We start from the raw sequence: 72,089 nt of genomic DNA, 5'->3' as shown, positions 1-72,089 counted from the left end.
GAAAACAAATCAAGTCTCTAAGTCCCACAGTGAGAAGTCTTTGGTTTGCTGCTAGAGGCAGGAGTAAAAGGGCCATACTTAGACTCTGCGTAGAGGACGGTGTAACTGAAAGGAATTTGTTGAAAGTCCAGATCTGTCCAGGTGCTCTTGGCCCTGCCTTTGCATCCATCCTACTTCAGGTTAGACAACATTAAATCCCAGGAGCTTCCAAGTTTTTATGGTCAAATGTATTCATGAACCACAGTGCAATGGAAATAAGTTTGTATCTTGAATAAACAGATAAAAGACTAGAGATTTAATTTGTACTCTGCTTTCTGTGAGAAATAGCCATAACTGTACTCTTCTATGTGCAGAAGATAGTCTGATTAAACAAATAATTATGGGGACTAAGAGCCTAGCATTGAAGTCACAGCCTGCCTCTAGATCTAATCTGAGTTTCCAACTCTCTGTCCGTGTTCTTAGGATAAGATGTAAACAAGGATCGGCGATGACTGAGCAATGGTGAGTTTCTCTCCTTAAAGGTCTTCAGGTCACGTGACTTTGGAGTATTTTCAGTATTTTATCTGAATCCTCTGTAGTTGATTAGTAGGTCTTATTGCCGATTGAGTTCCCCCACTCATGCTCTCCCCTTCCCTCCCCCCAATTTAAATGTCCTCATGAATGTTATTTTCTGCATATTTAAGGGTATCAGTAGTGTTCATCAGAGGAAGGCTAGAGGGAGAGAGCACGGCTTGGGGACAAGGCACTGAGCAGGGAGCAAGGTGCATGGGCAGCTGTGCGATGTTGGATGAGCCATTTAACTTTCCTGAACGCAGTGTGCTACTCTCATTAGAGGTTCCTTTGACAATAAAATCCTATTGTGACCCTTAGACAGAAAAATCAAATAATGCCTAATGCTTTCAGCACATACGACAGAACTACATTAGTGTTTATGAATGTAAGCTATGTGTAGTAGCATCAACATGATATAAATAGAACAATTAGTGTATCTTGGAGGTATTAAAAGAGGTAATGCACCCTTTTTCATCCTCTTCCCTTTCTGTTTCAGTTCATAGCTTTGCTGTTCCTAGGAATTCTAAGGATAATGCTATTTAATATTAGCAAGAATTGGACATAATCGGGTATTTTGTGGTGTAGTTGTCTTTAGTAGTTTACAAGAAAGGCTGTCCCCAGCGACATGCTTATGCTGTTGCATTCTTGTCTTAGCCTAGGGCTTTTCTTCACCTCGACTCTTTCTTCTCCCCAGAGTCCTCTGTCAGCAGCAATGAATGCTTAAGTAGGCTCTGTCAGGAAAACTCTTGGTGACCCTGGAAACGGTATTTAACCTTTCCATGGATCAGCATCGAAATTGCAAAGCAAAATTGACAGGAGCTGCCTCTTTCACAAGTCTGTGACTTATGACTAAGAAAAGGGATTGTACGACACTGAAAATCCTCAATACTGCAGACAGGTCGAGTAACGTTAATAATTCACCAGCTCATGCCTGGCAGCCATCACCAGACCCGTAAAGCCAGTTGCATTGTGGTTGTCCAGGTCATTTCCTACTGGAAATGGAAAAAACTCAAATGACAGAAACTTTCACCAATATTGGATGATTGCTAACAGGAAAACTGTGGATTTTTTAAAGTGCTTGTGAGGCATATCAGTGCTGTAATGCTGTTTCTCCTGTAGTTAAGCCAAGGCCATGAGCTGTTAGTGTGGCTCCTTTCATCAGCACTAAGTTCACAAAAGTCTCTTATAACAAGGGTTTTTTTTTTTTTTCTTTTTTAAGAAGGAGAAGAAAACAGATTTGGCATAAGCTGTATGACAGCCACAATGAGGCTTTCTTATATATGAAAGACATTGACAATCAGCCTCACGGGGTTTATGTAATTTGAGAATATAGCTTTAAAAATCATATTACAGGCGGCAGTACTTAAGATTAATACAAAGGCCATTTACCTTTTTATTACATGTTTTATTAGCACTTAGCGGCTTGATTTATGAAAGAAAAGAATTGAATATAGTGTGTCAAAAGAGAAAGACTGCTCTATAAAATTAACCTTATAAGAAGGTGACACTGCACTCCTCAGTTTTAGGAGAGAAAGTCATGGAAGTTTTCTGCACAATGTAGCTGTGAGTTCTCTGGGAAGTGATCTCCCAAGAAGAGCTAAAGAAGAATTAAGAGATGACTTCCCTTGGGAAGTAGAAATTGTGGGAAGACCAATGGAACATGTTTATTATGGGATGTGGGGGGGGGACAGTCCAGACAGAGGGAATGGCATCTGCAGATCCCTCAGGTGAGAGAGAGGTTGGCATCTTCTGGGAGCAGGTAGAAGAACAGTGTAGCTGGGGTGTCATCAACATGGTGGGGCATGACAAAGTGAAGTTTAACAGATATACAGTTAAAACTCTTTATTAAAAAGTATAGTTTGTGAAACAAAACCTTAGTTTACTTATTGATGGGTCAAAGGTTATTGTGTGTATAATAAAATTCTGGACATAAATTTTAACATGGTGATTCCATTTCTAGAGATTCTAAGGACATAATCAAATATATATAAAAGAGGATTATATCTAAGGGTGTTTATTATAGTTTTGCTAACTTTTATTTTTTTTAATCACACTCAGTTTCCATGGTTTTATTCTTTAGACAGCTTTCTATACGATTGGTTGTATTTTTGTTATTCCTTACTTTTTTCTGTACTAATTTAGAAGTTTTTAATTGTATTTCTACTTTATGTTACCTTAAAATTTTATGTGCCTTCTTAAATTCTAAAGTTAAACAATACATTTATATGCTCCTGTGAACCAACGTCAGGTCCTTGCAAATCCCTAACTCTGAAATCTCCCATTTTCTTGGTCTTTGTCCCATATTTTAATCCCCTTGTTTTAAAATCATTTCTGTTCTAGGTTCTAAATAATTAATTCACTATTAGCTGTGCCTGCTCCTCTACTATTTGACATTTTTACTCTTTTAATGTGAAATAATTTCAAACCTAGAGAAAACTTGTGAGAATGGAATGAACTTTTTTTTGGACATATTTTAAAGTGGCCGATGTGATGCCCTATCACTTCCAATTACTTCGGTGTATAATTCTTACAAACAAGGACATTCCCCTATATAATCACAAACAACATCAAAATCAAGAAATTAACATTGATACTTTACTACCGCCTACTCAGATTCCTTTCAGGTTTTCTCAGTTGTCTCAGTAATGCCCTTGATAATAACATAACTTAGCACAGAATTAGGCATTGTGTGTAGTTGTCTTGTTTCTTTAGTCCCCTTCGGTGAACCGTTCCTCAGTCTTCCTTGACTTTCATGTTGAAACTTTTGAAGATTACAGGTTAGTTATTTTGTAGAATGTCCCTCAGTTTTCATATCATTGTTATTTCCTCATGGTAAAGTTCCAGTTATGTAATTCGATAGGAATATCCAGAAGTGATGCCTTATTCTTCTCATTGCTCCTATCAGGTGGTGCATGGTTTTGATTTGTCCCATTATTGGTGATCATAACTGTGATTAAAGTGATAACTGTCAGAATTCTCCACTGTAAAGGTACTCTTTATCCCTTTGTAATTGATGAGGATTTTGTGAAGAAGTTCTTTGCAACTATGCATCCCACTTCTTAAACTTTCACCGAGCAGCTTTAGCATTCATTGATGTGTCTTGGCTGAATTAATGATTACTCTGACGGTTGCCAAATTGTGATTTTCTGATTTCTTTACTCTATCTCCATTTATTCACTGGCACTTGACTCCAAGAAAAAGTTTTTTTCCCTCCATGTTTAGGTATTGATTTATTTATTTATATCATTATGGACTCATGCATTTCTGTCTTGATGCTCAAATTGTCCAAAAATTGGCTAGGAATCCCTTTACACTGGTGTCTGTGTCTTTGATTTTTTTAGCCATGTTTCTTTGAGCATTTTCCTACTTTTTGGCCTGAAGATGTTCCAGGCTCACCTTATACTTTCCTTGTCCCAGCTCAGGAAGCAGCCTTTCTCCAAGGAGCCCTGTGGTTCCTTTTAGTGGAGAGTGGTTATTTAGAAACTGAGATCTGAGTGTTAGGTGTACTCATTGCTGTTATGCCCAGATCACTCTCCCATTCTCTATCTCTCCTTCTATATGTATCTATTTAGATACATACACACACACACACACATATATATATATATGCTTCTGTCTTTACTTCCCAAATTATGTATATTGACACTATTGACACCTATAAGTTCCATTAATACCTTCAATTCCAGTCCACTTTATTCTTCCTCTTTCCACATTTGCTACTCCTCTCTCTAACAGTAAGGAAATCAACTTCCTTTAACTTCATTGTATTTATTTATTGCCTTTGTCTACCTGTATGTGTCCCGTTTATCATTGCATCTGTGCCCCCCACTCATTGACCTTGCACAGACACCCATCATGGTCAGCTCCATTCAGTTACTTTTGAATTGAAACACTTAAATTAAAAAAAATTGCATTGATCATACATTTTTATTTATAGAATTTCTTTTTTAAAAACACATTTATATCTAATCCTCTCTTCTTGACATTGATTGTCTGTTCTTTTCTCTATTTCTTTGATCATTTGACACTTACTTTCATATTTATTTGCAAGTTTCTTTTGGACTGCTCTGTTATCTTCAGTCTTAGGGTTCAAACGATTCCATTAGTTGCATCTACTCACTCTGCTTCAGCCTAGCTCACTTCTGTGTAGGACTTAACAATTTTTCACTGTGAGCAGTTCTTTGATAGGGGTTGTTTACCACAGCTGTCCCAGTGTCCTGGGTTATGGAATTGTCTCTGTGGAGTCATTCCTGTGGAATGATTTCGTATTTGCCTCTTCCAAGGATTTATGAGTTTTACTGGTTTGGACAAACTGTTCTATTAGTTTCTTATGTTGGGATTTCCATACCCAGGGGATATGACCCTCTTGCCTATGGCACAGGCTTGGTGCTCTGCTTTCCTGCAGGTGGTTCTTTTTCAACCTTATTCCTCAAAACGTGACCAGCTTCTTCATAGCTTTCCAAGGCTGGGAAGCAGAGTTTGTAGAATAGAGTGCACAGGCCTCTCGTCTCCCAGTTGTGTGCAGAGTTTAGTTCTGACTCTCATGGCTGTGACTTCATGGCTGTGACTTCTCCTCTCCTATTTGCTGACTCGGTTAAATTGCAGCCTCCAGCCCCTATGGCCTGTCTGACTCTAATACCCCTGGTGAGTGATTTCATCTCCTACTCATCTTTAAGGCTTTTAGTTTTCTCTTACTTGGCCATGTATTAAAATAGTTTTTTATTTTGATTTTTTTGGTTGTACATTGGTGCACATTTTAATGTTTTGATCAAGGAAGTATGTAAAATACTGTAAAATATTGACTTAAATGTTTAACTACTGCTGGAAATAAATTATAATGTAGTTGTAAGATGGAGTAATATGTAACTATTACAAATAATGTGATTGAAATGCAATTAAGTGGTTAGAAAATGCTTAATATTAGGTTAAGAAGCATAATATAAATTTATAGAATGTTTATTATGTAAAAAATATGTGTAAGAAAAATGTCTATAAGAATATACTAGACTGGAATGTTAGGAGTAACTGTCTCTGGTTTGAGGGATTAGTCTTGAGTTAATTTTATTTTTTTGTAGAGATACAGAAAAGTAACTTTGACAAACATTCCTAAACCATAGAATTCCTCAAATAATAAAAATAACAATACATCTTGACTGGTCACGCCTTAAAGGTAAAAACAGTTTCTAGGAGGTTTAACTCTAAGATTTTCCCTACATTTGGGATTGAATAAAAAGTTTTGAAAGTGAGTAAGGCACTTTGATTTCAAACCATTGTGAGCGTTCTCAAAGGGATTTTATTACTTGAGTTTGAATTGAATATTAATAAGAAACAATTTTCATATGATTATCGAAGTTACATTTAAATAAAAATTTGTAACTTAGCCAAGCTTTGTTTTCCTTAGAGTACAAGTATCAAATTTTGAATTTTAAACTCACTAAAATAAGAAATACTACTAACTATTAGTCTGTGGAAAAGCATATATATTTGTATTCAAGCTGATTTTTATAGTTACCAATAAAAATTATGCATTTCAAAATCATCTGTGTAATCAAAGTCTGAATATCTGTGTCCAGTTGGTTGTTTCATTTTAGAGTACACTGAAGGGAATTCAATTTTGAATTGTATAGTTTTAATAAAAATAACAAAACAAAACAAAAACAAAATATTTATTTATTTTCCTGTGGTATCCCAGAAGCAGACTTTAATAAAGGGGGTTGTTTCAGACACTTTACTATCCTTTGAGCATTTAATGTATTTCTTTGCTTGTTTAACTCTTGCCATTTATCTTGCTTGGAAATGCTTACAACTGTAACTCATATTGCTAATTATTATGTTCTTTTGAATCAAATACATCTCCGTGATCATTTGTGACTGTTACTCAAATGGCTTTTTTTCTCTTCTGTTTCAAGTCATCCTTCTCATCAACATTCTCTGTCTGTATTCGTTACTGTTGTTTCATAGTCTCTTTTAGAGCTTTCCCCTTCTTTTCATACATAGACAATGATACTGTTTTTACACACTGGGGTAGACAGCCAAGGCTGCTTGCTCCAGGAGCCCGAAGGCTGACAGAGCATTATGTCAGATCACCTGTTTTCCGTTAGCACACCTGTACCCTTAGCAGGTCCTGCCAGTTGGGAAGCCTTGGTTTGTTCCATGTTGTCTCCGTTTCATTAGGACTTTGTCTATGTCTCCAAGTGCTTCAGCCATTTTACATTTATTAAAACTTTAAAACTTTTGAATAAGTGAACCAATACATATCATGTATCAAACTATTTGATTAAGTAATCAAACTGTCAAATACCATAGCTTTTAAAAATGATCACCACCTATGTGTCACCAGTCCTCAACAACATTTATAAGTAAGTGGGTGTGGCTGTCCTGGAATTACTGGGTTCCTTGTGGGTGAGTTGCCTTGAGTGATTAAGGGGAAAATATTGGCAGCTGAATCTTGAGATCTTGAGGAAATTTTCTTAAACTTTTGTAAACATGCACACGTATTAGATGTTGGTTTTTTTGCTCTCCTCCTCTCGCCTCCCTCCTGTCTTCTCCTCTCCCCTCTCTCCCCTTCCCTTCCTTTCCTTTTTCTCTTTTGAACTTTAGTGTTGGAACAATTTAAATTTATGAAGAATTTATCACTTTTTGAAAAGTTTTATCTTACAATATAGGAGTTATTTATTTATTCGATAAGGAAAGACCTGTGCCCAGGAACAATTCCCAGGAGAAAGTAATTTCAAAACCATAGTATTTCAGAAAGAGTTGCTACCTTCTAATCTGGAATTTGTGTGAAATAAAGAAAAATGGCCCTTTTAAGTGGAGACAGGAACACTTAGTAAGCAGTTTACTTTGTGCTACATACTACCTCATCTTTTCTAATATAAATTAACTGTTAACATTATTACATAAAATAACTTAAGTTATATACAAATGACATTTTCCATTTTTACCTTTGCTGCCAACAAGCCACAAATGGAACTGATATCCAAGCACAATTATAATCTCCCTTTAGTTTTCCAAATGTAATGGTCACTCTCCTTCCTTTATATGGTTATTTATTTTTTATCTTGAGATGTTCCAGTGCATCTATATTTTTATTAAATGCTCCTTCAGATCCTTTTTTTGAGTAAGCAAACCTGAATAAATAAAATGAGAATTGGGATAGATGATCTTGAATGTACCTTTGGACTGGGAATATTTTATTACTTTATGGTGAGAGCATAAAAAGTTACTGGATATTCAAAATTCTCTCTTCTCATCTTTCAGGTTGAGGGTAACTTGCCCAGTTCCTTGTATCTTAATAAAAATACCCATCAAATTTGCCCTTTTGTGAGATAATTCCTCTTTGAGCTAGAGAATGCCTAATTTAAGGTTTTGGCTCTTCACAACCATTTCACGAACTCCCATGATCTGTGGGAGCATTTTTCTCTAAGGGAAAAATATAATAATTTATAACAAATAATCCTAGATACAATTTGATAAAGGAAAAAAATCTTAGATGAGATCTTTGTTCCGTGGAATGTCTGTGTTCCATCTTGAAAAGATGTGCAAACTCCAGTTGTGAAATAAGATCTTGGGAAATAAATTCTTTTTGGGTAAAAGGAAGAAATTGTAGAACAGTGGAGAGAACAATAGACTGAGGCTCAAGAGTATAGTGTGGGTTGTTTTTGAAGAGCATAGACTTTGAAGATAGAAAGACATGGCTCAAATCCTGAATTGCCAGTTCATTGGCGACCTAACTACGCGTGTATTCCATTACTGTTGACTCAGATTTTTATCTGTGAAAAGAAGAAAATGGTCCTGTTGGGTTGTTCTGAGACATCAGGTATCTAGTTCAGTGCCTGGCACCTGATAGACTCCCTGTAAATAGTAGCTGCTTTTATCAGCATCAGAAAGCCCTGGTTTAAGTTCTGGTTTTGCTGCTGTGTGATCTTGGGCAAATGGTTTTGCTTCCCTGATCAAGTTTGTAATTCTTGGCCATACCTCCCTGAGAAGAATGTTGTGAGATGAATGCTGAGAATCATGGTGCTGTTGTGCGCATCCATCTCGAGTAGGGTAAAGAGCACCAGAGGTAAAGCTTGGCTGTCTAGATTTTAATCTGAGCCCTGACACCAGCCATTTGACTTTGGACAAGTTACGTTATTTCTTGGGTCTTAGTTTTCACATTTATGTTATGAGGATAACTGCAGAACCTACCCCATCGGATTGTTGTAAGAGTTGTATAATTTAATGCATGAAAGTGGCTGGCACATTATACTTTTGGTATATATTAAGTATTAGTGACACTTGAGTCACTTTCAGAGGAATTATTAATGCTGATACTGCAATGTATTACAAAGCAGTGTGGTATAAAAGAGCAAGCATGAGCTTCGGCATTAAGACAGACTAAGGTTCAAATTTTTACTCTATTTCTCAGTCTTTTAGAGAGCCTGATAATGACAGTACTATTATTTACCTCTTATGGCAGTTGTGAGGGTTAAGTGACCTCTTGCCTTCTTATTACAGTGGTAAGAAACTCAGTAGAGGGTAATTCCATTTTCCTGATACTGGAAAAGTGCAGTGGGGATAGTAACTCAGCTAGGAAATCATGACAGAAGCTGTTTGTAATCCATGATTCATCTTTAAGCTCTTTAAGACCACCCAGGTATGGACATTTTATTCTTTTACTTTCTCAAGTTGAGGAACCAGGAAGATGCTTCCTTTTGACTTTCCCCTCTCTCTCTTTTGCTTGAAATGGACAACTATCATGACTATTACTAACACTTACTAAGGGCTGACATCTACCAAGTACTTTGCCACATATTACTTCACTTTATCCTTCCAATAACCCTGAGGTTGAACAGTATCCCTATCCATAGATGACTAAACTAAGGCTCAGAGAGATGAAGTGACTTGCTTTAAGATTACATGACTCATAGGCAATTGAACAAAGGCTTAAATGGCCCAATTCACTCCACCTTAAAGTCTTCCCTGAGAACCAAATGTGAACCTTTCACTGTACCTCCTGGGGGCCTGTATCCATCTGTTGAACCTGCCAGGATAGAAAAATGGAACTCTTGGCATCCACTCTAGCTTGAAATAGGCAAACTTGCCCTCTAAACTTGGAATCTGAGTGGGGCAGGGCAAGCTGACTCCTTGTCAGGCAAGAGTGCTTTAGCTAAGACAGCAGGTTTGCAGAGGCAGACCCTTAATCTGGTGGCAGGTTTTTACCTTGACCCGCTTAAAAACTGTTTCCATGTGGTTTTGGAACAGACAGAACCAGTGGCAAAAGTGGTCTCCACAGTGGCTGCGTGTTTCAAGGTAACCACTGGCAGATGAGATAGTAGTAGAGGATGTAAATTCCTGGTTTATGTAGGCAGATGCCTTGGGTTTCCCTCCAGGACAATTCTGTTAGGTTCTATCACAGTACACTTTTATACTATTTTCACATGCGAAGCCTACATTTTGTGCATGCGTATTGGGTAATTGAGTGTTTATCTGCTCAATTTGCATTACAAGCATACTGACATTTTTATGTGTAACAGACGTGACTGTCGTACTCTAGAAGACTGATACGATTTCAGAATATGGCTTTATGATAATACCGCAAATGGTAAGCCCTTTTGGTTGTGTGCAGAGTTTTGCAAATACTCAATTAACGGCAAAGGAAAGAAATGTAACCTTCAGTGACTTATTATTGGTTGAGACATCTTCCACAGAAATATTACAGTAGAATAATTGGTGGTTCATTGTATGTTTTATGATCTCTAGGTTCTTGAATGCAGGTTTGTGATATTTTGTAACTGAAAGTTTGTATTTCTTAATTTTCCTCACCTCTTTCTCGTATCCCCTCACCCACCTCGCCTCTGGCAACCACCTGTTTGTTTTCTGTATGGACTCTGTTCTGTTTATGTTTGTTCATTTGTTTCGGTTTTTAGATTCCACATACAGGTGAAACCATTCAATATTTATCTTTCTCTGTCTGACTTATTTTACTTAACATAATACCCTTTAGGTCCATCCGTGTTGTTGAAAATGTCAAGATCAAGATTTCATTCTTTTTTTTTTAATCGGCTGAGTAATATTTCACTTATGTATGTATATATTTACTCTGTCTTCTTTATCCACTATCAATTGATAGGCACTGAGGTTGCTTCCATATCTTGGCTATTATAAGTAATTTTGCAATGAACATAGGTCTGTATATATCTTTTCAAATCAGTATTTTTGTTTTCTTTGGGTAAATACCAGGAGTGGAATTTCTGGATCACATGGTAATTCTATTCTTAATTTGAACAGAATCTCCATACTGTTGTTCATAGGGGGGCTGCACCAATTTACATTCCCACCACCAGTGCATGAGAATTCCCTTTTCTCCACCTCCGTGCCAACACTTGTTATTTATTGTCTTTTGATAATAGCCATTCCCACAGCTGTGAGATGATATTTTATTGTGGTTTTGATTTGCGTTTCCCTGTTGATTAGTGATGTTGAGCATCTTTTCATGTGCCTGTTGGCCATCTGTATGTCTTATTTGGAAGAACGTCTACTCAGGTCCTATGCCATTTTTAATTGTTTTTTTTTTTTTTGGATATGTGAGTTCTTTGTTTATTTTGGATATTAACCCCTTATCAGATGTATATTTTCTAAATATCTTCTCTTCAGTAGGCAACCTTTTGGTTTTGTTTATTCTTTCCTTTGTTGTGCAAAAGCTTTTTAGTTTGATGTAGTCCTATTGGTTTATTTTTGCTTTTGTTGCCCTTGCCTGAGGAGACAGATCCAAAAAAATATTGCTAAGCTTGACATGAAAAAGCATACTGCCTGTGTTTTCTTCTAGGAGTTTTATGGTTTCAGGTCTTTTACTTATGTCTTTAATTCATTTTGAGTTTATTTTTTGTATGTAGTGTGAGAAAGTAGTTTAGTTTGATTCTTCTGCCTGTAGCTGTCCAGGTTTCCTAACACCCTTCACTGAAGGCGCTCTTTCCCCCCCATTGTATATTCTGGCATCCTGGGTCGTGATTAGACATGTAAGTATGCCACATGTCTTGGAGTAGCTTAGGTTTTCTGGACCTGTGTTGGCCTGCTGGTAGGCAGAGCTGAGTCCCAGGCTTTCTGGCTTCAGGGCTCTGGAGGTCTTGGGGTTGGTATAAACCCACAAGTGGGCAGGGCCTGGACCCACTCTGGTGGTTGATACTGGGTTCCTGGGCTAGTGCCAGCTCACTGGTGGCCACGTCCATGCCCCAGCACTAATAAGCTAAAGGGAGGATTCCAAAATTGTGCTCTCCAGCAGCAGTGTCCTCTTTATAGTATGAGCTTTCCAAAATGCCTGCTGCTTGAGTCTGTGTCCCCATAGTGAGTCCTGGTTGCCTCCTGCCCTTCTGGGAGGCTCTCCAAGATCAGCAGGTGAGTCTGATCCAGGTTCCTTTCAACTTAACGCTTCTTCCCTGGGTCCTAGAGTTTGTGAGATTTCGTGTATGTCTTTTGAGAGTGGAGTCTCTATTTCCCACGGCCCTTTGGCTCTCCTGAAACTAAGCCCCACGGGTTTCACAAAGCCAAACATTATGGGGGCTCATCTTCCTGGTGCAGGGCCCCTGGACTGGGTAGCCTAATATGGGTGCTTGGACCCCTTGCTTCTTGGGAAATTCTCTACAATTGTAATTATTCTCCCATTTGTAGATTGCCTACCTGGCAGTATGAGTCTTAACCTTACCATGTCTCTGCCCCCTCTGCCCATCACATGGTTTCTTCATTATATCTTTCGTTGTAGAAGGTTTTTTTCTGCCATTCTTTAGGTTGTTCTCATTGATAGTTGCTCTGTAATAATTGTGATTTTGATGTGCCTGTGGGAGGAGGTGAACTTAGGTTCTTCCTACTCCATCATCTTGGCCATTCCCTCTGAATACCACACATTGAAACTTTCTATCAAGACTGCTTTAAAATCATTGCCAGATAATTCTAATACCTTTGTCATCTCAGTGTTGGCAACTATTGTGTTTTCTTTCATCCAGTTTCAAATTTTTTTTTGTTCTTTGTATGATGAGTGATTTTTTATTGGAATCTAGACATTTTGCACTTTTCGAGACCTTGGATCTTATTTAAGCTGTCTGCTTTATCTAGCTTTCTCTGATGCTACTGTGACAGGGGAAGGGATTGTGCCATGTCATTGCTACCAGATGGAGTTAGCCTCTTTTCATGCCATTCAGCCTCCTTTAATGCCTGAGTAGGGAGACACTGTCTTACTGCTAGGCAGAGGTGGGAGTTCTGGCGTAAGCCAGAACTGAGGCCACGGTGGGGGTGGCCTTGCTAGTGAGATTTCTGACCTTCTACTAGGCCTCCTCGGATACTGCTGCAGTGGGGAGGAGGAGGGGTGCTCCTTTCTGCTGCGAGGGGATGGAATTTCACTGGATGGAATTCCAGTGGTCTTCAGTGACATTGTGGAAGAAGCTTTTTCCTGGCCAGTGGAGATGAAAGTCCCAGCTTACTACTTGACCTCTCTGAGTCCACCCTTGCAGGGGCATTGGGGCACCTCATTACAGCCTCATGAGGGTAGAAATCTAGACTCCACACTTGGCCTTTGCTGGTGTGAGTAGGAGTGAGGCCACAATTTTTTTCTGCAGTATTTGTCTACAGTGAAGACGTTATTATGTAAAAGTATTCTGTCTTTTTAGGCTTCCCCTTTTCTGTCCTTTGGCTAGAGAGAGCAGGCTTTTTGGGGGGCTTATTTTTGTTGGTGACCATTGGTGTTTCTGCATTGCCATATTATTTAACTCCAAGTCTGGTATATATGAAGCAGAAAGAAAACCCAGGAGCTTACCATTGTGTCTGTTCTGGGGCCTTGAGGTCCCTAGCTAGTCTGCCATCTTCTCTCCACCATTCAGAGTCTTTTTGTTTTTATTGTATATACAGTGTTTAGGGTTTTAGTTGTGCTTAGTGGAAGGAATAGGGGAAAGTACCTCTATTCTATCTTCCCAGAAGTGGAAATCCCCAGGGGCTATATTTTTATTATTCCTTTGGTACCTCTAACTGTTCAAAATGCATGTACAAAACACCAAGCACTTTTTAGGAAACAATGTTTTTAGGAAATTATATTTGATCTCTTGTTAGGCACTTAGGTGCATTCATCCATTTATTTGACAGATACTTTTCTAGGTGTGGAAGACACTATGAGCTTCCTAACTGGTCTCTCTTGTCCACCTGTGCCTCCCCTCAACATTTATTCTCCACATGGTAGCCAGAATGAGCCTTTATAAGAGTAAAGGAAATCACGAACTCTTCTCTCTAAAATGTTCCAGTGATTTCCTACCATAGTTTAGAATAAATCCTCAATGTTTCCTATGAATAATTCAAGTAAGGAAAAATTCCAGTGTGAGGAGCACTGGCGTTCTGGACCTAGCCCTGACTCTGCCACCACATAAGGCTGTGACTTTGAGAAACTATCTAATTTCTCTGAGCAGCTCTTCTCTGACTTAAAAATAAGTGAGTTTGGTGAGCATCCTAAACTTACCGCTATTTCTAGTATTCTGTGAAGAGACTTGAAAACTTATGTACTGTCTATGGGATTTTTCATATTTGTGTAAAAGTGTAAATTTTGTTTTTGAATGAATCCGGATAAGTGCAAATCTTGTCTCTGAATCGATTTCCTTAGCCTATCCAGGAGGTCAGTTTTATTTCTCGCAGACTGTTTATATTGTTCATTACATTAACGATGTTTTAACAATAACCTGTGTAATCATTGCAAAATCTGTACATCCTCCCCACTTTGCATTTGCCTTTCCCTCTGCTGATAATGCTTTTCCCCCAGATATTACTGTGACTGACTTCTCATCACCTGGCTGACTTTGCTCAAGGTCACCATCACAATGAGGTCTTCTTTGGTGCTACCCTATTTTCAACTGAATTCCTGTCCCCTTTCCTGAACCTGGCAATCACTGTCCTTTTCCCTGCTTTGTTTTTCTCCTAAACACTTACCACTTTTATATTCTATATTTTATTTTTTTTAATTATATTCTGTTTATTTTGTATATCTATCCCATTCATTATAATCTTCCTCTTCTAGAATTTAATTTCTATGATTATAGAGGTTATTTTTTAAAAAAATATTTCTTAAGTTTTGTATATCCAACAATTTTAAGAGTGCCAAGTGCTCAAAAATGTTTGCTGAACGAATGTTAAATTCACGTCTAGTTGTGAATCTAATTTTACTTTGTCATTGACGGTAACAGAGAAGAATGGATCAAATCTTTAGATCTTTCTTTTCATCAGCCTTCAGCTTCTTTTATGTCTAGAGTCCCCCAGCGCATTGAACTGGGCTCCTTAAGGTGCATTTCATTTAACCTCAGTAACAAATTAATTCAAGGAATCAGATTCCAGCAGCACTTGGAACACAGGAGAACAACATTTAGGCAAAAGGCGTAATATTATAACTGTCTACTGAACCTACCAAGATTTTATATGTTGGAATATGAGCTCATGCAAAATGAAAGCACTGATTCATGCAGCACATAGTATTGTTATCAAGACCAGCTCATTTATGTGGCTATTGCAGCCCTAGACTACTTTGCCAAAAGCTGATGCTGAGCTGTGGCTGGAGATGCGGGTGGGTGTGCAGTCTTTCTCAAAGTGTATTCCATACATGCATTTTTATGGATCCAAACACCTTCGCTGGTGTCCTGTCTGCTCATTTGCTCATTTCTCTCAGACATAAATTACTGATCTGTGAGCCAAGGATGGCTCAGAGGGACAGCTGGAACTATTATCTTCTTAATTTGCTTTGAAGAGAAATTAATCCTTATTGTTGATAATTATAAAATGCCAACTAGAAAGGAACTTTTTTTTTTAAAAAATGAAGATATAAATATTCAGGTTTTCATCATGGCCACTAACTTTGAGTCTGGTGAACATCTAGCTTAAGGGTGTAAGAAAAAAGGCTGCTTTAAAAAATAAGTCTTAATTTATTTCATGCCGATTTTTCTGATGAGCTTAACATTCTTACTTAATAGGGCCTAGCCAAATCCTGGGTCTTACTGTGAGACATGTGTAGAAAAAATGAAGAACCTGAAACTTGAAGGCGAATCTCCAGTTGTTTTGGTGCCTGCGCCTTTGGCTTCCTTTCAGTTATTCTGGGTGTGTGTAGGTTTCTGCTGAGTTTTCCGTAACAAGTGGGGCCTGACATTTCCTTAGCTTATCCACGAGGTCAGTTTTATTTCTTGCACAGATTGTTTATCTCATTCATTACATTAACAAAGCATTGGGATGAGAAATAAAGTGGTCTGGACAGAGGCAACTTTCCTAATTCATGTTAGCACATGAGACAGAGTTGCAACATCATGACTCGTTGCTAAAACCCCCAAAAAGCAAAACAGGGGGGCTCCAAACCAACCAAGCAAACGGTTTAAAAAGTCCTCTTCTGTAGGTTTTGCAGCATCTCCAAGTTGTCTGAAGCTCTGTCAGTCAGCACGATTTTGCTAATCATGCATTGCCGACAGTGAAGCTGTCGGTAGGATTTGCCTTCTTGTTCTTTCATTTGACGGAGAACCAGGGCCTGTAGAAAAAGCCATACATCATTTGAAAGAAGACAGATTGGAAATAGAAGCCATCACTTAAGCTCTGAAAAACATGAAATCCTGAGCCTGAATGGTGGCTTAAATATTAATTCCCTCTTAGATAACCTGACTTGATAAAGCTAGACGAGTGAAGAGCTCATATACTTTATAGTGTGTTTATAATGTTGCAGACCATTTCCATTGCTTTCCTAAACATATTTTTCAAACTGGTTTCAAGTTGATCCGGCTGCCTGTAGTGGAGTACATCGAAAGCATAACTGACCTAAATATGACAGATAGTGTAGCAGCTGTTGTTGAAAAACTGACACTGTGTTGGAACTGCCTCCGCCGCGAAGCTGTGCTCTGCAGAAGCCACATGCTCTGAAATGTTTGTCTTTGTGATACGCTTTTGAGTGTAGTCTCTCCTGATAGTAACACTGAGGTGTATCCTGCCATCTTCAGGTTTTGAATTATAAATCTTTCCAAGAAAGCAAAGTAAACCAAGAGATGTTACATACGTTTATCAATTCAGGTTCAACATTTTCTACATTGATTTCACATATATTTTTGTTCTCTACACCAGGTATCACAACATGGACTGTATCGCCAACAGCCATTAACTACTTACGTTTGGGTTTATTTTATAATTTTGGCCTGATGAATATATTATTTCCACGTAGATAGACAATATGGCAGCATATAATGTTAAGTGGGTCTTTGGGAAGAAAATTGAATTTATAAAAATAATCTAATCCATGTGAGTATTTTCCAGCTCATCTTGGTGATCTTTTAATCCAAGATTTTCCTTAAATACTGTATTTGCAGTTTAAGCACTGCCACATGCTGCCACTGCCGTTACAAAGATACATTAGATTGATAGAATGATGCTACAGTCTTTATGACTGGAGAAAATAATGACTTCCTCTGTTCTCTCTAATCATGTTTTTATGGTTTGTTTTCCAAAATACTGCATAGTTGACCTTAAAAGGGGAAAAAGACTGCACATTTCATTTAACGAGTAATAAAAAGTTGGGTTCTTATTTTGCATTTAAACCTATGGGGAATACATTTTACTATAAGATATTTTCATTATGATCCCCAGGTCTCAGACAGTTCTGGCTGACTCTGGCTGCTTGAGGACTGTACATTTCAGTAATTGAAAATAGATGCAGTGGACTTTGACCTATTTTACTTTCTGTGTCTCCAAGTTGAAAACTACTTTTTAGTCTGCCATGAGAGTTTAGGAAGCCACTATTTCAAGTAAAAGGGAAAAAATAAAACAAAATTCATACTTCATTTTTCTCCTGTTCTTTACTGTTACCTTTGAATGGTCCTACCATTACAAATCCTAGAATAAAGGGTGAAAATATCCCTGTCTTGCACCTTGTTTAGCAGATAGAGCACGTCTAGTGCACTCCTCTAAGAGAAGTACATTATTTTAATGGTTTTTTTACTTTAAAGTTTAGTTTTAAGAAAGCTGGTTCCCTTCAGACCTTTAGATCTCTAACATCAGGCAATCTGTGTGTCCAACATCATTCATGTAAATGGGAAGAGCCCCAAACAGGTCATTAACAATTGTTGAAACTTTTTTAAACATAATAAAAAGCATAAGTACTCCATTCCTTTGGAAATCAAATAGATGAGAAAAAAATTAATTTGAAACTTTCCCTTTATTTGATTCAGAACCTGAACTCCCCAATTTTGGCTACATTAGACTTTACTCCTAAATTATGAGGTTGAGGGATAGAATAAATTAAAAAAACCCATAAATTTTCAAAATTTCTACCATTGGTCTATTTGGGCCAGAGATATGTACTAAAAGTACATTATATTTGTGTAATGCAGTGTCTAAAGCACTTCAGGAATGCCCATTAACTTGATAAACTGTAGAATTTATATATTATTATGATAACCCATATAATTTAGAACTTTCCCTTAGTTATTGAAAATTATATAATACTCATCTTTAAGAAGTCTTTGGAAATTTCAAATAATATATTTTATGTATTTATTTATATATTATAAATATATATATATATACTTTAGAAAACATATCAGGGAATCTCCATGCTGTATTTTATTCTGACTAGCAACAAATGAGTAGTAATTTGATAAATCTATTTGTTTTCTTCTTGGGTTGGTTGTAGAAAGATGCTCAGAGGTTTGATTACTCTCATTATGCTTCTCTTAGCTTCAGTAGAGTATTGAATCCATGTTCTGTTGCTTCTTTTCAGAATAAATTATTAGTTTTAATGAAACAAAATATTCATAATTCATCCAGTTCATTTAATGATTATTCAAGAATTTGATGTTTCTGTTGCTTTCTAACACAGTGTAGAAGACATGTTTCATTTATCATTAAGATTGATTTGATGAATGTCAACTTATTTTCAAAATATCTAAGTGGATCAACCTTAAAATCTAATCAGAAATTAGTGACTAAATTGTCATTCAGTCTATACGTAATTCAGGCAATGTACTGCCACTTTCTAAGTAAGTTCTTCAGATTTGTTGTATTCAGTCTTCCACAGTTGACACTCATCATCACTGAAGCCTCACTCCATAAAGGAGGACAAACAGCAAAACCTGTTCGGAGGTTTGTGTGTGTACTGGAGTGGCAGCAGTCGGGGGTGAGAGGAACTCTTGCTGAGTGTCCACTGTGCACCAAGATTGCTAAGTAATTACACAGGTCTGTTTTGTACCGTGAACATGTATGTTTGGAAAGCATATCACACCTTAATTGTTGTAGCTTATGCCTAGTTTCTCAGCTCTGACTGCTGGTTTCCTTATTATCGCTTGTAGTAAAATGGGAGAGTGGAAGCCATGGGGACGTTCTTATAGATCAGTGGAAGGATTTAGTTATAGGATCTAGTAGATGTTAGGGATTTTAGAGCTCATATAATCCAATTCCCTAATTTTATGGAAGAGGAAACTGGGATTCAGAAAGATTAAGCAACTTTCTCAAGGTCCCACCCACAGTCACTAAGTGGACTTATCATAACTTCTGGGCCATTTTCATACATTCCAGGTGTTACGTCTGTGGTGTGTGGATGGACCTTCTTTCTTTGGATTAGCTGGATTCCCTTATTTTATTCTATTTTTAGACATCCGTCTTTGCTTTTGGTGCCATCTTGTCCCATTTCCTCTGCTGGCATCTGAATCTTAGCTAGTAACTTGCTGTAACTGTATTGAGATTGGGGATTCTGAGAAATCAAGTCAGAAATGTGACATTATGAGACTCAAGTAATAGTAAATTAGGACTTATCAAAATGTATACCAGGAAGCTGAGTCACAGAATTGATGGAAGAACTAAGCCTGAACATACATCTCTTCCTGTGCATTCTTTTGTGCCTGCCTGCTGCCTGTTAGGTTTTTATAAACATCTTTTATTCAAGCCAGAGTTAGAGGAATGAAAAGTTTAGGAAAGGATCAAAGTGTTTATTCCTCAATTTCCTTGAGCTGTGGTACGAATCCCTTGACAATGGTGAATCTGTTCATAGAAACGTGTCTTTCAGAGAAAAAGAAATCATCCAGTAACCAGTCAGTGAGACACTCATTCATGGTGTGTGTGTGTGTGTGTGTGTGTGTGTGTGTGTGAAGTTGTGATAAGTTATTATTTCCACAAATTTCTATACTTTCTTTGGACTGATGATGGAATATTACTCAACAAGCTACCTTGAATTCATTGTGAAAATAATTTCCCCTGGACAATTTAACAGCTATTTTGTAATTTTTACTTAATAACTATAAATATTGAAGATATCTTAAGATAGCTCCTTAAGATATTTGTTAGAATTAATGATAACAACCTTCCTGGCTTCTAACTTTCACCTTCATGAAGTTCTTCAATGATAGTCACAGGCATGTTTGTGCCATTATGGGGTTATGTGTTTCCACCTTTATATTATGTAAGAGGAGGGCTGCCCTCTAAAGTGTGTATTGGTATACTTAAAGCTGGTTTTGGTTGACACAGGTTAATTAGAATTAGAAATTATTACGTAACTCTTCCATCCTTTACTGGGAGCTGGGGCTAAAGTGCTAGTGCTGGCTAATTAATAGGCTCAATTCTGCCTTGTCAGTGAGGCTATTCCATAAAGGATTTGATGCTTTCTTTCCTGAAACAAACAAAAACAACTTTGGAACTGTCAGAAAATAACAGCAGCTCTTGAAGGCTAATCATTACCAGCTTTTTTCATGTGGTTGTAATTGTTGCATGAATTCTGCTTCAATCAGGGAAAAATATGCTTAAGTGCCAGTAAAAGTTTTTATGCTGCTATGAAATTTTGCAATTTATGGCTTTGTACCGATCGGCCTGTGTTACTAGGCAACACTGTATGTGTTGTTCACTCAAATTATTCTTTAATCCTTGCATTGCTACAGACTCTAGCTAAAACAACCTCAAAATACTGTAATAAACTATTGTAACATAGGGTTAAATCTGATGACAAAAGTGAAATGGAAGTTGTGATGCTAAAAAAAAACTGGATGGAAAACAATAAGAATATTTAGAGCTTAACTATATTCACCTCAGGAAAAAAAAGTAGTTCCAAATGGATTTAATGATCATGTAGTTCTCTGATTGGCCATTAAGCGGGCCAGGTTTTGGCACTTAAGTAATCATATTTGTGAAGCTGGTTTTAATTAAGAAGTACACTGCAGGATATTCAATGACCAGGGAAATGTTGTACTGCTGCTTTCTTGCTGTGCGTCCATATGCATTTGAGAGAATATAAAACCCTGAAAGAGATATAATGGTTTTCTCTCTCTATCTTTAAATAGACAGTCTGCCTAAGATTGTGCATTGCTGCGTAGACTGAGTCTTAGAATCTGCATGAAGTCTGAGCATTGTCATTTAACAGGCAAGAAATTGCAACTTGCTCCTCAAAGCAACACCAAATTAAATGGCAAGAACAGAACCATAGACACTTCTGAGATGTTTGATGATTCAAAAGGATTATTAGAGAAACCCTAGAATCAGTGTGGGGACAATCATAGTAACCTTGGTTTGGTTTGGAAGTACTTTCTGGTTTGATGCTTTTAGTGCTTTAAGTTTTTATTATTATTGTTCTCTAACTGCCTAAGCGATACTTCATAGTCACCATGTCAGAAGTAACATGGTTTTGAGTTTTGAGCAAAAACTCCCCAAATTTCATTAAAATTTTATTTATTTATTTATTTATTTATTTATTTATTTATTTATTTATTTATTTATTTATTTATTTATTTATTTATCTATTTATTTATCTATTTATCTATCTATCTATCTATCTATCTATCTATCTATCTATCTATCTATCTATTTATTTATTTAAAGTAGAGGTACTGGAGCTTGAACCCAGGGCCTCGTGCATGCTAAGCATGTGCTCCACCATGAGCTATACCTGCCCTTGCCCCAAATTTCATTTTAGTACAACTTTTACATGTATAGCAATTGCTTCCTGGGTGAGAGCATATGGCTTATATACTTAGGCAGTAGGAGATTTGATTTGGAACTCTGGCTGACCTCTGACCTTCTGTACTGGATCCTCACTTTAAAGTTTGAGAAGCACTGCTTTGGATCCTTCCTGCCTCAAGTCCTTTACTTTGCTGTTTCAGTATTTTAGGAGCTGGGAGTCATGATCCTAGGGGCATGTGAAAGCTGTCACTATGAAGAACTAACGAGGACAAACTGCCACTGAATTGGGTTTGGCTTATTAAAGCTGCTTCTGCATGGAACTAGATTTCTCTTCCCTAATTACCAGTAAACCTACCTTCCCCTGTTCCCCTTTCTCAGACCCCGGGAGTGACTTGGTATTTCCTCTAATTGCCTTTTTCTATTATCAGAATTGACCTATGGTGTGATTTTAGGAGTCCTAGAAACATCTGCTCCAAAGTTCTCTCCCCTCTGTCTGATATTTAAGTGTTGGAATTCTACTTCTGAGGTTCCATTCCTTGTAAGGCATTGTCCTATGTTAAAGCAAATAGCAAAAAGCCTCTGGGAGAACTTGGGGTTCTTTCTTACAGCCTTGGTTGTGTTGGAGTCTTTATGACAGTTTCTAGTTAGTTTTTAGTGAGAATTGTTCCATATGTAGATGTATTTTTGATGTGTTCCTGGAGAGAGATGAGTTCCACATCTTCCTACTGTGCCATCTTGTTCCATCTCTTCCATTACTACTTTCTGATTCATACTGGCTGTTGGAACTTTCATCATGTCATGGTTATTCTCTCAGCCCATGGCTCAGTCACCTTGTTTTTTAAAAATGTTTCCTGTGTAACCATTCCTTTCTACCTGCTCTGTGTCCTGAAGCACTGTGAGGTAGTGAGCATGTTTTATCTGATCTGTTGCAACTTTCTTTTTAGCTCTCATTGTTTTGAATAGTATCCATTTTGAGGTGATTTTCAATGATGCTACACGAACTTTTCTTAGGACTCATGGCTGTTACCTTATCGCCTTTATTCTTCTGGTCTCTGGTCATGGTTGAGATAAATCACACTTTTGCTTTCATTATTCCAGGTATATTCTTCATCTAAATTTATTGCCACATATGATCTGTATAACTTATAAGAAAATTTCTCAGAATGTAATATAGTTTCTCCACAATGTTTTCTCAAAAGAACATCATTCCATTAGGTTGTAAGAAGATAAAATTTGACATAAAAATTAATTTAGGAATTTCCTTCCTTTTCTAATTTAGTAAATGCTGTCTGAATTCTTGGCTGCATAAGGACCAGAGCATTGAACTAATTACTGTGACATTAAGCAGTCATAGCTGGTTTATTTGCTAGACCCAATATAAACTCATCCAAAATCAAATTACAATGAATGTGAAATCCAGTGCTATGCTGTGTACGGTCAATTAGTACTTCCCATTAATGAGCCCAACTTTCAAGGACAACAACTATTGAAATTCTCACTTGAGATCGAAGAAGTATGAGTTTAACACAAAGCAAAATAATGCTCATGTTTATTTTGAAGTAGACATGGACAATATTTTTGAAGGTGTCTACATGATTCATATTTTGTGATGCTATTTTCTGGCAGGGGACAACATAGTTTAGTAAATAAAAGCACAGAATCTGGAGTCAGAATGGCTGGGTTCAGATTTCAGCTCTAGCATTTGCCAGTCATGTTACCTTGGACTAGTTATACAAAATCTCCAAGCCTCTTTTTGTCCCATTGGATAATAATAGAACTGATAAGGCTGGTTGTTATGAGGATTACATAATATAATGAATATAACCAGAGAACTCTGACTATCCTCTGATAAGAATTTAATAAGTGGCAGCTATGATGATTTTGCTGAAGATTGGGTTTTACTGGATAATTTTGATAAGAAACTCATCCTCAATTACCTTAAAAAAAAAGAGAAACCTGGAAGGTACTGCTAGCTTCTGACATAGAAAGTCAATGCTCAAATGATGTCATAGAGACTTGATTCCTCTCCAGTTCTTGGTCCAGCCTTTCACAGTTTTGGTCTCATGTGTTGGCTTTATTCTTTTGCTTCCTTTGAAAACTCCAGAAAATTCCTGCCTCTCCCTTTGGAGTGACCAAATGCTGCATCTGTTCTTCGCATCTGCTTAAGTTCTATGTAATGAGAAAGAATGAGCATTTTGTCTGGTGGCTTCTGGCAAAATAAGGAAATTCACCTTGATTGGGCCGCTTTAGGTTATGTGCCCATCCCATTGCAGTCAGAGAAATATATGGGCTGATTTACTTAGATCTCCTCACATTTCCCATTGGGTGTGTTGGCAATAGGGGTAGAGCCCCACCTAGACTCTGCACTAAATGTGAGGAGTGGGGACCAAAGTGGAAATAGGGGGCTATTTCGAGAAGAAGGTGGAACAGATGGGGGACTCAAGGAGCAACTATACAGTGATATCAGTGGAAAGATTTTTTTCCTACTCTCCATTTGCTATGTGAATTAATGAAAATAGCAGTTATTATTTGTAAGGGAATCAGATTATATGTTAGGGGATCCTTCTCTCTCTCTCTCTCTCTGTTGTTGCATGTTTCCAGTGATTAAAATTGAGGTGTATCTTTAGAGAAATGCCTGCCTACCCTCTGTCTAATATACTTTTCTTTGTGTCTATTCAGTACTACTTAGAAACTTCTCTGTGACAGCAATGGCCAGGAGAATTCCACTGGTCAGAACAAATCCACTTCTGGGGTTCTTCCATCACACGGTGCTGGCTGATTCACAGAACTTTTGCTCAGGAGTCTGCATGTATGATACTCTCCTCTCTGTAGTGAAGTCTACGAGGGCTTTTCCCTGTTGGTTAACACCAGCCTGTTTCCTGTCTTCCATTTTGCAGAATTGAAGCTTATTTTCTGCAGATTACCAGTTAGCAACTTTGTGTGCCAATATGGCGTAGTGGAACTTCATCAGGCTTGGAAAGGAGTTCTGTGAGATATATCCCTGCTCACTGGGACGATCAGCCAGGATTCTTATTTCTCATCTTGTTCAGTTTTTCAAAATAAGCTTTGTAAGACATGGAAAGAATCAAGAAATGGGCCCAGGGGCATATTTGGCTCATCATCATTTTGATATTTAAAGCAAAGTAATCATGATAGAAAACTGGCTTTTAATAGTTTCAAAATGAACATCATTTATTCATCAAATTTACATCTCTTGAGCACATAGATAAATATTTTCCTATCATGCTGCTTGAAGGGCAAACCTCAGGGTATTTAAACTTTTAGAGGGTTATTACAGAAAGCTTCTTTGTATATGAGTGATTTAGAATTAAATATTCATATAGCTAAATTCTTTCATTCTAAGTTATTGTCTTTTGGAAAAAAGATGATACTCTAATTCTGTCTCTTTCTTTTTTTTTTTAAAAAAACAATTTTTTTTAAAATTTTTGAGGAGGAGAGGTAATTAGGTTTATTTATTTAATGGAGGTACTGGGGATTGAACCCAGTACCTCGTGCACGCTAAGCATGTGCCCTCCCACTGAGCTATACCCTTACCACCTAATTCTGTCTCTTTCTGATTATAAAGGTTCATTTGTTTGGACCTCAGTTACCTCATTTCTCAAGTAAGATTGGTGGACTTGTTGAACGAAGGCCTTTTCTGTTGGGTTTGGGCAGGGTAGGATGAAGTAATTGCAGGCTCTATGAGATCTAGAGAACACCCAGGCCATGGGTAGAGGGGAGGGTCCAGGCAGATGTAGGTCATGTATTTGAGCTCTTAGGGGGTTTGGGGTGCTCATTTCCTCTCTCCTTATATTTAATGCTTCAGAGTGTTTTACCAGTATGCCGCCTCAGGAGGCGACCTCAGTTTATAATAGTTTACAATGGTAGGTACTGTAGTATCTTTTGTCCCATCTAAATAGAGGTCCCTCTGTATCAGTATACCTCTTCCCCTCTAACACACACACACTACTGGATGTCCTGGTCCTCACCCTTTCATAAGGAGACTTGTGAAAGGAGGACAGTCCACATGATCCCTTATTAAAATAGAAATCAAGGTATTTGTGGACCTTGACTGCTACTCTTCCTGCTAGATGGTCAATTCTTGATGTGGTGGCTGCTATAGAAAGGCAATTCTTATTGGTCAAGCAGGAAGGAACAAATGCAGATCTCAGCTACAGGTCATTATATTCTGTCCCCTGATTAAGAAATGGATGCTGGTTCTGAGCATAATGTGGACAGGGATATAGCTGGGCATCAGACACCGAGAGAATCAAGGACTCAGGTGTCTCCAGGACTTTCTTGTCTTTTCTGTTAACTGCACTCTCAGTGCAGACCAGATTTCTCCAGAGTGGAGACATGGCTGTTAAAAGATCCCCAGCATGTATCTCACAACTTCTCTCCCAGCAACTTCCAGCACTGGGGATGGGACAGCTCTTCATCAGTATCTGTTTGAAAAATCCTTAGGAAAAAGGCTGTGACTGGTTCACTTCAAGCCTGAATGGATTAATTGAATGGCTCCTTCTGGGGTGGTCCTGTTCTTGGATTAGTTGGGAAATTCTCATGATAAGGGAGAAAGGACACTGTGCAGATAGGTCCACAAGTGTCCACCATACAAATACATCAGACAGGTGTCATATTTTAACTGATTCAATCAGATTTTTAAATTTGGAAAATGACTCTCTGAGCATCAGCTCCAGTATTCTACCTCTTCAATTTCCTTATTCTGTTTATATTTATTCTTTGGTCTCATCAAAACCTCCAGTATGGATGGTTCTTCAGAGGACTTTTTCTTTCCCAAAATGCAGCCTGAAATATATAAAAATCATACTGTTGAGTTTTGCCCCATACTACTGTCTACTGTTTATAACTAGCTTCCCTCCCTGATATTTAAGTTCCTTCTTCCTCTAGTTGGTCTGGGTCCAGTGGATCCGATATGGCCTTGGGGCCCTAAGCCTCTGCATGCAGCTCTCCAGGAGGGTTTCACACTGACCTTTGAGGCAGGGCATGGCTGCCTCCAGGCCTCGGCCACTCCTTAGTCTTTCCTGTATCTCATCTACTCCTGTGTTACTTTCTTCGCAGCTCTCAGGGAAACCACCCTTCATACCGGTATTCAAAATTCCAATCCACACCTTTCCTTCACTCACTTCACTTCATTTTTGTGACCTGTCTGAATCTATTTTCTCTTCTTTGGTCCCCCACGTTGGCACATATTGTTGGAAGAAAATTGGCCCAGTATACAGAGTTATGAAAATGAAAATCTGTGGCATCAAACCTTTGCAAGCCTTTCCATGGATTGGCAATCAAGCTACTTCTTACCTGACTCTCTTTAATACTCCCCACAGCAGCTGTTTGAGACATTTACTGTGCATTTTAAGCTAACTGTTACATAGCTGTAGTCCTCCAGCACAGAATAGTTAAACAACACAAAATTTTTAGAATCCATGAATTAATGAATTATTGACTGAAAAGGTGACTTTCATGGGGGAAACAAGAATTGGAATGTAAATCAGAATATATATACATACATACAGCCTTTGAATTCTGTTAGACACCTAAAACCTCATGGTAAATATTCCTTTCTGCATAAATTTAAAAAATATTCCAAAAAATAAAGAATCCACCTAACATCTAACTATGTTCATGAAGGCTAAATCATGACATACCATCCTAACATTTGGTAAGCAGTTTCAACTTCAATATTAAGTTGGCCTCACTGAAAAAGCAAGATTAATCATTAACTTATTAATATCTTATTTCACAAGTGTGATGGGGAAAAATCACAGTATAATTTAATGAAATTAAAAAACAAGCCTTGAAACTTGTTATTCACATCAGTTAATAAATACACAAGATGTAATAAATACACAAGATATCTAATTATCTCCTGGAAATCTTATCAACTGTAACTTATCAAATATTTTGCCGAGTTTGGAGTACGTGTAATCTCTTGACTTAAGATGACTATGGAATAAAAAATAAACTGTTATACAGTTGCCTCGGAGGGATTTCTAATAGGGTGAGTTTACACTATAACTTGAGATGATCTAGAACTTATTTTTTTAGAAGTGATTCTCTGTGAAAATAGTAAAGGATCTTTGGAGATATAGGCTGGCATTCTATCAGTGAAGTTAAAAACAATATAAAAGGCAAATGAGGCATATGTGACCACATCTATTCACAAAATAACTCTCCTTGGGAATGTTAACGTCACAGGCTGCTTTGTGGAGATTCTGCCCAGCCCACCAAGGCCTATCTGAACATACCCCTCCCTCCCCACTCCTCCCATCAGCTCTTCATGCATCACCCCAAGCCTTGGCCACTGTTTATTGATTCAGATGAGTGCCTCCACCTGCTCTGTGTGGACTCCAAAGCAGCAAAAGCCTCTAGCATGAGGCAGCTGTCAAGGGGAGCAGAAACACTGCAGTTCTTTCCTCAGTGCAGTTGCATCCCTGCTCTTGCATGTGGCACCTGGATCCTTACAGTAAAATTTCCTTCTCTGCTTAAATCTAGTAAATATTCCATGCTGCTGAGGCTGTGGTGAGATACGGTCATACATAGTTGGTAGTATGGTAAATTTTAAGTTTTCTGGAGAGTATTTGGCAATAAGTGTTAAGAATATTAAAAATGTTCATATCTGTATACTCAGTTGTACCATTGGGGAGTGTATCCTGAGGGATTTATCAGATTCATGTACTTGAATGTTCATGCACAGTACAGTACAATTTATGATGCTTAAAAAATCAGAAAAAAAGCTAAATATTCCAATCTGGATACTAGCTAAGTGTATCATGATGTGTTTGTATTTTGCAATGTTATGCAATTATTAAAATGTTTTAGAAAAACATTTAATGGTGTAGCAAACTACTATGCTATGATGTTAAGTGAAAACTTTGTATACAAAGTACTATACACATTGTGACTCCAATATCATGATTTATACATGTAAGTGTGTATAATGAATAAAAGAAAAGTGGAAGAAAATGCACCCAAATGTTAAAAATGCTGGTTTTTGAGCAGGAGAACTAAATATGACTCTAAAAAATGCTTCCCTATATAGTCTATATTTCCTACAATGATCATATATGCCATTAGAAAAATCCTATTATTAAAATTTTTATGTAAAATAATGTATTATTTTAATGTTATAAGGAATGAAATTTTTCTTTGTTGCATGAAAAACTTTGGAAAATTCAGAATGATGTATTTATTCCATGTTGTGCGGTGGAACAAAATGTGTTCCTTATGTTTTCAATGGCAGGATATGAAACCTATAACCAACAGTATTAAGCTATCATTTGTATCAAAATTTAAATAGAAATATGTTTATTTTTGTTCACAGTTGTTTTAAAGATAAATCAGCATCTATTTAAGTAATGAAGCTAAAATGCATTATAATAACGTTATTTTAATGTGAATGTAACTTTGCCAGATTTCAATAAAGTAACAACAGTTTAGAGATGTACATATACATTTACATATATAGGTAGAATATGTACTTTTTAAAACAATAAGACATACTTTATGATATATAATCTTTTTACCACAAAATATATATACTTCTCAGATACAAAATAAAACTCATGTGACTAGGAAGACACTACTACCTGGGACCAGATTAACACCTTCACAAGTATTTTAATTTTTATACGTGACTTCAGTAATGTCATTAAACAAATAGATCATTTAGCTGGCATGTTTTGGCAGTGTGAATCTAGAAGACACTTGTTGAATTTCACAAGTTTCTGAAACCTGACAACTACTGCTTAGCAAGTCTTTGCACAAAATGTGCAGTAGCAGGTACAGGTGGCTCACAGTTGCTAATAGCAAAATAGGCAGAAAAGCTTTACTGCCCTTTGGAAGGTGGGCAGAGCGATCTTGAGCTCTAATCTCCTGTTGCTCCTCTCAAGGTTTAACATATTCCAAGTACCTTTATATGGAAATCAAGAATAACAGAACAAGAGCAGACTGAGGGGGATGGCATTTCTACTAGGAAAATTCTCCAAATCAACACATTTATTCAGTTTCTGACATCGTTCTTTGAGCAAACATCCTCTATCTAATGCAAAATGTGGCTTTGCTTTGTTTAGTTGCAAAGGGAAAGAAAAGCTTTTGTTCAGAGCTTTAGAAAAGTCAGTTCAGTCCACACAATCCATTTTCTTCTTAAATTCTGGAAAGTAGCCCATGTTTTGGTACTGAAAGGTTGTAGAGGAATGTTTCTCTTGCTCCTTCTTTCACAAGATGACTTCACAGACAGGTTTCGGGGTGGATCATTCAACCTCAATGCACGGGGCAGGCTTCTTGGTGGATGAGCTTCCATTTTCTGAGGGGCGGTAGGAAAGCGTGCTCATCTTTGTTGACAGGCTTGAGTGGGATTTGGCCTTTGGCGGAATGTATTTGAGAAGCTGGAGAAAATATTTCTTAAATTTTTTCCCCAGAAAGCCATAAAAGAGAGGATTCAGGCAATTGTTAAAATAAGCTAAGCAAATAGTGATGGGCATGGCGGTGTCGACAACATCTGCGATTCTGCAGTCTTGTATGACGCCCAGCTGAATCAGCACATCCAGAAAAGTGAATATTTGGTGGGGAACCCAGGAAAAGAAAAAGAACAGCACAATTGCCATAATTATCTTGAAAATATCATCATTTCTTGGTTTGTTCTTCTGAACTTCATAAGCCTTCTTTAGGGTCTTCCAAATAAGAGTATAACTTGTAAGGATGATCAGAAAAGGAAACAAGAAACCCAGTATATTCTTGGTTAGGCCCAGCCCTACAGGGAGGGTTGAATTTTGGGATTCATAATGGAAAGCACAAACTGTGATATTGGTATTCTCGATGAAAAATACATTTCTGTGGATTATGGTTGGCAAACTGGCCAAGCCAGCCAGCAGCCAAATAATGATACAGGTGACTTTGGCCACAAGCATTGTGCGCCGAAGGCGGGACTTCATTGGGTGAACAATCGCCAGGTAGCGATCAATGCTTAGACATGTGAGTAGAAACACACTGGCATACAGGTTGAAACTGACACTGGCTGAAGCTATCTTACACAGGTAATTGCCAAAAGGCCAGCGGTATTCCATAGCAGTGTAGACAGCCCATAGTGGCAAAGTCAGTAGAAAGCATAAGTCAGCCAGTGCTAAATTCAAAAGAAAAACACTGGCCACAGTCTTCAGTTTCATGTAAAAGTAAATGACAATCACCACCAAGCTGTTTCCAAATATTCCCACCACAAAGATAATACTGTATAAAGTAGGAATCATGATAAATATGTAATTGTGCCTTCCAGCTTTGGGACAGTCATCTTGGATTCTTTTAATACCATCTTCAGTGGAAGAGTTGAGGATCATTTTGATCTCCTGGGTTAATTAGTTTCAGTCACTTTGCCAAATGCACCTAAAGAAAATAAAAATGAAAAGACAAAAAAAATTAAATTCCAGATGTAAACAAATGGTTTCGTTTCTCAATCATAATACAGTAACTCAACTTTAGTCTTAGGAAAAAAAATTAGACCACATTTTCTGGAGAAAAACTGAACTGGTAAAATCTAAGATTGCACATTTCAATTAAGTTTTGGAACATATTGCTTTTCTAAGAAGTGATAAATATCCTGCCGACAAATAGAAGTGGGGTCCTATGTGAATAAACTTATCTAGGTCCTTTGCATTTTTTCTAGAAGTAAAGCCTAACTTCCAAATTGATTAAAAAACATAATCTAAATCTCAGAGAATACCACTGAATTAAATTAGTTATTCAGAAAGACTTGAGTTTTTTCCTGAGATAAGCAAGGCTAATTAGTCTTTCATCTCAGAAGAGAGACATATCCATATCTTATTCTTTAAGCCACTTCTTTTATCTCACAGTCTTGGGTATAAAAATTATTAGCATCCTCCCTTAAGTGATTTGAATAGCTGCCTCTAGGTTACTGAGGAATTGGTCGTTGTGGGAATTGATTTAAGAGGGAAAAATAGGGTGGGCTCAAGACTTTGGGGAACAGCACTCTCTACATGGTTTTCCAGGTCACTACTGGCAGTCACCACTTATTCTTTAAGTTCTAACTCAGTCTAGCAAAAGGGCCAGAATCTCCTAACTTCTGTGCGTACAGACCATTTCTGGAGTTAACTCTGAGACTGACCGTTTGTCTAACAAGGATGTCAAGTGAATGGATTAGGCCAGGATTATCAATAACACATGTATTTTGGGGAACTCAAGACAGCAGCAGTTCTTTAGAATTTTAGGAACAATCAGATGCTCAGGAATGAGCTCTGACTTCTGCAAATATTTGCTCCAATAATTACATAATCAGCAATCAAGCTATTCGTTTATGTGATTTAGAAAGCCACATATTCTTCCCTAGACAAGAGTCCATTAGAAAATCCTTGGGAGGGAGGCTGAAGATGCTGTGAGGGTAACATGGCAGGTTGTGGCACAGACTTGCTCTGAGGTGATGGCCAGCACTGGGTCTAGGCGAGGTCGGCTATGAAGAGTAGTGATGCTGGGTAAAGATCCTATTGCTCCGCCAGGAGCAGGTCCCTAGATGAGCAAGGTTGTGCATCCCCCTTTTAGCAAAGTGTCCTGGGCAAGAAGAAGACCAGGAATAGAACTACTAGTCTGCCCAGGATAGCTGTGCTTGGCATCCGGGAGAGCTGGATGAACATGTGTGCCTAAGACGGTGTCCATCTTCGTGCAAAGTGGTGCTAGGAAAGGGAAGAGATGTAAGTAGCCAGGTTTTAAGAGACAACACTGGGAAAAAGGGGTTCATATGTGGCCTCTTTGCCTCTCGGAAGGAGGCAGTTATTCTCCCTACCCAAGTTTTTGGCTCTATGTCCTCATTATCTTCTCCTTTTGTACTCTGAACTATATAATTGAAACCCCTTTCTTCCCTTTTCTTTCATGGAAGCATTAGCATCCACAAACAGGCAAATGTCACATCCTCTGTGGAGCCTTCCTGACTTGTCTGTTCCATTTTCTGAGCTGCCTTGGCACTCTGGGTGTAGGTTTTGACCTATATATTACAATGGTCTGTTGACATATCTGTCTTTTCCACTGGTGTGTCAGCTGCTTGAGGTAAGGCCTGTTTCAAGTCATCTTGTTTACTAGTGTAGGCCCTGGCACATTCCAGGAGGCAGATGATAAATGTCTGATGAATAAGAGAGTGAGTGGACAAATGAATGAGTGAACAGTATATAACAAAGCTATAAGCAGAGAGTATTGAGATTACTTTCTAGGGGCAAATGAAATCAAGATAAGACTCCCTTAAGAATCTGACAGAAAACAATGTCAGCCTGGGCCCAACCTTGGGTAATTAGCCAAAACCCAAACCCAAACCCACCCCCAACCAAACCAAACTGACCAGAAAACCCTTGGCACTTCTAGAAATCTGTAGTTTACCAAACAGAAGATGGAAAGAAGGAATAATTTAACAGAAACTAGGGCTAGACTCTCAGGGAGGTTTGACCTATTTCTTTCTCACCTAGAAGGATTTCTCTACACTTTCCTGATTTTTCAGTTTTTTTTTTAATCATAGTTACTGAAATTATGCCAACTTAGGGGTATAAATTCATTTAGGTAAACAAATTTTCTCTATTAAAAACAAAATGCTTCATAAAAAGTTCATGGGCTAGCAGGCATTTACAACTTAGTGTGGATTACTTTACTTATTTGCTCTCCTTCTAACATTTAGTTGAAGTAAGTTGGATTTTGCCTAGGAAAAAAATTGGAAATGTCAAGGGTAAAGAATCTCAAAGATTGAAAGTGGCCTGGGTTGAACTCCGTAACTGAAAACTAGAGCAGAGTTGAACATTTGCGGCAGCATAGGCACAAGGCACTAAAGTGAGGAAGGAATAAACTGGATGTATTAGGATCCCTTGGGTGCCTTGAGCTTGGATGGCCGAGAGCAGGCAGGAAATTCTCCTCTCTTTCCTCTTTCCTCTCTTGACCTTACTTTGAGGGCACACAACTCACAGTGGTTTCATTAATTTTGTGTCTAGAGGGAATAAAATTTTATTGACAAGGCTGGAAGTGTAACCGGCATTTATAAAAGAATTTCTGTGGAAAATTTACATTTGAAAGGACCAATTTGTAAACATAGTTTTGGACTCTGATTCCTTCACATTCCAAGGTCAGCCTCGTTTTGTTTCCATTGATTCATAATGACTAATATTTAATACGTAAGAGGTTGCTCTGGACAACTAGAGGAACAGCTCTGGAACTCTGAGTGAAGCATCTATTATTTTAACAAATATATTACTTGAGAAACTCTGGGCATAGCATTGAATATACTAATTGGAAGAAAGTTTTTCATAAATGTTTGTATAAGTAATGACCAAGAATTCCTACCTAGCAAGGAGAGAGGGGAGAGGAATTTTAGGTGATGAAAATAGAGGAGCAAGCACAAGGAAGCAGAAATGCAAACAGTGCATTCAGCAGGCAGTCATCCATTCATCCCATATTCACTGAACACCTACTGTATGTTGGGGTCTTCAGTGCAAGTGAATAAAGTCACAGTCCTCCACCTTTGAGCCATTTGAGTCTTGCTAGGGGAACAGAAGCCTTAAAGACAGCATTGTCTCCAGCGTGGTGAATACCATACCATACCATACCATACCATACCATACCATACCAGAGGCATGTGGAATGTTCTGGATTTATCACTGACCCAGCTTGGTGGGGGGATGTCCAGGAGTGATCAGGGACGTTTCCTAGACATGGTACTTGGACTGTAGAGGATGTATGGGAAACAGAGTGGCTACAACTTCCAGGCAACCATTTGGCCAGCTAAGGTGGAGTAGATAGTGTCATCACTTGAACTTCCCTCTTCTTCTAGGTGCCTGCAGCTTCATCTATGGGCAACTGCTCTTGTAAATTTACAGATAGTGCGCAACCTTCTGGACAGGGGTGTGCTGGATGGGAGAGCGACACAGGCAGTACTGGTCTGCACTGTTGTCACTCATAGGCTTTCTTAGAGAAACTTGGTTCTTGAGAAGAGAGAAAATGGAACTCTTTATGATTGGCATCGCCTTAGATTGATGATAAAGAAGTGGGAAAGAGTAGGCTGCTTTTCTCTTTGAAGCTTGAAAGGCTGCTATTTTGGTGAGAAGCTGAAAGAGAGAGATGTGATCTACTAGGACACCAAAACTGTGAGTCCCAGGATGCAGCTGCTTTTCGTTTCATCCTGCTGCTTCTCCCAGTAGGGTTATGGGCAGGTAGGATATGGAGGAGGACCCACCTCTCTCTATTTCTGGGTCTCGCCATCACTTTTACTCAGGCTCTGTGGTTTACGTGAATTCCACAACACCATTTCCTCTTGGGAGAAAAAAGATGGAATTTGGAGTCAAAGTGCTTCTAATGGAATCTTCCTTTGCCACTTACAAATCTGTGTGGCTCTAGATAATTCACCCCCTTTCTCTGAACATATGCCTCAGTTTCCCCATCTGTAAGAAGTGGGAGCAATGATTCTTATTGCACTTAATTGTTGTGGAAATTAAGTGAGATAACTGGAAAGCACTGGGCCTATCTTTCAAATAGCAAGTGTTTAATAAATGTGTTTTATTTGAATCTTTACTATAATTTTTTGAATGTTAGGCAAGTGCTGATTTGGCCATGGGTGAAAAAACCATGAGAGATTAAAAAAAAAAAGTTTATCGTTGGTAAGCACTTTCTCTTGCCATTAAAAGGCTAAAAATACCAAGCTGTTGTTCTTTCAAAGTATGAGTAAAAAATAATCTTAAGCAGCTGAATAAATTTGCCGTGAGTCAGGTGGGAACTTTCAGTCTGCTACAAACACAAGATTGGCTTATGGTGGCCACACCACATTTATCTACTGCTTGTTTTAGTAGGAGTTACTTTGCATTCCTTGACAGCGCCCCTGGTTCTTAAAAACAAACCTAAGAAAGAAGATTTTCCTTCCTTCCTCCCTCCCTCCCTCCCTCCTTCCTTTCTCTCTCTTTCTTTCTTTCTTTCTTTCTTTCTTTCTTTTTCTTTCTTTCTTTCTCTCTTTCTCTTTCTCTCTTTCTCCCTTTCTTTCTTTCTTTCTTTCTCTTTCTCTCTTTCTCCCTTTCTTTCTTTTTCTTTCTTTCTTTCTCTCTTTCTCTTTCTCCCTTTCTCCCTTTCTCCCTTTCTCTCTCTCTCTCTTTCTTTCTTTCTTTCTTTCTTTCTTTCTTTCTTTCTTTCTTTCTTTCTTTCTTTCTTTCTTTCTTTCTTTCTTCTTTATCTCTCTTTCTTTCTTCTTTCTCTCTCTCTTTCTTTTTTTTTCTATTTTCTCTCTTTCTTTCTCTCTTTCTTTCTTTCTCTTTCCTAAGAATATTTCCCCAAGACTTTTGATTAGAATATTAATACCTTCTTAAGCTTTTAGACGAGCCAAAACCAATCTAATTAAATTGTTCATCACAAACTCCTTTTTTAATGAGTTTACAATCTAAAGAAAAAAAGTACCCCATAGCTTCCTATGATAATAGACAACTAAAAGACCAAGTAATTATATTTTAGGATAACCTATCAGGGTATCTTAAATATCAGAAAGAGTACGCAAGTGTTTGTAAGTTATTTGCTTGTAGTGCTAGACAGCTCAATGAACTGTCCTGTTCAGAAGTCATTCTCTTTATTGCTCCTATCTTATAATTTAGACGTTAGAATGCAATTGTTTATGCCCAGTAATGAATGAGGCATTCTACAGGGAGAAACTCAGTATCCATTTGTGAATTCATTGACTCATAGAAGTTGGCACTAAAAGTTTTAGGGTTTCTACTTATTTCTCTTTCAGATCCACTTGCTCTTGTTCCTTAACCTTCTGTTCTTATTTTATGGGGTCTATTTCTACCCTTATCTCCTTAAACGTTTTGAACATCTGTATGTTAAGAGCCCCTATCCAGTTGCTCTACTACTTGTAGTTCTTCAGGTATAAATTCTGTTTGTTTCATCTATAGACACTCTTTCTTGGCATTTGTCTTCATTGTAGGTTTTGTAATCTTTAGCTGTGAGTTCATCTCTAGTGAGAATTAACTTCTTTGGGAGGCCTGAGCATCTGGATGGTGGTGGCCGGTGAAATTTCTGCTTGGGGATACAACACTCACTTGATTGGGAAAAGTTTTATAATGCCAGTTCTCAGCCTAATTTCCAACCCCATACATTGCAGATACTGTAGAATAGGCCCTCTACCCATTCTCACATTTTTCTGGTCTACAGAAATTAGCTTAATCTTTGGTCACAATGGGCAATAATTTTCTAGTTTCTGGTTTTAGCCAGCAAACCCCGTTTCAATTGCCTTCAGTACATGAGTCTTATGGTCTTGACTTCCATCCTGATAAAGTCATTAGAACTTTATCTCAGTTGGTGTTGGTTTTTCTCTGGCCCTTGTAGTCTCAATTCTTATTCAGAGCTGTAATGTGATATTTTATGTATTTAGAGAAAAAGGGTAATGTCCATGATTGCTTAGTCCATTGTCTTTCTCTTGACTGGAAGTTTCCCTACACATTATTTGGTGATAGTAGTTAAGTTGCTTGGATCCAGTAAGCTTTGGACTATAGTCTTGTCCCTTTTCTTGCCCCCACTTTCCTTCATCATGCCCTATGATGAAGCATCCAGGCCTTTGTGGGCTGCACTCTCCTCCCTGCTGGTAATCCTGGCAGCCATGAAGAAGGGAGCATGGCTGAGAGCATCATAAGGCAAGTAACCAGAATTACACTCAAGTCAGATGCAGAGGACAAATGCCATGCTCTTGGTTGGCAATCCCAGCCTAACCTCCCTATGTTAACTTTCCTTGGAAATGATTTTGTTTGCCTCTGCAATTCCTAGGTGAACCTTTCTTTTAATACAAAAAGTATTTTATTAAAATTATTAATGCTATACTAAGTACTTAAGATTCGATCTCCTCAAACTTAATGAGGAGCATGAGATGTCTAAGTGGTAAGTAGTGGTTTCTTGCCCTCTTCTCAAGTCAGTACCATCCGCCATGGCCTGCCCTTGCAAGAAACGAAAACAGTGCAAGCTGCTTTCTTATTTCTACTCATATCAAGTGTAACAAACTGTGATGATGGTGGGTAAATGTTTTGTCACCCTCAACCAGTCCTCCCGTTTACTTTATCCAGAATAGCCCAAGCATGTAAAGAACTCAACTTTATGAAAGGAAATTCAGAAGTTCCTTCCAAGTTAGAGTATACATTTCAAGAAAAATAAAATGTTAATCCTAAATATTTGCTTCTTGGAAGTTATTCAGTACTTTAATATCTAATAATGCAACACTAAACTGCAATTAAATTTCTCTTCCCTCAAGAAGCTCCTGTTTATCATAAATTATAGTTTAAGTGATGAATATCCCTATCTTCCCAGACAACTCTCATTCCTGTCATGCTTCCTCCAGCTCTTGTCTGTCCTAAACTCTTGGCTGTTTCTGTTGTATGATTTTTTTTTAATTTCAAAAAGAAAAAATAGGGATGAAAGATATGTGATTAAATCTAATTAGGTGCTTAATAATTTTTCTTTGACATACCGATGTTAGAAAATATGCTTCTTATGTTAAATATAGAAGGCCATGGAAGGTTTTCTAGTGAGCCTAGAAAGAGGAGTGCTCTAGAGACTAGGAGAAAAGGACAGTAACATCTAACCTGGAGGAAAGCTTGTACGTAAGTGAGCCCCTGTCCTTTAATTCTCCCAGTTTCCTCACATGTATGTATGGGCTTGTAGAATTTCCCCACAGAAATCATAACCACAATTCAGAAGATCAGTATCTCAGCCATCAAGGAGGTGACACATCATTTTTAATATTATGGCTTTTGGAGACTGTTTACAAGCTTTTCTTTTTCATCAGATGAAGAAGGGCACCTCAGTCAACAAAAGCTGCTTTATTCAACTTGTGAGCAGAACCCCAGACTTCACATGTGAAGCCATTCCACACTTGCTTCTTTGAGACTTTAAATCAGCAGTTGAAACTGCTTATCTCATTTCAAATTCCTAAGGAATATGAGGAAAGTTATTAGAAAGGAGAGGAAGCATTAATTAATTCATTACTAACCATTCATTAATTCATTAAGTCACCCTTAAGAAGTTGTAATATTATATAATTTGTATGTGTTCGTTTCAGCTTAAAACTAGAAAGATTAAATATTCAGTATATTGTATATGTTTCCCCAAACTGCCCAATGCCCTGATTGTAGTGCGAATATTCTTTGAATTATAGTTTACAGGTTGGTCCCCCACAATGTAGAAGGAGACTTGGGTTCTAATTTTGGTTTTTCCACTACCTTGCGAGGTGATCTTGAACCAATCACTTAGCTTCTGTAGAACTCTCTACCCTCAGGGAGATGGGGTACATGTTTAAAGAAATCTCCTGAAACACTGAAATTTCATAATCTTCCTTCTGAATAGCTATACATCGCTTGAAGACAAAGGCAATAATGGCTTGACAAGTAGAAATTACCTGATAAATCATTAAATCAGCCAATTATCTATCTATTGATACAGATATTATGAGTGTCACAACAATTTAATAATATTCTATAACTAAATACAAGGACATTTTTGTTAAAAATGGAAAGAATTTTACCTTTTTCTAAAGATGAATAAAGAAATTCTATTTATTATTATGTTATAGTAACAGTGGGTCCCCTCCCCCATTTTTCAGATTAACTATTTACCCCAAAGAACTGTTTCCCTGGCAGAACATTTGGATAGCTGGTTGTGACCCTGGGTTGATGAGGTCAGGGTTATAGATTTGGACCCTATTTAGACTAGCTGTATTCACTCCATTCATGGTCAAAGAATGTGAGCCTCTCAGACATCACCTGTCTTATTCACTGGCAGTCCAGGTGAAAGGGTAAAGACAGATTGGTTCATGGCTGCAAATCAAAATTACAAGCGTGCCCTGTGGCTTAGGGAGCCGTAGAGTATGTCATCCTATGAGAAAGGTGGCGCAATATGTTATTGTTAAAATAACTTACTCAAAACAAACCTATCTCAGATCCTTTGGAGGGAAAATACAACTTTTTAAAGTTTAGCAAAAACTTAACATGGTTCAGTTTCCCAGATAAAAACATAGAGGTGAGGGCAGAGTATTATAAAGGAACCTCACAGTAATATACTATTTAGTATAACACTTCAAAATATTATATTATTCAGTGGTTTGAAGAGTGAAATGGACTTTGTGTTAAGAAAATGTTTCTGTAAGGGTAATGTTCATTTGATTTTATCACAGAGTTAACTTTTTTTTTGAATACAATTTTGTATGCTACTTTTAATTTTTTACATTCAAATGCTGTAAAAATGGAGAGACAGCAGAAGGATTTGGCTGAGAAAGCACTGGACATGAGCCCCGTCCAAGGGCTTGTTTTACAACTGAAATCGTACGTAGGTTATTTAATGTTTTACTTTGTTATCCCTTAAATATTACAAAATATTTAGAATGGGAATACCAACATCTGTTTTCACCTCTGTTTCATAGATTGTTAAAAGTTAAAAAGTAAGCTCTTTGAAAGATATGAAAGCACTTTGAAAATATAACCTTCCTTTAATGTAAGGATAGGTGAAATGAATTTAATGAACGAAAGCTCAGAACTTCACAAGATTAATGGACTTTTTTCATTCAGAAATTCAGCAGAAATATTTTTTCATTATTATAACCCAATGCTTTTATTTCAAGAAGTGTAAAAAGGTACTTGATTAATGCTGAAAGAACGGTAAAATGATAGATATTGCATAGCTTCTACAATTATATTGTAGCAGTGTTGTAGAAACAATATTTGGGTATGAAGTGGGGCCCTCAGGCTAAATCTGACTGAAAGATCTATTTTCTTTGGTCCCCAAAGTGTTTCTAGCTTTTGAGATTTGAATCCTCTGTGGTTCACTAATCCCCACCATACTTTACTTTCTGATTCTTTAGGTCAGTGTTGTTCAACAGAAATATAACGTGAGCCACATATGTAATTTAAAAATTTTCTAGTAGCCATACTAAAAAATAAAAAGGAACATATAAAATTAATTTTGCTAATATATTTAACCGAGTATATCCAAAATACTGTCACTTCAACCTGTAATCAGTATAAAAATTATTGAGATATTTTACATTTTTTTGCACTGTCTTCTAAATCCAGAGTTTAGTTAATGTTTCCAGCATATCTTCGTTGAAACTAGCCATGCTTCAAATGCTCAGTCAACAGAGGCTGGCCACTGTGCTGGACAGTGCAGCATCCCTCACTCAAGTTACCCACCTGGCCCTTCTGGCAGTGGTTCTGAAAATGTGGTCTCTGGAATAGCAGCATCACCATCACCTGGGAATTCCTCTGGACTGCAAATGTTAGGCTCTACACAGACGTACGAAATCAGAAACTATGGGAGTGGGGTCCAACAAGCCATAGTTTAATGAGCCTTGAGGTGATTCTGATGCACCCTAATGTTTAAAAACCCACTGCCCTATTGGCATCTTAATTTGCAACTCTAGCTTTTGCACTCTGTGCTTATCATGATTCATAGGCAAAACCAAATCCAACACATAGCAGAAGTGCCATCAGCTAAAATGTTTTCATTTGGCCCTTCTGAGGCATTAAAACCTGAAGAAAGTAGGACAAATACTAAACACAGCTTGAGAATTACTCATTACACTGTTTATTCCTTTTAAACTTCCAGGACTGCATAGTTAAGGGGAGCCTGACAGGATGTCATCTAGTCAAATACCCCTTTCACCTACTCATAGATGTCTGAAATGTCTTTAACTGGGGTGGAGTGGATGATACCCACTTCTGTATCCACACTTGAACCAAGATCTACCTGCGGGAGGAGATACACTGACTCAGGCGAGAGCCAGAGTTAAGGTAGTGAAAGAGCATGGTGCTGGGAACCGAAAGATCTAAATCAAATATACTGTTTACCTCTTATGCACAATTAGCTTTTACTTAACCTGTGATGACTCATTTTATTTATTCATGTGGAAAATAATGACAGTGAAATTCATGGTAATGATGAAGTTAAAAAATCTGTGCAGTCTGACTCACAATATTGTTGCAAGTATCAAATGAGATCATGTACGTGGAGATGCTATGAGATGCTGTAACTTTGAGACTTTTGTTAGTGTTATTAAGTCACACTATGGTGTAAATGACTAATTTTCCCTTGGGAAGTTGTACGTGATACTGGAAGTAGAAGAAGCTAAAGTACCGGAAAAAGGTGGAAAGGCTCAGAGAGGGAGGCTGAAAGCACTGCTGATAAACTACTTGACCAGACAGTTTTGCCAGCTCTGATCATTGTCTTGAATACCTACATAATTTTAAAACATAAATTACAATGATATTATACTATCTATTATAATACAAAGTTTAGACCATTCTATCTACCATTGTTTATTTATCCCTCCATTCTGCCTCTCCATTCATTTTCTCTGTGGGGCTATTTGTGTTTTCTAATTAATCAGCCTGTGATAACAGGCACCGATGCGGAGCCAATAAAAAGTAAACAACACTTTGCCAACTGAAAAATACGATGAGATACCGGTGACTGCAGCTTCCTGTGAAAACTTCATTAGCAATAAATGAGTTACCAGATGTCACACATCAGATTTGAAATTAAAATATATTCCCAGTATTTGTGTGCGGTCTGAGCAGGAGGGAAAAATGAACTCTTTCCAAGAGAGCTGCATAAGGTCATGTACCACTTTGCCTTGGACTGTTTGTTTCTCTTCTGATTGTAAAATAAACGCATCCCTTGGTTTGTCAAGTGGAAATACAGCATTTCTGCATACAAGAGCTATGTCGTGAAGTGGCACATTACTCATACAGCAGCAACTCTTTAAGGACAAGGTGCATATTTTCAAACATTCTGTGCCCCACCAAGACCACCGTCTCCTGTTGTTTTTAACCTAACCGTAGCAGTTTCTGTCTTTTCTCACCTTCACTTTCAAAGCGATTTCTGTTTTTATTACCAACAATAAAACTGTTCAAGCCAGCAACTGTCAGCGTTGACTCCGCTCTTCCCGAACTTGCTGAAACAACAACCCTTTTAGTGCTTCCCCTTTCCTCATGAGATATGAAAACTCCCCTCTTCTTCTTCCAGCTAGCTAAGCTGACTCTGTCCTGGTCATCAAAGTTACAAGCCTCCAATTGGAAAGCAATTGTGGTAAGGGAGGAAACCCCACAGCTGGAAATAGGACAGCACAGTTTCACTTGAGCCAGCAGAAATTTCAAATGATAAGCCAGTATGGTAGAAATATCTAATACTCTTTAGTTTTCATAAACAAGCTTTTTGGCAGAAGAAGACCCGTGTTCCTTTGCAATTTCAAAATCTCCAGTTACTTGGTTCTAGCTAAAGACCATGACTGTTTGAAAATGTTTATTTTTTTTCCTTCCTAATTTAATTTTGTTCTTATCTCCTGTAAGATAGGTGAAGTTTATAAATCAAATTAAGAGGGTGAAAGGGAATTATCACTCTCAAGCCTCCTCTTGGAAAAATATTTACCTAGAATTTCTTTACACACAGAAATCCCCCGAGGCACTTAAAAGTTTATTTCTGGATCATTAAATACTCATCAGATGCTGGGGATGCAGAAGCTACTGGCCTTTGACCTTCATATAAATGAAGACAGAACATCTTTGAAATAATTAGCTATGTCAATGGGGAAAATGTCAATTTGAATTTTTCAGTTGCATAACTTTAGCACAAAGTGACACACAAATATTCAAGTGAACTTACTTAATGTATAATTGTTTTATACTATTCTCTCTTTCTGATGGTATCTGATTCACATGGATGACTTATAGTGGCTTAATATTAACAATAACAACATTTATAGTTTATGGTTAATTGAATGCTTACTATATCCCAAGTTTTGTGCTAATGGCTTTCATCTCTATAAGAGAGCCCTGATATGAACTGAATTGTGTCACCCCCACCCCCGCCCCCAAATTCATAGGTTGAAGCCTTAATCCCCAGTTTGACTATATTTGGAGATAGGGCCTTTAAAGAAGTAATTGTGGTTAAATGAGGTCATAAGTTTGGGGCTTTAATCCAATATAATTGGTGTCCTTTTAAGAGGAAGACACACCAGTAATGTGCTTGCACAGAGCAAAAGCCATGTGAAGACAGTGAGAAGATGGCTGTCTGTCTTCAAGTGAGGAAGAAAGGTCTCACCAGAAACCAACCCTGCTGCCACCTTGATCTTGAACTTCTAGCCTCCAGAACTGTGAGAAAAGAAATTTCTGTTGTTATTTAGTTATGGCAGTCCTAGCAAACTAATACAGGGCCTATGAGGGCAGGCACCATTATTCCCACTCTTCAGATGAGGAAACTGAGGCCTAGAGAGTAGGTCCTTACATTTTTGACATTCTGAAGTCTCAAGGCTCAGGTTTTTTTTTCCCCTTTGGTAAAGTCATGGCCTCATACTCTGGTTCAGCGCTTCTCAATCAGGGGTAATTGTGCCCTTCAGGGACATCTGGCAATGTTTGTAGACATTTTTTGGTTCCCATAACAGGGGGAGAGGGAAAAGAGGGTGTTACTAGCATTGAGTGGGTAGGGGCCAAAGATACTGCCGATCATATTGCAAGGCACAGGACAGGCACCCCAAACAACAAAGAATTATCTCGCCTAACATGTGAGTAGTGCTGCTATCGAGAAACCTTTCTAGTCCAGTTTTTTTTTCTTCCCTTTCAATTCTTGATAATCTAGTTCTTATCTTTCATGGAATAAGTTAACTGTACATTATGTTTTATTTATGGCTTTTGTTTCATTGAGAACATCAGAGCTTTCAAAAGGTGTAGGCAGCCTTTCCTGGATAATTGCAGTAAAACTGAAATAAAGAAAAAGATTACATTCCTATCTTCCCAGAAAAACTATAGATCCCTCAAAAGAAAACATTCTGTCAGATAGCCTTCAATTGTCCAAGGTCACGTTGAATACTCACTTAGTAGGAGCTCTAAAATTGCGAGTTGACTAAATAGCTGTTGTGTCAGATCATTCTAAAATGATCCTCTCTAAGCATTTTCCAGAACTGTAGGATTCTGTACAAGAACAATGGAAGAGAGAATTTGAGCTTAGGTTCATTATAAGCTCTTAAAGGGATCTGATGGCTCTTATAGTAGGAGGGAGGCAGCCAGCAGGTGCGGAAGTCAAACCCTGCCCTCTGGTGGCATCACGCCATAGACAACTGCTGTGTCAATCTGAGTCATTGGTGTCTGAACTGATTTTTACAATATTTGACTGTAAATTCAACTTTGCATTCACCTTAATTTAAGCTTTTTTTCTCTGTGGAGCAACACATTAAATATCATCAAGGCTCTCATGAGAATTAAACCAAGTAGAGAAAAGTGAGAAGAGATAAATATACCTAGTTACAAGTGATAATCTCTCCATGTTTGGCAACCAAAGAGTTTGAATGACTTAGTTTGAGTCTCCGTTACTTGCCTCCTCTACCCAGCTGCTCTTCTGATCCATAAGGGCAATGAGTAGTTGTTTTTGTACCTGAAGAAAACCATTTCTGGAAAAAAAGGGCTTCTAAAGGACCAATATTAATAGAATTCTGTGACCAAAATTTTAATTATTTATTGGTTCCTGTGGTATTTTCCTTACACATTTCTTACAGACTAGTTCTAGAAGAAAAGCAGCATTGTGTTTGAAAAGCAGCAAAATCTGAGGAAATTATACTTCCCCTTTTTCCCATTAAGAACTCTACTCTCTCACTAGGAAAACACCACTGTACTTCTTATCACAGAATGCAGCCTTTTCTGTATACTGATGCCAAATGGGTAACATTTTAGTGGGGCATTTGAAGTTGCGATATGCAACTCCATGGGAGACAAACAAGGCCATTCAGAAGGTCTTTTCATTGAGAACATCAGAGCTTTCAAAAGATGCAGGCAGCCTTTCCTGGATAATTGGGGTAAAACTGAAATAAAGAAAAAGCCCATAAAGTACAAAAATCAGCAATCAGATGGAAACACTCAGAATTAGGAGTGAAAAGATATGGTGAATGCTGATGCTGAATCTCAATATGTAAAACCAGTAGGAGTGAGTAAGAAAGCAACATAATTTCAGAAGTTGAAGAGTAGAAATCAGTTGATTGCAGGATTTAGCGGGGGGGAAAAAAGACAGAACACTAGTCTGGAACTAGGGTGTGGAGGACTTAGTGGCTTTTTCCTTGCCTCTCTTGAAACTGAGATCTTAGGCAAATCATTAAACCTCCTCTGGACTTCGATCTGGCAAATGGGAATGAGATTATAAAGCCTCTACCTTGCCCTTGTAAGAATTTGTAAGATTCGACGTTTAAAATAATTTCCTCAAAAGATAGAATATTATACTCATTCAGTATGAATAGACTATATACCATAAAAACAAGTTTAATGTATGGCTGAAGTGAAAAGCTATTCTATGTATCAAGAGATACATATTCAGCACTTAGAATCTTAAAAGGGAACATTAATTAATGTTAGTGGAGTCTGGTGGCTGGCAGGCATCATGGGAAACAAACCAGAAGCTTTGCAGCCACAAGCATCAGTTAAGATCCCGGGTCCACCTCTGACTAATCTTGTACCTGGCTAATTTACTCATCCTCTTTGAGCCTTAGTCTCCTTGTCTTTTAAAACAGGAGAAAAACTTACTGTTCATGTGAGGGTTAAATAAAACATGGAGGAAAAAAGAGTGCTATATATTAAACACTCAGTAAATGTTATCTATTATTACTATCATTTTATATATTCTCAATATATATTCATATATCCCCACCAAATACTAAGTAAATTATCCCTTAAAATTATACCTTGTTTACATGTGTAATTTGTCACATTATTACACATGGCCAAGAAACAGACTGGAATGACGTTAGAGCTCTGTCAGTATAATGCAGTATCGTGATACAACTTGTTATTAATACCATAAAGCAATGTAAAAGATCCAGGAAGTATTCATTTTTTAAAAGAAGTGAAAAGTATGAACATCTAAAGTGCAGACGATTTTAAGATTAAGCTGGAGGGGGAAAAATATCACACTATAGACCTTTGGTTGGTGAATCATACCTAAACTAATTAAATGGCAAAATTTTCCTTCAAAATGCAGGATTCAGAGAAAAAAATCTCTTTGCCAGCAGCTCCCCTAGTATTCATATCAGTCTCTTCCTTGAATTATCTGACTTAACATGTGGTAATTGTTGTTCTTTAATATGATTTCATGAGATTCACTTTCTAATAATTATATAACACTGTGTTGTTTCTGGTAATAATGTTTTTGGTATTACTTTATTACTATATAAAATAATGGAAAAACAAATTAGGCTAAATATTTTTGTACTCAGAGCAGGCAGATTTGTGAAGTTCATTAGAACTTTGTGAGAATAACATAATATGCTAATAATTTTGGATATCTTGAAATGAAGAGGTTCTAATCCAGAGAAAATATGTTTAGGAATCAGTTTGTTTCAGTAGGCATAGTTACATACCTGCCAATGATCAGCTTAAAACCATACTCTAGATAAGTTACATGCCTGTTATACCAACAAATTAAGATGTTCTTTTATATAAAAAGTCATTCTGCAACTATGGACTTTCGATTTAGATTTGGAGAGTAGCTTTATCTCAATATGGATCAGGAAGTCACAGAAATTTCTGCTATAGAAGGAAATTTATGGGTCATATTTATTGCTTTTCTTCTTGAGAGAAATACAGGAATATATATATGCATGCCCTTTGTCCCTATAAACATACACAATTACTATATTCTAAATGGGGTCTTGGTTGTCAGCTTACCCAAAAGCAAAGTCTATTTTAACTTACATGTAGTTGAACTATTATTCTCTATAGTCTTTTGCTTTTATTGAAACAACTTGAGTCAGAGATTCTTAACATTTTATTGCTGGAATGGTCCTTAGAAATTACACGCTGCAGGGTTCACATATTTAAATACTATACAGGGGCTGAGAGTAACAGAGGTGGGTGAAGCAGGCATGCTGGTGAATGGAGGACCCTTTCCCTTTCTCAAAGGAGGCAGGGATGGGAACCTTAATTGTGTCAACTGTGATGAGGGAGATACAGGCTGATTTTTAAAGATAAGTTGGAAATTTCAAATTTTATGTGAAATATCTTATTTTGAAATGTTTTCAACTAATGCAAGTAAAAAAAAAAGCCACATTGTGTGGAAATAAACAGAACCCTTCTTCAGACCAAATGTGCTCTAAGGGCTGCTAATTTACAACTTAGGATCCAGGCTAACCACCTAATTTTACAATTAAGAAAACAGACTTCAAGCCCCAGCAAGATGCCACAGACCCCCACTCCAGTGTATTTACACTGCACTAAATATTTGAGGTGTACCTCTGTTAGACATTCCCTGATTAAATTCCACATTCAACAGTAATCCATGACTGAGGAGTTGCAGGTAGTGGGAAAATAAAGAGAAGTGTTGGGATGAAGTTATTATCTGCTCTCGTAGAGTTGGGCTGCGCTGTCTGGGTGTGCACTGCCCTGGCCTGGCGTAGAGTCTGCGACCCAGCTCAGGATGGCAGCCGGGACTGCACCTCCCTGCTTCACTGATCTTGCCAGCAACTTGGCTTTCCTTTTTCTGTTCTGTTCCAGATACTGTTATGTCTTTTAGAGCTGTTGCTGCACTTCACTAAAGTGATGCCTCCATGTGGGTGATACAACACACCACATGTGATATTTGGGTCTTCTTGCATATTATTTTAACATTTATTGAAAAAAATCACCTAGTGCCCAAAAGATGATCAGTAGTGAAATGGCCTGATGCTACTTCATGGAGCTACAATGACCCAGTGGCCCTGGTTATATAACTGGTATTAAGGTTAAACTTTAAAATATCTTTAGTAACTAGTGCTGAAAATATTTTTGAAAGCTTCATTGTCAAGTAAAGTTTTTTTAAAAATGAGCTATAATGCTCCAAGCATGAAATTATCTACACATTTGTGTTGCAAGGCTACATTTATGTTTTTGGTACTAATATATTTTCTAAATTAATTTACTGCAGATTTAGGAACACATGCACAAAAAAAGTCCATAAAGGGAATATGTCTGCTACTGGTTAGGTGGATACACTGACTGACAGAGTTACACCGGATTGATACTGGATAAATATGGAGTGCTTCTGATGAACAGTAACACTTGGCTTGCATATACATTTCTTGGGATTCTAGCCCTAATAAAACTTCCCAGACAAGTAAGGTGATTTTTTTAGCTTGGGTGGAAAAATACTTTAATTCTCACAAGCATATTTTGAATTCCATAAAAGGACAACATGTACATTTTGTTTAAGTGCTGGAGGAATACAGTTCATGATTTCATACGCAGTGCCTTGGCTGGGAAGGGTGGGGAGCAATACAAGTATGAACTTCTATTTTGATTTTATTTTGGGCGAAGAAAACAAATTTCATGCTTCTTCAAACGATAGAGTTTTCAAGGTGAGATAGAAAATTGAGATGGAAAATGATGGTCTGATAATGTAAACTTTCTTATAACTCAGAAGGACTGCTAGCAGCTACTTGACTGAGAAGCCTTTATGCTAGAGTGGAGTGTCAGAACCTGGAAGATGGTGCCATCTCCTCCATGAGCCAGAGACAGGCCAGGGGGCAGTCAAAGTGAGATGGGAAGGGGCCCACGTGGCGGCCTTCAGGAACTCTGTTGTCTTTAGCTGCTAAACCCCTCAAAGGAATTATTCACCTGGGAGTTTCAGTATTAAGGAAGTACTAAGGATTAGGCTACTGGGATCAAACTCGGGATCCAAGGAAGAATATTGTGGGGGCAGTGAAAGAAATATGGTCATAGTGTCTGAGGTCTTGGTTTGAGTTCTCAGCTCTAGAAATTTAATTTCAGTCGTTCCTGTATGGTCTATGTCTCTAGTTAATATGTTCAAACTTTCTTCTAGCTTCCTGAGCATATGGAAGTTACTATCATCCAATGTCCTTGTAAACTGATTCTATCATCTGTGTCATTACTAGGTCTGTTTCCATTAATTGATTTTTTTTTCTTTACATGGATTTTATTTTCCTGCTTCTTTGTGTGCCAGGTACTTTTTGAATGGAAACTAAACACTGTGAATTTTTCGTTGTTGGATGCTGGATATTTTTGTATTCTGATACAAATTCTCCAGCTTTGTTCTGGGAAGCAGTTAAATTACTTGTGAATAGTTTGATTCCTTCAGATCTGGCTTATAAGCTTTGTTAGGTGGGACCAGAGTAGTATTTAGCCTAGGGCTTTTTCCTATTCTTGAGGCCAAGCCTTTCTGAGTATGCTACCTGATGCCCCAAGAATTACGAGTTCTGCCTCTCTGGCTAGTGGGAAAAACAGCTGTTTTCTGGCTCTCGGTGATCTCTGGGGATTCTTCCTTCTCATCCTTTTGGGTGATCACTCACATGCACTGAAACACAGGGGGGACCCTTTACAGGGCTCCATGCTCTTTCTTTGCAAAGCAAAGAAGCATCCATACACTGAGAGCAGGCTTAAAACACAGACCTGCATGGGGTGAACCTCTCTCTCCCTTGCAGGAATCACCTGAGCTCTCTTCTCTTGCACAAACAGGGATACTTGCCTTATTTGTTACCCTTATGCCAGCTAATGGCCCTGCCCTTTACCTTGTGGACCCACTGGTGAAGAGTCTATAGGCCAAAAGGCAACTTGTCTCCTCTCAGAACCCATGTGGCAAAATTCAGTTTATCTGAAACATTTTCGCCAAAGCTACACCACCACATGACTGTGGTTCTTCAACAGAGTTTATGTGATTTATAGTTTAAAAAATTGATTTTTTTCTTATTTACACCTTAATTTAAAATAATCATTTTTGCCAAACTCCTGTGAAGCAGAATGCATAATGTTATTAATTGAGAATATCTGCCCACAATTATAAATATATAGAACTCACTCAGCTTAGAGTTAGTACATTAACATTTGAAAAGAAAGTGCTTTCTTTTTAAGGGAAAGATATCTTTTTTCTTACATCTTAAAATTCCAACTTACTAAAGTAGTAACGTGAGTGAAAAAATAATAAAATTGTATGGCTTTTTTATTGCATGTTTATTTAGGCCAAACCAGTATGAGGCAGCTAGATTAATTACTTTTATACTGTTAAGTACTGTACATAGTTAATTATTTCATCTAAGTCGTGTCTGAGCCAAACCTGTGAATTATTGTTCATGCAGGGCAATGATGATAATTTATGTACTCCCTCCATGCTACAGCCTGTTAATATATTATTTTTGATTTGAAACTAGATGTTAGAAGTTTGCAAGAGGCTTTTAAAGACTACCCCATGACATAAGTTCTAAAATTATGGATTTCAAAATTAAGGTTGACAACATGCTATGATATGAACTTATTTAGATGATGGATTTGGTTGGAAAAATATTTTTCCGTATGTTTTCCCCATGAAACTCTCACAGTTTCAGCTTGTGCTTTTTCATTCTGCCTGATTTTATGATGTGGCTGTTACTTTGAGCCCTTAGCAGTTTTTCAGCATGCACCATGCCCGAGATCTGATCTCACCTACTCTCCCAGTGTGGCTAATCAGATATTAAATTGTGGCTACAAATGCCTAATGACTTCAGGTGCTAGAGAGGTGCTCACAATCATCATGAACTAACCAAACTAAACAGATGACGCTGAATCCATTCTTAAAATGTAAGACCAACTTTACAAAACTTGAATCAACAGCTTCTCAGAGATAGTTGTACGCAGTCAAGTGAAAGAGAACTGTAAAAGTTTTATAAATTCAAAAATTAAATTTTGAGATGCCATTAAAGTAAAAGAGAAGAAGCAAGATGAAGAACTCAGTAAAACACAAAGTATAATAAAAAATTAGAGATGTTATAGCACCTCCTTGCTTCCCCAAGTGTGGTCCTGGATACCAGCGTTAGCATCACCTGGGAGTTTTCTAGTAAAACAGTCTCAGGCCCCACTCCACATCTGCTGAGTCAGAATCTGAATTTGAACAAAATTCTCCAGGTATATTTGTGTGTCCATTCATATTTGAGAAGCGCTAGGGAGACATTTATTAATCACTTAAGCTTGTGCATGGATCCAGTAGTTTGTTCCTCACGTAGATGGAGAACCATCCCAGTCACTGAGCCCCAGTCCAGTGGAGTGTGGCTGTCGCATGGAGAGACCCTGGGAAAGGGCAGGTAAGCAGTGGCTGTGTGAGGGTCTCCTGCATTTCTACAGGGAGCGCTTGGAGTTTAGAGGAAGAAGAGTCCCACTGAGGGAAAACTGTGGGCCAGGGAAAATAAAAATCTGTTTCACGTAACACACATATGCCAGCTCCAATCATGCAACAAGTGAATTGGCTGTTAATCTTTCAGAGGAAAAACAATACAAATCCAGACTTCTTGCTGGGACTCTGATGGGAGGGTCCTTGCTTGTTTTGGAAGAATTGAGAGCATCTGAAAGGATGGGAAGTGCTCCATCTTCTCTTGCTGCTCATTATTATCTCTGTTTTGTTTGTATGAAATATGTGAATTTTACATTGTGAATAACTTTTCCTCCTTAAAATGCAAGCACTTGATGCACAATTTCCTTTCCTTGCAGAGGCTTTCAAACTGTTCAACCACTAGAGGTCTGTATTACCTATTTTTAAAAATCACACCCAACTGGCTGAGACTTTCAGTTCTCAGTTTCAATGCCTATTTTGATGTTTTAAAATTTAAAATCTTTTAAAAACATAATACCAAGGAATAAACATCACAACGCTCTAGAAAATGGAGGAGAAAAGCTAATAGGAACCCTTCCATTCAAAAGGATACCAAGTGTCCCCTGCTCTTTCTAGGAGACAGCTGAGGATACCTTCACACTCAGTCACAAATCCAGGGAACAAATTTATTTTCTGTAAAATAGTTCTTCCCCAATACATTTTAAGACCTTTCTGTTTTAACTTTTAAAACAAATGCTTTGTTGTTTCCTGCAACAAAAGAGAAAGTTAAAGCAAGTTAAGTCTTCTGTTTAGTTCATTTAAAACATTAGTTTTACCATTTTTATGAGGGTTTTTAAATAAGAATTTCTTTTTTTGGTACCTACCACAAGTTGAGTCCCCCAGGTTTTCACTGGGTTCCATGCTTGCTGGGGATTTTCACTGGCCTAGCCCGTTTGAGTCGACCTTCTGCTAGCAGAAGCACAGGCTCTGAGCCTTCCAGAATCAAAAAAATGAGGTGTCCTATTTCCAGGACACCTGATTAATAGTGACGAAACCTTTCCATAGCATTATAGAGCAGGCCCCCTAAAACACCGCACACTCATATACTGATGTACGTAAATGGAATGGTTGAAAATTTACAGAGGTAAAAAGCTGTAATTTATTGAGTACATATTGCTTCAGGGGTTTGGGATTTTGATGCTGGATTTTCATAGATTCTAATTACCCCTGCATTTAGAGTAAGTGGGTCCATTCGTTGCCAGGCAAGGTGTAACGCTAAGAGGCTTCCTTCTTTTAAAAGGCATTATTGCATAATCTTCCTGGCCCGTACCAGAAGCATAAGCAGTTCTGGTGCGGCTTCTCTCTCAGTCTGTCACTTTATTAAAACACAACAATTTGCATGTGTTATTTAGCAGATAAGCTGGGTTCATTTCAAAGGCTAATATTTAACAGAGGGGAAAATAGCCTATCCCAATCCTTTTAAAAAGTGTTTTCTATGTATTCACAGGCATATTGCCTAGTGTTTTATATAGATCTCAAAGCTAGGATTCAAGGATAATTTCAGTAATGTCTTACACTGCTTGTCTACATAATCCAAATGATCAATTCTACAGCAGAAGGAAACTAATTCACAGCACAATAATTTGTACTACAGACCACATTATTTAAAGGAGTTACGTTTTTCATTTCCTGTTGCATTTCTGCGTCTGGCTGGTAGCATATGAATTAACAATTTTCTCACTGAAATGTGGCAGAAAATACTGTTTTACCCAATCCTGAACATTACTTTCAGAGCTCCTGGCTCTTTTACTATTTTTCAAAATGATGTAGCTTATACTTGCACCCAATATCAGTATAAACCTATAATTGAATATGAGCACAGCGTTCACTTACATGTGTATATGTAAAAAATGCAGATAGTGTAGCAGTTAATTAAAAACAGGGGAAGGAAGATTTGGAGAATTTGATAGGTTACATCTGGGAGAGAAATGGTCAGAACTAGGGCATTAGAGTCAGTCCCAAATTCCAGTTCTCATCCTGGTATTGGTTAGCAGTATGGGCCCCGTTGACTCAGTGTCTGTGAAAGAATGAAGCCAATAAGAGAACCTAGCCTGTAATATTTTTTGGTGGATTAAGTAAAAAAATGCAGATGAAATGACTGACCCAGTGCCTGTCCAATTAATAGGCATTAACTATTATTTTCTCTGATCCTTTGTGTCTACATTCATAAAATAGTAATACAATACAATGGCAATGCTCATAGTCACCTTTAAGTATTGCTGGGAGAAGTGGATAAGATCAAGTATATGAAATAGTACCTGGCACTGGTTGCTTCCCAAACTGGTCTCCCAAGGTTTTCACCCTTACCATTGGACTGCAAGTTGGGAGAGTTTCAAGGATGTTTCATTATTGGATTTGAGATTGTTTGTTGGTTTATTTATATATTTATTTTTGAGTGAGACAGTTACAGGGTTTCAATTACTTTATAAGTCTCACTTATTTTTTTCTGATCAGGATGATGACTTAAACTTGTAACTCTACCAGATTAAGAAGATATACTATTACACTGAAATAAGAGTCAGCTAGAAACAAACTCTTTTCAGGGAAGTTAAAAAAACCTGAAGTTAAAAAATCTGTTCAATCCCAGGGAATTGAGAGAAAAAAACGTGATTGTGCTATTTTCAGCCCTTTCATTACTTTATCCCTAGCAACTGAGAAAAGTTTGTTTTCCCTAAAATGCTGTATAGTGTCTCCTTTCAGGGAAAACAATCTGTGGGAGAGAGATTTGAAGGAAGCTGTGACTAACTAGCTTTTTATTAGGGACAGAATACTGATTAAATTACAAGCATTATTTTAACTCAACTTGTCTTCCCAATACTACTGGGGTTTAGAATGAAAATTGCTGTATTTTGCAACGAGCACTGAAGAGAACAAAGACTAGCTACTGACATACAACTATAAGGTTTTACTCGGAGGAGAAGGACCAGACTTTGGCAGTTTGGCCTTTATGCAGGAATTGCCAAGGACACACTGGAGTTACAAAAGAGAAACATGCTTCCTGAAATCACTGGCACTTGTCTGGACAGACGTCCATGTCAGTTCACACCAACTTTCATGTTGTGTGTGAGAAAATGAAAACCTCTCATTGAAAGTTGTGTATTGTATATTCTCAAAATGTTCTAGTTCTTTGCAGGGCTGATTTTATGAGATGTCAACGATATAAGGGGTCCTGGGAAATAAATTCCTGTACGGTTGTAAATAAATAACTATTGGTACCAATAACTGGCCCTGGGACCTGAAATTGTGCTAGCAGTTCTCGGGTTACACTTCAGTTCGGAGAGCCAGTCACACGTGAACAGTTAAGGACTGAACCCCTGTCTTTCTGTCAACTCAGCACGACTTCCAGAGGCCTCCTTCTATCATCACCACTTTGGAAATCAAGTCAGCATTTCCGCTTCTAAGCATACACCCTCTAACTCTCCACACATGCAGGGGAAATATGTGAAAATGTTTACTGCAGCATTGTTAACCGGCCACGGAATGCTGTTTTTCTAGAATAAAGGAAATGGCATTTTGCCCCTCATTCTGTTCGTGACCACTTCTCACTCTCGGCGAGGTCTCTCATGGAGGCCTGTAAGGCAGCTGGCCCATCTAGGGGACACGTGACATCACAGATGCTTGTCTTTTCCTTGGCCCCATCTACTGGAGATAGTAACTAAGTCCTTTGCCTAAGCTGGTAGGAGAGGAGCTGTAGAAAATCAGATTAGCAGGAGAGAAACGATTAGTCTTTATTTTCTTGTTTCTAGCCTGCAAATACAGATTGTTAAATATGCCTGTTCCCTAATCCTCATTAGGAAATTTTGAAGAATAGCAGGACAGGAGAAAAAGCATGGGAATTATGAGAGAACACCACCACTAAAATAATACAAAGTCAGAATCGTTCCTTCTCATTCAGACTATCTTACATGGTTAGAGGTGGTTGAATTAGAAATTTTCCATTAAATAATTTTATTCCTAGTTTTATATGGATGGATGCCACATATACAACCCCAAATATATCTTTTTATTTGGCATTTTCTTTTTGTTGGATTTGCAGATAAAATAATTTAAATGGAATAACCAGAACATGAAATCATTTTGCATTCAGTGGTATCCCTAGGAAATGTTAAGTTCATTGGTATATTTATGTAAGAAGGCAAAGCTTTCACTAAAAACTAATCTAAAGGCAATGTCATGCACCACTAACTCTCCACCATAAGGAGTTTTATTTTCAGGTCCAGAGACATGGGATTACAGGTCAGTGATAGGCAAAGTGTTTTTGAAATGTACCAAAGACACCAAAGAAATCCGTTGGGTGTCCAGGAGGAACTGACATCAAATGCAGGTTTTTAATGATTAGAGTTCTAGTCATAGCCGCCAACTACGATGGCTACCAGACCAACCACTGGGGATTGAATCATGGACCTAACTTCTTTAAAAATCTCTCTTGTGAAAACATTTCACTACATTTCAAAGCATTTTAAGTCTTTAAACCATTTAAGTTAAAAAAGTCCCATTTATTTTCCTCTTCTAGCATCCATTCTAAATACATCTCTAGTCTGCCTGTCAGTTTATACTCTTCAAAACTTGCTTTCTGGATCCTGGCCTGTTTGCTGTGTCTTGAATACGCCAGCATAGTACTGCCCCAGGGCCTTTGCATTTGCTCTGCCCTCTCCGCAGAGCAATCATCCAGATGTCCACATAGTTCCTTTCTTCTTACTGCGAAGGCTTTCCCTAAGCACCCTTTAAAAACTGCACCCTTCTCCGTCACTGCTTCCACACTCTTATTTCCATTCTTCACCACACTCTTATTTCCATTCTTCATGCCATCCAACATACTATATACTTTACTTGTTTTTCTGACTACATGCACTAGGATATAAGTCCTATGAGGGCAGAGATTTTTGTCTGCTTTGCTCCCACTTTGTCCTTAATGCTAAGAATAGTGAGTGGCATGTAGGTGTCCAACACAGATACTTATTGAATGAATAACAGCAGAATCTGTTGCAAACTGGAGCCCTAAATAGGAATTTTCATTCAGAAGAATTTTTACTGTCATGACATTTCTTTGATATTCCTATTTTACAGTCAGAGAAAGAAACTTTAGGGTTACCTCACACTCATTCAGTAATAAACTTCTAGGTCACAACAGCTGCAAAATGAAATGCCATCAGGGTTTAGGCAGTTAAATAAATGTGTGAAATACCTGTTATAAGGCATTAAGGAATAGTGGGGTCTGTGACAAATAGTTGAGTTCATATACTATTCTACTTAAAGGCATTCAGACTTGAAAAAGAAATTTAAACATAGCCCTATCTGAAAAAAAAAAATCTGTTTACCTGTGGTTTCAAAGGCCCACTTTGTCTGTCAGTTTGTGTCCAATAGGACCATGAAGAAATTTTCTAAGTCACATTGTTTTTTCTACCTCTTTCCAACTATATACTCAGGCTTGGGTATGTGCCTAACGCCACATAAGGACAGGAATACTCAACTGATCAAATCTAATTACATTTGCTTCTCAGCTAAATTGTATACCACCTTCCCGTCTTGTGAGGGAAATTGCCCCTCTTGGGTCCTCAGCATCTGATTATTGCAAACCTAATTGATTTGCGACATTTCATTAATAAAGTTAACTAAAACTAATTATGCATATTGAATAAAAGTTTCCTGTGAAATGAATTATTCTATTTAGCTTAAGGGTTTTTAATTGTTAGAATGAATTGCTGAGGAGGACTGCAGCATTACTTTCTCTTGGGATCTTTGTGTGTGTGTGTGTGTGTGTGTGTATGTGTATGTGTGTATGTATATATTCAACCAATATGGGTTGATGGATGGTGACACCATAGAAACTGAAAAAAAAAGATTAAATATGAAAGTTAAAGATATAAAAACACCCTCCTGAGAAGATAAAAATCACAAAATAGGTTACATGTAGATCTCATTTTAAGATGTCAAATTAGGTCTGTTACATTTGTCATATAAAGGAAGCTAAAATCAATTTTTAAATTTATTGACATTTATTACTTTATTCATAATGTAAATTTTCCTTCACTTAATTGGTACATGTTGTATTTCTCACCCTTTAATTCAGAGGCTGTGTGTCTAATGCATCCATGTAATTAAACCTAAATTCTAGCAGAAATCCAGGGGGAGCCTCTGCTACTTCAGCTGCCCCAGACCTAGAAGATGCACTGTGGGCCAATACTTCTTACAGGGCCATTTCCATCATCCTCTGTTTGTTCAGTTGGGTATAGATGAATATGTTCTATGTAAAATGAAGATGAGCATTCATTAAAACAAAGATGAGCATTCATTAAAAGTTCAGAGTTGGGTTAAATATGGCTGGGCCATTAGATTATAGAATAATCTTATGTATCACACAAGAAGCTTCTGTCATCAGTGACTTGAATTTGCATTGCTTTCACACTGCCAAAGAGGTTGGATTTTCTGCTTTGTATTGTTAAGGGAGACAGTTGTTTTATCCTCTTGATCTGTACACTGACTTCACTGGACAGACCAAAAGGCAGCAAAATACCCATCTTGTTCTTCCTGTTTGGCCTGGAGCATCACCGAGAAGCCGAGGGTCAGACTCTAGGCCAAAAGACAGCCTTTACCCACTGCCTTGGCTTTATCTACAGTAGCTTTGTTTACTTTTTTATGGTGGCCTCTGATGTGTGCGGAAATATTTTGGTTTTGCCTGGATAAGAGGAGGAAGGCTGCTCTTGACTGGATTTTGGACTTGCAGTATGAGCTTGTTCCTGTTGTCCCAGGGACACCCTGAGCGAGACCAGTATTTTGTTTAAATTCTGGAAAGGTGCCAAAGACCTAGTTCCAGATAATGGGTTACCTTCTGTCAGGTCTGCACTGTACTGTTACATTCCTGAGATACCCTAGATCTTTCTTGAATTTAAAAAAATCACTCCTATATATCTAACTCTTCTTAAGAACCTTAAAAGGAATGACTAGCTAGTTGAAGGGAGAGGATAACAGCACTTTTGGTGCTAGTGAAAAGTTCTTCCTGTGAGCAATACCGAACTGCTAAATTTAGAGACTAATTCTCTGAGTCTTTTCATTTTTGAAAATATTAATCGTAATCCAGTTTAAATTAGAATCTCTTATATGGTTGTAAGATAAACATATCTAGCTATATTATTTAAACATAGGAACAATGTTACTGTAGATAAACTGTATGAATAACAGATTATTTGGAATAGATTCTTTATTCTATAAAGAAAGCTATTTTTTTTTCCACAAATGGCTAACCTTTACTTTGCCTTTTTTCCATTGGTGAAACTCTGAGATTCATATTTAACAATTCTAAACTGAGTCCAAACTTCTATTATTTATGCTTTCACTGAAAAATGATACTATTAAATGTGTGAAGGGAATATTGGCTGGATATTTATATGCCTTTTTCACAGCTATTTATATAGCTGTTTCCAAACCTTGATGCTTCAGTGACTCAAAGACAAAATTAAAAAAAAAAATTTTTGGCTTGTGTAACATACAGCCATTAGTCCAGGAACCAAATTTAATTGAACTACTAAGTATAAGTGACTGGAAAGTAATTGAGACTGATGTTAAAGAGTAGGATCATGTTAGGAGGAAAATGGTGACCAACAAGTTTAAGAATACACTATAAAAAGGGTGATTATAATAATTAAAAATTATAAACAAACTATTGTTATCTGATATATATATATATATATATATATATATATATAATTTTGAAATCAAAATGGAGACTATTAATATATTACTTATTTCCATAAAAAAGAAAAAAGAAATAAATGGTCCAATATATATTTTGCTTGGCTTTCCAATTGCTTAAAAAATGTAAGTCAGCTTTAGTTAAATATACAACTGAGACATACCTATCATTGTAGGAAAAATAAAATCTCACAGAATATAAAGGATAAAGAAAAAATATTGGACTTTAGAAATTACCTGACATCTTTTCTTGTTTTGCTTACTTAGACATGTCAGTGATTTAGGTAAAAAAGCCAACAGCCACATATTAGCTCAACATAGCTGTGTACCACTTTTCACAATTTTTAAGAAAATAAAAACCTCTGACTTTAGAAGAGTACATAAAATATTTAAATAAATATTTAAAATAGTTAATTCCACACATTTTGCTATGCAAATAAATAGGAAAAAGAAAAAGGGACCTGTGAGAATTGTATACCAGATAACCTCCAATGGAGAAAATTAGAGTTTAAAATTTCCAAATAAGTGTAAAAGAGCACAAAACTTTCTTACCAAGTAGCAATGAAGTCCACTGCATTATTAATAATTTGTGTATAATAGTACTGTCTAACAGAACTTTCTGTAATGAAAGAAATGTTCTATATCTGTGCCATTCAATACAGTAGCCACTGACTACATGTGTCTATTGAGAACTTGAAATGTGGCTAGTACACCTGAAGAACTGAATTTTTAATTTCACTTATTATAATTAATTTAAATAGCCACATGGGGCAAATGGCTACCATATTGAACAGTGCAGGTCTGTAGATTTTAAGCCACTGAATATGATTTTATTCTTTTACGTGTCCTAACCGGGTTTTTCCAATTTTCATAAGTAGATTTCAACCTAAATATTTTTGGTTCTATAAAACAAGCTCTGAAATGCTGTTTACATGTTACTGGTTTCAATCAATAAGAGATCAAAGTTCTGTAGTTGTAAGTTGGTGGAAGTTTCACAGTGACAATACAAAGTTCAGAAGGCCCTTCCGAAAACACTTTCTGTATTTCAGTACAGTGACCATGGACTGGGATGGGGCCTCAGAGATGCTTCCACAGGAAATCAAGGGCAGTGTTGCTAGTTAGTGGCAGAATTGGCATGGCATCAGTTCTTTAACAAAAGCTGACTTCTTAGAATTAAGCATGTTTTGCTTATTCGTCTGAAACCTGAAGGTTTGAAAAAGTTTAAAATTTTACAGAATTTTTTTCAGTATTTTCTTATTTGTAAGCAAAATGTCATCATTGTTTGGAAAGTTTTGCTGCAAATGTGTGATGTTATCAGAAACCGAGGGGCTTCCAAAATACAGGGGAGGAGAGGCTGGTCGAAGAATTATTGCCGGCAGGAGCCCCCATCTCCCCCAACATTACTGTCCCGGTTCTTCTGCTCTGAGGCTGATGGGGTATTACAGACAAAGAGCTCCTTCTGTTCAGCACTCTTAGGATGTAAAATAAAGCTTCCAGTCTTAGTGTCTTCCTAACTAGGACATATTTTTAATGTACTTTTTCCAGAGCTGGATTTTTTCTGAAAACACGCGCAGCCCAGCTTCCTAAGTTTAACTATACCTCACAAAAAAAACCCTAAGGATTTCCAGTGGCACAGCTCTGTAGAATGTTACTATTTCTGTCTCCAAGATTAAAGCAGTCCTAAATAGTTTCCTAATACCACTGTGGAGTGCCTTCCAGCAAGTGTTTCTTACCTGCCAATCAAAAAGACCAGTCACCTCTAACATATGTCTGCCCACCACCACTGATCTTATCTACCTCAACATATTCAGAAGGGGACAAGCTACTCTTCATTCTCCTTGGAGGAACTAGGGAGTGTCTCCCCTGTTAATCTGGGAAGCTGAGGGCTTGTTCTTTGAGCTGAGTTTACTTCAGGAGAAAAAAATCCTGCTAGCTGAGTCTCTTTATGAAAGCTATCCTACGGGCCCATGTGGCAGGAGGTGGACTGACAGAGAGCATCCCCGGCTGCTCTCTCAGGTTTTGAGTGAAGTGCCCTGCTGTGTGACTCCATGGAACTCATGCCTACCAGTGGGCTAAGCTGCATGGGAATGAAAGGGTACCTCTGCATCCAACTCCAGAGCCCCTTCCCCTATATCTTATTGGAGTAAGGGAGACGTTTGTAAGAATGAGACTCAGACATTTGGGTTTTCAGGTAAAGTTTTAAGGTTCATAGTCTTTAGACCTGTGCATCTAGAACTGAGTGCTGGGGCATTGCAGAACTCAAGTCCCCCATTTGGTGGCTGGGGAGAGAGCACGGTCATCTCCCTCCTGACCCTCCTAAAGCCCTACATAGTATGGAAAGTGCTGCTCAGAGACATCACCTCTGACCACAAGGAGATCTTTGCCAAGGGGTTGCAAATCTCTCACATGGTTTATCATCACTACATGAATATCTTGGTAATTCTGACACTTTACATTTAAATTCAGACAAATATATATGTTTTTAACCTGCATATTAGAAGGGATGAGTTAAGATTGAAATTTCATTCTTTTCTGCTGCTTCTGTTTGTCACGTAACAAAGGCCTGTGTGGCTTCTTGTGCCATCTTCACTGTTGACATGTTAGAGAAAATTGCGGACAGATACGATGTTACACGTGTAGAACATTTACCTGGATGCAGACCTTCTGGGATGGAGTCAATGACTTATTCAGATAAAAACTCAGCCATTTTAGACCAATTTATCATGTATCAAATCTGGAAAGAAAAAAAAAGATTAAAATGATTCACTGAATATGGTCAGACTTTTATTTTCTAATTTACAGAATAAGCATTAACACTACATCTTAAGAATGTTTTTAAAGGGAATGAAGCCATCTGGGCCACATCAAGAACATATTTTTCCTTATATAGAGTTAGGCTCTACTAAGTGGCTGTCTGTCATGGGATCTCGTCCTCCTCCTGCTTATAGTCAACATCGTCCCTCGACCCTTGTAGATGAACACCAGAGAAGGAGAAAAAAGGATCTTTTGGGGTAAAAAATAGCATAATCCTCTAAGGCATTTCTGTAGAGATAACTACTAAATATAAGAAATATTAGATTATATTTTTTTGTGAATCTACAGTAAAACTTTGATACGCGATTCTTTTTAATATAAAGTTTATGTAAGTATTATTGTATCACAATTTAAAACAAATCTTTAAAAAATTTTTATGTTTTAATTTTTCATAGAAGTAATACATGCATGTGGTGTAAATGTCGTTACAGAAAAGTATAAAATAAAAGTACCTCCTGAAAAATAAAAATAAAAATAAAAGACCCAGGAAAAAAATAGTACACATCTTTTAACCCTCACTACTTGCCTCTCCTGATCCACTTCTCAGAGATACTTACTACTAATAGTTTGCTATGTACCTTTCTAGGACTTTAAAAAATGTATACACATGCATATAAAGGTGTATATCCATGTTTTAAAATTTTATACACCATATAGTCTGTGTGTTTTTTAAACTTGATAACATGGCTAGCAGAACTTTCTACATCACAATACATAAAGCTATCTCTTCCGTTTTGATAGCTATTTGGTATCCCATTCGTTGCACTGAAATATGATATTTAACCAGCCCCAGGGCTTTTTTTTTTTTTTCAGTTTCCCATTTTGGATGCTTAAAAAAAGCCCCAATGATCATATTTTGTACTTACATGATTATATCAGTAGAAAAAGTTCCAAACATAATTGTTGATGCAAATTGTTTATACATTCTAAGTTTTTGAAAGATATGTACAAACTGTCCTCTATAAAGATGACATGAATTTATAATACCAAAAATCTGGCTTGTAGCAAACCTTAAATGTTTTCCTAAGTCTGATAAGTGAAAAGTACATTTTTGTTTTGATTTGCATTTCTTTAGTTATGAATGAGGTTGAGATTCTTTTTGTTTTCTTATTTTTTGTGGTTATTTTTCTATTAGTTTGCCCAGTCGTGGCCTTTGCTCAATTTTCCATTGGGTTGTTCACTGTTTCTCATTTTAAAGAGCTCGTATTATATTAAAGAAATCGGCATTTTACATGTGATGTGTGGCAAATAGCTTTCCCAAGTTCCTGTTTATCTTTGACTTTATGATGCTTTTTACAATACAGCCATTTAAATTTTTTTATGTAGCCAAATTCATCAATATTTTTCATTATGGATTTGGAGATTTTTTTAAGTAAGAATTTTTTTTTAAAGTTAAAGACTTACTCAAGAAGACTGTGTATAGGTTACTTTTTTTTAACAACAGTGTATACCAACTTCACTATCACATAGTGATACGGGAGAATTTTGGCATTAGAAGGACCTATTTTTATCCCTATTTCTTGTTTTTTTTTTGTTATAGCAAAAAAATTCCCATTAGATGATTTTTTTTTACTATAAAATACCACTATGGTGTAAAATCTGTGGACTCTACTATACATTGGGGAAAAGAAATAGAGACAGGGTCAGATTTACCAATATTCTCTAGAGGGTTAATAGTGGTTTTCTAAGATCTGAAATCTAGAGTGAGTTAGAAGGAAAGTAAAATAAATTCCAAGACAAACAGAAAGTATGAAATACAATAGAGGTTCATTATAGGAAAATTTGAAAGCACATGCAAAAGAAAAAAAGGTGGGGGTAAGATAAAAGTCACCTTTGATCTTAACCTTGATCTTAATAATCCTCAAAAGCTTTTAAGATTTGTTACATATTTTTCCTAGCGTTCCTTATCTGTTCCACAAATATACAGGCATTTAAAAAATATATCAGTAATTTTACTCACAAAACAGTGCTAATACAACTATTTTTGTTAGAATACCAATGACCCAAGTAAGACCTTAATGGAACCTTGACAAGAATCTGCCACACACACGCACACACACATGCACACATGCACACAAATGCACACACGCATGCACACACACATATACACATGCACGCACACATGCACACACAGGCTCACACCTGATTTATGTTTTATACATCTTTATATTTACTTATGATTACCTTTCCTTGTTATTAAATATTTTAAAATCTACTTATATATAAATATATGATGACTATATAATATTCTATCATACCGCTTAACCTAGTGGGAGTTTAAAAGAATAGATTTGTATTTCTTTCAAAAATCCATTCTATCAAATGCTAGAATACATTCAGGAAATCATTACGTAGGAATCACGTCAGATTCTTTTCCATTCCTGATAAAGTGGCAGCAATTAACTGTGTGAAGGTCAAGTGCTGGAAGACATCATGATACAGTATGTTTTATGTGAAGTGACATCATTTGAATGGAAAGAGAATTAGATTATTAAAGCTGGGTCAGTGGGACATTCCTGTTCTAGGGACACACCATGTAGATTTAGAAGCATGTAAGATGCATTTGAATTGTATAGCAAGAAAAGTTTGGATCAAAAAGTGAAGAAAATAATATGTAAGATAAAATTGTAAATGTATGAAGTTTACTAGAAGAAATGCTGTGAGATTTTTAAAAATTTATTTAGGAAAAAACCTGATACAGATTAAATTCAGCTACAGTCACAAATATTTAGGTTTAGTGAGACCATCAGGACTGTAAAGAATCCTAAGAGGATCATCGGTACTTTATGATTTATTAGCACTAGGACATTCTGCCTGCTATGTGCAGGATGTCTCCTGGGCACGAATTTCCCTCTAAGCTCTCACTACTTGGCTTTATGGCATCTCTGGGTTGATTTTTGCCCTAAGCCATGACTTACAAGTTAGACAGTGTACTATTAGTGCTGCCGAAAGTTCTAGATCTAAGCAGTTGGTAAAAATCTGTCTCCCAAGGATATCCTTTTATGACGGAGAAAATCGTGGCTGCTCACTACCGTTGACACACCTCTCCTCTCAAACATGATCAGAAGGAACCTAGACTCACCTCAGTCTTTTGACCAACATCAGTAAGCCCCTGTCAAAACAACAGACATTTGACCAGATCCTCCTGACAGCTCTCAGAGAATCTGTATACACTGGGAGAAATCTTTCAGAGACTGAATCATTTGGGGAGTCACTGGCTTAAAATAAATCACCCTTGCTTGCAGACTGACTGGTTAGTAACCCTATTCAACTAAAGTTTTGTAAACCATGCTTATAGATAAAAAGTGTTTATATTAAAAGCGGAAACAGTGATACATAATTTAAGTTGGAATGCAGAACAGTTTATGTATGTAGGAAATGGCTTGTTCAATTCAAGACAGAAGTTTTTTTAAAAAAAAGTTCATCAGAACACTAAAAGTTTAAAAAAGTAAATTTCAAATAATGATGGGAAAAATGATGATGAGATATCAAATCTTAAGTTTTAAATAATGGGCTGTCTTAGTTCCTGTATTTATTTCCCAATTAAAGAAGGAATTTCTAGAGTTCTTCATTATTGCAGTTAAAGGTAAGATGACAGGCAAACATTATAACCAAAATGGAATAGATCTTGTTTTTTCTATGAGGGAAGTAGAACTTGATTTCCAATTGTAACTTTAAATAAATTCTCAAATAATTGGCCTTCAAAAGCAGGCAGCCTGGTGTGGAACAGACAGTGTGGGTGGCAGCTCAGAGCACAGGAATCAGAAATTTGTGTTTAAATCTTGATTCTACCAGTTACCACATTTTGATAAGCTACTTATCTTGTTATCACTCAGTATCCTGGTCTATAACATGGGGGTAAAGCAGTGGCCATTACATAGAGATGTTGTGAGGATTAAATAAAACACAATATTTAAAGGCTGAACATTGTTTGGCATATTGTATGTGCTCAATAAATGTTAGCTTTATTAAAAATGTTAGTTTATTAAAAAGCCAAGAAAATAACCTCTAGGGAATCATTCTGAACAAGCCAGAGGTAGTGTTCACTCATGTGTCTCTAGCTTCAATGTGCATTTGAGTCACATGGGGATCTGGTTAAAATGCAGATTCTAATTCAACGGCTTGGGTAGGGTCTGAGGTTCTGCGATTCTGATAAGCTCCCAGGTGATGCCCGTGATGCTGGCCTGTGGGCCTTGACACCCGAAGTAATTGTGGATGGTTGTTTCTAATTTGTAATAGATATGGTCATTCTCAATAGGCAGAAATGGGGAAAGGAGGGAAAAGGAAGATGCCGACAATATGTACAGATTTAAAACTGCTCCCCAGGTGATTGTCATACGCTTGCCTTACCTGCTTCCTAAAGCCCGAAGAACCACTGATTTGGTATTTCAACCTTTTATTCTTTTTCATTTCTCTTTTTCTTACCTTCCCCTTGCCATTACAACTTTAGACTAAAAAATGGTATTAATACTTAGTTCCCCATTAAGTAAGACTAAAGTATCGATTTTAAGTCATTTTATTGTGTGTAATAGGAAATGGTTTCGCTCTAACATTTCTCTTCTACAATATAAGCATCTGAAAATGTATTTAATATTTTCCATAGCTTTAACCAAAAACAAACAGGCAAAAAGGGACTTGTAGAGCATTTAGTAATAGAATACAAGGATGGAATTGGATGTAGTGCATACTATCAAAGAAGTTACAACGCCATGGGGAGGGGAAGATTGTGGTGGTTATTATGGAAGTGGCCAGAATCAGTGTAACCACATTCAACATTTCCCCTTGGTCTGAAAGGTAGGAGGATTGTTTTTAAATGGCTGCCCAGCCCAGTGGCATTGAGATGATTAAAGAGACCCGTGTCTAAATATGTACTTAGCTTGACCAACACCTCTCTAGGGCAAAGACCATTTTTATACTTTGGTATATCCTCAGGGCCTGATATCACTCCGATCCATTATATTTTCTCTGTAAATATCTTCTGCTATTGTTGATGTATTTCATAGATATAACCCTTCATTTCCCAAGGTAGATAAGAGGAGCTTTGATTAATATAAAATGGAAAATAGCTAAAGAAAACTTAGAGAGCAAATTAGCAATCATAAACTCTCTTTAAAAGTACACAACCGAATGTGTATTCTCCAGTATTCTTACTGTGAAGTTAACTAGTCAAAATACTTTAATTCACTTATCTAAATAAGATTTTAACATTATTTGATGAAGAACAAAGCAGCTTATATGTGTATAAAATGAATAAGAAATCACACAAAAGCTGACCCAATGAATGATTATTAATTCTGTGATTTAAAATGTTAAGGACGTCTAGAATTGGGACTTGGAATATGAAGGCACAATGGGATTCTGAAAAAAATGAAGCATATCAATTTCTTACTCATTTTCCAATTTGTGTTGGAAAAGTAATTAAATGTGAGATCAGCCAGACAATTTAAAATATTCCTAGTTATAGGAAGGAAAATCAAACAGTAACTGGCAGAGTCTAGACATTTATTTTTACTTAAGACATTTAGATGATACATCTGTTTAGGAGCCAAATAAATAAAAACAAACTCTTCTAAACTAAGCTATAAAAATAACGTAATATAAAGCAGCCATACAGCATTTACAATATATAGTGAATTCTTTATTAGTAAAACAGTTTGAAGAACTTTTGGTTTTCATATTAAAGGGAATTTTTTCCCCTGTGATCATCTGCTATGAAGAGAAAGAATCAAAATTAGAAAAACTTTGAATGTTAATACAACCACAGCTAATAGCAGGATTCACTTGTCATTTTTATGATTGTTCTAAGTATACACTTTATTCTAATTGTCAAATTTGTCATTAAAGTAACCATCAACTAACACAGCATTTGGCAAATTTATAGCTCTTTATTTTATTTTATTTTTTTGCTGTGATTTGTTTTAGGTGTATTTTAGAGCTTTAATAGGATAATGGTAGTCATTTGCCAAATCAGTTGAATCTTACCTTAAATCCCCATAGATACTCCCTGATTTAAGATGGCTTTATATAATAAGCCACTGAAAAGTTGATTTTTAGTAAATAAAATCTCTGTTATGTGAATGAAACAGAAAATGTAAAGTGATAGCTAAATTTAGGCTGGAAATGGAACAGAATTTACTTTTGCTTATGGGAGCTTTAATATACTGTTTTAATAAGCACCTATGTGAAAATAAACACAAACCATGTAATCCAATGATTTAGGCAATTTTGAAACACAAATTTTATAACCATTTTGAAGAAAAATAATAGTACTTTCCAATGGTGATAGGTTAAAAGCTGATTTTTCCAATTTGCTAGATAACATGGGAGAAGTGTTTATAACCCAGACTTGTCTACTTTGTCATATTTTGTTGCTCTGGCTGTATATTTGTTTATTGCTACAGTGTGTCTTCAAAACAGCTTTTTAATTTTCACAACACTTGGATTTACTTCAAACTTCTAAGTAAAATTCTTGTTTGGGAGGCTCTCTGGCTTTGCCCAGTCATGACTGAGCGGGAAAAGGACTAGGGAAACTAGCGAGCTTGGAGCTAAAGACCAGGTGCCTGCGTCTGGCAGCCAAAATCTCTAAGTGTGATGGGACTTGATCTTGGTCCCTGTAACAAATTTGAAAGCAAAACACAGCAACTGTCATCTGCTTGTAAAAGATTGTGTGACAGCACAGATAAAACTACAGGAGACACGCATCACGCATCTTAACTCCTTCTCACCGAAGTATTTACCTGGGCTTTAGATAAGCAACAGATTGAATTTTCTTTCATTGTTCTCCCTCTAGTGTAGGGCAAACAACTAGTCATAGTAACAACAAAAACAGTAATCAGCAGCAGCAGCAGCAGCAGCAGCAGCAGCAGCAGCAGCAGCAGCAGCAGCAGCAGCAAAACCCCCCAAATTATGTACACTCATACACACACAACTCTGACCCAAACTGGGAAAAGGAAAAGGCAAAAAAAGTAAGAAACGTGAACAATCCACAAAATCAGTTTGAATACTGGAGCAGAGTAAGAGAGAGAGGGGAAAGATTTAAGCTCGGAGCTCCTGGGATGCAGAGCATTGCCGAAGCAACAGTGGCTGAAGGACCCTTTATAAATCTCAAGGAAGATAAACTTTCCCTTCCTTTGGCATCCTTGGAAGAAAATCAGTTTTCTTCTGAGCTGATTCAGTTTAAGGTTGAAGAAGAACTGAGCTAGAAATCAAGGCCTCATGATGGGCACAAAGAACAACGAAGTCAGCAAATAAAAAGGAGAAAACAGAGTAGATAACAGACTTGACACTAAAAATCATGAAACTTCAGCAAATGTTGAGACCTTGCAACTGGGGCCACTCCCTGAGCCTTAAACCAGGTTGTAGGAAGAGCCAGTTGTGATTTGCGGAGGGACACTTGGACCTAATGATTTTCCAGGGCAGAAAATTTACCGGCAGAGCTATTTAGACAGTTTTGAGGGCCCCAGAGATGGGCTAACAGGGTAGTTATTTTAAACTTTTATTTTTTAAGCAATAACTAGGCAACAAAAGGAATCAAGGAATTCTGTCATTGGAGGGAAACTTACAGGCAGGGACTTGAGGTTCAGAGTTGTGAAATAACTCTAACAGCACATGGCCAGATAAGTAAGAGTCTCCATTCCCAGCGCCCTGTGCTTCCCTGCCCCTGCACTATCTTCCAGAAGGGTTGTGGAATCCACCACAGCCTGAGGAGAGATTATCTACGTGGGGCCTTGAGAGCCAGGGAAACACTGCAGGGTACAAGGAAAACCAGTAGTTTCTGTTTTAGAGAAGACTTATAAAGGCATTACAGCTTATGCTAAAGGGAATACATCTGAGGACCCAGGATCCTTGTGTGGCAACTATCAAGAGAATCACGTTGGGGGTGAGGCACCTTTAGGAGATATAAATTGCTAAAAAAAAAAGTTATAGAACAGAGCAGCAGGGTGCCAGATTTCCTGCCTCCCTCACTGTTACATTCTCTTCTTGGAATGACACTAGAAGTAAATGTAGCCAAGTTGCAAATGTCATCCCAGGGGAAAGTGAGCACCCAAACTGACCAGGAAGAGACGGCTCCAGAGGGCCACTCCTGAGTGTTTGATTCTTAATGAGGCCATCAGCAAAGATTAAAGAGGCCCTAGGTGGGTTCGTTAGCCAGGTCTCTAATGGCTGCCCGAAGACAGGGCAGGAGATGCTTTGGGAAAGACTTGCTGAGGCCTTCTGGAGACGAAGCATCTGGCACTGTGGAGATGCTTGGCCGGACTTTAAGAGACTTGGAGAATGGGGTGCTAGGTAGAGGAGTGGATGAAGGGAAGGGGCCAGCAACAGGCTCTGTTGGAAGCAAAATAGCTCCTAAAATCTCTCAGTTACAAAAGTGCGCTGGACAAGGTTATGGGGATTGGGGTGTGGAGAAGCCCAGGTTTTTCCCGTCCCCATTTAGATGAGTCAAACAGCACTTTACCTAGGTGGAGACTTTGCCCTACGTGGGGGGCGGCGTCGGAGAACCCACCGATATGGTTTGCAGGGAGGGGTGTCGGGGAGGTGAGCCGTGCTGGTGCATGGCCAGGGAAACAGTGTGGGGACACTCTTAACTTCACTTTAGAAGTGGCACAGCTTTTAAATGGACGCCCTGCGGAGTCGTACACTCAGGTTACTGTTAAAAGACAAGAGTTAACTAGAAGCCTCGGAAAGAAAGTTTACTTGGTTGCATCCCATTTCTGCAGATTTCTTGCTTGAGCTCGATAGAATTTGATCAAATCGGAATGAAATTTCGGGAGCAGGCAGCAAACAAACTCAAACCGTTTCTTCCCAACACAGATGCCCTTCATCAGATTTGGGTAAGGGCGGTCAGCTTCGGGTCGGGGTGGGCGCCGACTGGAAATAACTCTCTCGCGCCTTCGTTCCCGGGATCCTCCCGGCACAGCACCCCCAGTTGACACTTTGGCCTGAAAGTGACCACCCCTGTCCCCAAACCCCGAGCCTGGCGGCCAGTCCGCGCCAACTCACCCGCACCCGGGATGCTGCGCCCACGGCGGACAGAGCTGGCGGCGCTGGTTCGGGGCGTGGGCGCGCCGCCTCCGCGTTCCGGCTGTGCGCCCTCACTCCCGGGGTCCGCTCGGGCTCCTCCCCATGGATCGCCGCCTCCCGGCCGCTGAACTGCTAGTCGAGCGTCCTCCGAGACGCTCTGTCCCCCACTGCCTGGGACGCTTGGCTGACAGGCGCAGGAATCATCCTCTGTGAAGCAGCTTCAAATTTATAGCGAGGGGCGTTGCTGCTTCATGGGTTCCAGGGGCGAGGCTGTTTAGCACTCCCTCCTCCTCTGCCCCGCCCGGGAGACCCTCTTGGCCCAACCCCCTTTTCTCTCCAGATGCTGGCGGAAGTGGGATGATGCCACTGTCATCCCAGTGTCATTTATTAGATCTACGCGCACCTGGCCCCTGAACCCGGCATCGAGGGAGGGAGTGGAGAAACGGAGCAGGGCTGGGGATGCAGGAGCAGCCGTTCACACCTAGACTGATTTTCCTTTTTTTTTTTTTATCCAACTTGTAAAACTTTTAAGGACGAATTAGGGAACTTTTCTTCCCTGGGAATAACTCAAACTGAAAATGCCGTTGTGGATCACAGCTCTATCCCATAGATTAATTTCAGGGTTGTTACAGAGTGAAAGGGTGGATATTGATTTCCTCCTGTTGGACATGCTACTGGAGTTGCGTTTTTAAAAATACGAAAATAGATAAAGTTAAAAAGCAAAATGTGACCAAATGTTTAAGGAAGAATTAATGTAAGTTCTTTATAAACCCATCCAAAAAAAAAAAAAAAAACAACCAAAAACCAAAAAGCAAACCAAAGAGGAAGTATCACTTCCCAACTCATGCTCTGAGGCCAGTATTACCCTGATACCAAAACCAGTTGAGACATCAGGAGAAAGGAAAACTGCAAATCTCCCTTATGAATGTAGATAAAAATCCTCAATAAAATGTTAG

At 37.7% G+C, this 72,089-nt stretch overlaps 1 protein-coding gene across 1 annotated transcript; it reads right to left on the bottom strand.

Moving 5' to 3' along the window:
* Window positions 1-28,805: 28,805 nt before the first annotated feature.
* Window positions 28,806-71,353, bottom strand: AGTR1 (angiotensin II receptor type 1). Its single transcript, XM_006202784.4, has 3 exons — window positions 71,113-71,353; window positions 61,948-62,032; window positions 28,806-30,855 (listed from the first exon to the last, which is right to left on the bottom strand). The coding sequence occupies exon 3, from the start codon at window positions 30,807-30,809 to the stop codon at window positions 29,730-29,732; it is 1,080 nt and encodes a 359-aa protein (XP_006202846.1). The 5' UTR covers window positions 30,810-30,855; window positions 61,948-62,032; window positions 71,113-71,353; the 3' UTR covers window positions 28,806-29,729.
* Window positions 71,354-72,089: the final 736 nt, after the last annotated feature.

Source organism: Vicugna pacos, chromosome 1, assembly GCF_048564905.1.
Source record: "Vicugna pacos chromosome 1, VicPac4, whole genome shotgun sequence".
NCBI classification, from domain to species: Eukaryota; Metazoa; Chordata; class Mammalia; order Artiodactyla; family Camelidae; genus Vicugna; species Vicugna pacos.
Note: the sequence above shows the minus strand (reverse complement) of the source record. Positions and strands in the feature narration are given on the sequence as shown.

Bases quoted from the DNA above. Each gene is read 5' to 3' on its own strand.
- AGTR1 (XM_006202784.4), bottom strand. From the start codon at position 30,809: ATGATCCTCAACTCTTCCACTGAAGATGGTATTAAAAGAATCCAAGAT.